We start from the raw sequence: 69,239 nt of genomic DNA on the forward strand, positions 1-69,239 counted from the left end.
CCTGGACTGTGGAAACCTCCTGGACTGTGGATGTCTGTGCACCAGCCCTGCTCTCTGCACTCCAGCAATCACGAGCGCTCCCCAGTTTGCGCACCCAGTCCAGTCCCTTTGTAGAAAGTCACCCTGATGGGACCAGGGGGGGCTGAGAAGCTTGGGTTGGGGGTGCCTGCTTGCACCCACCCACATGATGAGGCAGAGCCCGTGTGGCTGAGGAGAAGGAGCCAGGACCTGCCTGGCAGCTGCTGGAAGTCAGCATGACAACCCTGACCTTCCTCCCCACTGAGCTCTTCTTCCCCCCAGTTACCTTGTTCCCAGCGCGTCCCCACTGCTGGACCAGTCTCCACACGCCCCCAGTGCATCTGCTGTTGAGTTGCTCCAAATAACTCTGGGTTTCCTCTTTTTTGCCCCATTTGGCTCTGATGATGCTCTGATGCAAGGATAATGAATCACAGCCTTTCCACCTCTTCTGAGAAACCCCAGAACACAGCAGAAACAAAACCAAGTCCCAGGGATGAACAGATGCAGCTTCAGGTCACGTCCTCCAGCTGCATCATGCTGGGGTTTGGATGAGATGCTGGAAGAAGTGGGACAGGGTCTGACCTCAGAGGCAGGAGCAAGAGAGGAATGAAGGACTGGATATCCCCACCCTGAGATGTTTCCTCCACCAGGGGAAGATCTGGTGGCCCCAGGTCCTTCTCAGCATCTTCCCAGAGCTGCCCCAGTTGCTGCTGACTGCCCACAGAGCTAGTGTGTGTTTCAGAGCCAAGGGCAGATGCTGGTGGCAGTGGTCCCTGGCTTCCAGCCCCTCCAACACACTCAGGGTGCCATGGTGACCCCAAAGCCCCGGCAAACACTGAGGGACATCTTTCCAAACTTCCCACCCACACACAGACAGGCAGGACTCTCCCTCTTGCCCTTGGTCTTCTCTCTCTAAACAGCTCAGCAGATGGTCAATACCCTTAAAACTATTCAAACTACCCCTCTGAGGTCCTGACACCACAGCTTTGCCTTCCAGGTGTTCAAGGCCAGGTTGGATGGGGCTTGGAGCCCCTGATCCAGTGGGAGGTGTCCCTGCCCAGGGCAGGGGTGCAACTGGATGCGCTTTGAGGTCCCTTCCAATCCAAACCATTCCATGATCTCTTCAGGTTTCAGCAGCAGGACAGCAGTTTGGGAAGGTGATGGCTTCACCTCTCCTGTTGCCCTGAAATTGTTCGGGATAAATCAGGGCTGCATCCTGCCAGCACGGAGAGAGGGGGCTGAGGATGCTCAGCTAGGGGCCAAGGACCCACACAATGACTTTTTGCCTCTTATTAAGGAAGGGAAACAGGAGGGGGGAGAGTGCAATTAGAAAGAAGGAACAAGGAAGGGAATGGGGAGAACGGAGGGGAGGAAGGGAGATTAACAAACAAACAAAAAAATCCCCAACTCCATCAGAGCCGAGGCTACAAAACAAATTAAAGTTGTTATGGCAACTGGTGTGTGTGGGCAGCAACACACGTCTCTGAACGCACAGAATTAAAACAAGCGTCATGTTCAGCAGCTAATTAAACACCGTCCAAGCCCGCTGCCTCGTGGTGCGGCCGGCTCACCGGGACACCTTCCAGAGCATTGCAGGTGGGCTTTGGATCAGCCCCGGGCTTCCTGATGGCTTCCAGACACCCATCCTGCTGGGATGAGCTGTGGGTTTGCTTCCTAAAACCCTCAGCCTGTGCTTTGGCTAGATAGGGCAAGCACCATGCAGCACCGATATCTCCCGTGGTACCCACGGGGCACCAGCATCCCCCAGGGACACAGAGAGGGTGCGAGCCACAGCAGATCCTGGGTGGGAGATGCCAAGGCTTTCCACTCCCTTTCCTCCCCTTTCCCCACACACGTGATTTTCTCCAGAGATGACTGGGCAAGGTCACCAAAAGGACCCTGAGGCCAGAGCACAACGGGAACAGTGCAGCCCTTGTTCCTCCCGTGCCCCTCGGGGGATCTGCTGCTTCTCCTGCCCAACAAACCAGGGGGGCTGGATGCTCTGCAAAATGCTGCCTTTATGTGGGGAGGTCTGGAAATGGGGATTTTTGGGAAGCTGGAGAACCAGACCCCATTTATCAGAGAAAACAGGGCTGCTACCAAGACACCTTAACCACTTCACCACCAGCCTGGGCTTTTTCCGTTCTTGGAAGCATCAGAGAGTGGAGCAAGCAATGCTCCTCCAAGGAGAGGTGTAGGGCAGCGTGGATGATGCTTTTTGGGGACAGATGGTTTTTGCTCCAGCAAGCTCCATCAGCACTTTCACCATGCGTGCAAGGCAGGTTTGCAATTCACGCTGCAACCACCTGTAGCTTCCCAGCTTTCTGCTTAATCCTCCTTGACATCCCAGTTGCTGCTGCTTCTATAATGAATATACAGGCAGGGAATTAGAAGAGCCCATGCTCGGTTTCATTTTACCCACTGAGTCTAATTAACGGATGCAAAGATGCAGCACTCGAGGAATAATTCACGAGGAGACGGCGGGGCAGGAGGGAACCCGGCAGGCACCGAGCAGCATCGCTCCCGCGCAAGCCTTGCCCTGGCTTCAGCCAGAACAGCAAAACCTTGGAGCTACTTAATTGCAGAAGCTTTAAAGAGCTTTCCTAGAATTTACAGCCCTTTAAAATACTCCGGCGAAACCTAATGAATTCCTTTACTGAACGAGCCTGCCGGTTGTCCCACTTAGCACCCCAGGGTAACGCGCCGTATATCACAGCTGTCAGAGAATTATTACAAGTGCCTTTCATAATTTGCTTTCTATAACCCCACGTAAACCCCAGGAGCTGCTTTTCGTGCCCATGCATTTCTTCCCAGGGCCAAAGGTTAAATAAAAGAGCTTCGGTGGTTGCCGTTTTTCCTGGTAGAAGACAAGAGGTTTGTTCTTTCAATGCAGTCACCTGAAAGGCAGTTTGCCCAGGGTTTAAACCTCCTCTTCTCCCATGGAAACCTTGTACCCCTCCTTTCCCTCTCCCCAGGCACCCACAGATCAGAGGCAATGGGAGAAGGACGAGCATCTTCTGCTCTGCACCAAGACCTCATTATTCCTGTCCAGGTGGGTCTCACAGAGTGGAGCAGAGGGGCAGAATCCCCTCCCTCCCTGCTGCTCCCACAGCTCTGGATGCAGCCCAGGACACGGTTGGTTTCTGGGCTGTGAGCACACGTTGCCAGCTCATGTTGAGCTTCTCCTCCCCCAGCACCCCAAGTCCTTCTCCTCAGCGCTGCTCCCAATCTGTTTGGGATTGCCCTGACCCAGGTGAGCAGCTCTTCAAATAACGTTATTAAACCAAATTTTCTAGAAAACACTTTTCCCCCCAGGTTCGCAGGCTCTTTAGTTTTGTACATTTTTATTTTTGGTCCAAACAGAAGCTATTTATGTATCTGAAAACTTTTTCTTCTATTTTTTTTTTTGTTCGCGTTCCCACTGGTTGGTGTTTCCTGCAAGGAGCACAGGGAGTTTTTCACCCCTGCAAAAGCCTGTCTGCAGAAAACTACCTCAAACAGCCCTCACACCAGAGCTTGATTTATGGCAGCAAGTGATGGAGCATAGGTGAGCACCCCAATGGGGAAAAGAAAACAACCCCAGCAAGGCAGGATGCTGAAGGTGAAACCATTAGCAGAAAAAGAGCTTCCCGTCCCCTCTGCCCCTGCATGGACCTCACTGCTCCCTGGGTGGCCAGGGCACAGAGTTCCTGGATGTTCCTCTGGTGGCCAAGAGCAAAGAGCTTAGCAATTTATGCCCAGCATTAAGCAAGATGCTTTGGTCTCCAACACAGTTCAATTGCCTCCACGATTTAAATTGCCCCCTAGCTGGTCAGACGCGAGGTGGAGCTGTGAAACGGACACTTCCATCCAGTAAACAGAGAGGAAATCCTCATGGATTCATCTGTTCTAATGGGAAGATTTGCTCCACAGGTGGAGGAGTCAGGGGAGCCCCACGAAGGGCGATGGTGCTGGGTACCAGCCCTGGATGAGAGGCACTGATGCTTCTAGATGCAAACTCTTCTACTCATCTTTTAAACACAAAGAGGTCTCTTCCAGTGCTGGACAACCCTTTCAGGAAAGAAATTTCTCCTAAAATCCAACCTAAATCTCCCCTGGCACATCCCTAGGCCATTTCCCCTTGTCCTGTCACTGGCTACCAGGGAGAAGAGACCAACCACTACCTCATTGCAACCTTCTTTCCAGGAGCTGCAGAGAGCGATGAGGTCTCCTCTCAATCTTCTTTTCTCCAGGCTGAACAACCCCAGGTCTTTCAACCACTCCTCATAAGACTTGTGCTCTAAACCCTCGCAGAAGCATAAGCACCAAGCTGTACCTTGTACTTCTAGAGCAAGAATTAAACACAATTTATTCCCCAGGTCCTTTATCGAAGGAAGAAGAGGCTCTCTCCAAAAAAGCTTTAGCAGCTTTCTTCAATTATTGTTTTATGCAACATCTAAAAAAAAAAAATAGTGTTTTCAGCACTTTCTCACATCAAGGAAGTAATTGAGTCAAAATGAAGAAGAAATTATCTATGAAGTTAATTATCTAGCAGGCATGGTTTACACTCAGTCATTTTTCACCACCACGCAGTAACTGGAAGCACAGGCATTTTTCTTTCCTGTAATTAATGCACTTGGGATATGTGGGGAAAGCACCAGGGTTAGTTTTTGGTTGGAGGGAGTGCACGTTGGAGGCCGGTTATTACCCACCCAAGCTGAGAGGGGATGGGGACGTCGGGAAAGCAGAGTGAGACCAGCCAGGCAGTTTTCAAGCTGTCTTAGACAACTCCTGCACGCAATCGGGGATGAGATCACCCCAAGCACGGGCTCGGTTTGGGAGCTGCCAGCCAGCAAGAGGAGCGAGTCCATGTGAGGGGCCAGCACGGGGACCTCAGCTCCCATCAGGAGCTTCCTCGTGCCAGGAAAAAGGAAACCCAGAGCTCCTGCCAGCCTGATGCAAACAAGTGCTCGAGTTTCCCCAGGCTGAAGCTGTGGTTTGCTTGCTGGCAGCCTGCTGCTGTCATCAGTCCAGAGTTTCCAAGCATCTTCCCGAGTCAGGAGGACGCAAGCAGCCTCCTCAGTGCCTTCCCTCCCTGTGGCCAGTTTCCACAGAGAGTTTTCCAGTGCTGATGAAAGGAACCTTTCCGTCCTGTCCCCATGCAGGGATGCACAAGCCCTGGGGTTGCTCTGCCCAAAGCTCAGCCAGGACAGGAGGGACTCAAAGCCACCGCTGCCCTGATGCAGCACACAAGGCAGAGCGAGCACCCAGAGCAGAACATACATTAAAGCCCCTTTTCTTCAGCTTTGCTCACTCCTCGACAGCCAAAGCAGAAGAGCATCCCCACGCCAGGCACAGAGACCAAGCACAGAGTGCAGTAAATCCACTTCAAAGCAGGAAAGCAAACACAAGCAAGGGTGCTAGCAAGCTTCAGTAGGAAACGGGCTCCACATTGCTCTTCCCAAGCCCCTTTGCTCTTACAAAGCTGCAGCCAGCAGCCCAAGGGAAGGGAGAACTCCCCTCTTATTGGCTGTGGTGGGGCTGTCTGGGTACCAGCGTGTCAAAGGGGCTGGGATGGTGCCTTGCTGGGTGAGCAAAATCTGCTTTGAAATAAAAATCACCTTCAGTTTCCATGAGGTCTCACAGCAGAGAGGCAACATGTTCCTCCATCCACAGCCAGCTTGGAGCCCCCAGCTCTCCCCCTACTCCCTGCCCTACACTGGAGCTGGTGCTGCTCTGGGGCTTTGCTCCAGCAGTGGATTTTGTTTCTGATCATAACACACATTTAGAAATCGTCTCTGCACTCTGAGGCTCTGTGGTGTCTGCAGGAGCTGGATCTGCACCTGTGGGACAGCAGGGTGATGCTTCAGGGACCTACCTGGCTGCTTCCCTGCCTCTCTTCAGACCCGAGCTGGGAGTTTCCCCACCATCCTTGCTGACATCCCTTTCCCAAAGAGGAAGATTCACAAAAACAAAGCCTTGAGTGAGCCAGGAAGAGTCCCTGCCTCTAGAGAGACAGCGGTGACCCCTAGCACAGCACACAACTGGTATTTCCCCCCTGCCTTTCCCCTTGATTTAATTCATTGTTCATTTACTGCAGTAATTATATTAGGAAAGTGTAAGGCAGGGCACAGGAGTCCCTTGGAGGCTGCTAATTGTTGCTGGAACGAGGCCATTTGGGCAGTAATTGAGAGAAACACAGCTGATCCTACAGCCCCGCTCCCCAATGCCACAGCTGAAACCACTTGGGGCAAAGCCCCACACCACCCCTCATTAGCCACCACATTAATTACCTCTGAGATGAGGGTTGTCACTGATATAATCTTGGGGTTTTTGTATGGAGGAGGTGTTAGAGCTCACAAATGCTACTGAGAAAAAGTCACATACATGTAAAGCAAGACGGTTTTGAGCCAACCCTGTGAACTCTGGGGACCTCTTGGTCACCCCCTGAGCCTGCCAGCTCCTCAGGGACAGTTTCTGTAGCTAGCTTGGGTACGTCCAAGCTCCTTTTTGACTCCTTGCTGTCCCCAGTCCCAGCAGCGCTGGGATGTCCTCCAAGTCACCCCCCAAAGCCCTTCTCCAGCCACTCCACGAGAATGAAGGTGAGGGCTCTGGTTTTCCTGCTGTGTGGCATCCCGCAACCCCAAATTCTTCAAGTCTCCTGGGGTCATTTGAGGTCCCAGGACCTTTGAGTGTCTCCAGAGCTTCAGTTATGATATTAAAGATAAGAAAATACATCAATTCTTGTTTCCTCTCCTTGCCACAGACCTCACCAAGCCTCCTGCCAGCTTCCTCCTCTGCCAAGATTATCCCAGATAACGATGATGTTTGAGATGTTTGGTGCCTCGCTGGAATCATTCCTATTTAACAAAAGGGACCAGTTTCCTACATCCTCCTCTTTCTTTTTCTCTCCCTGCTGGAACAGCATCAAGTGAACTTCAGAGCTTGAGGATCAAGAGGTTTCTAAACCTGAGCGCCCCCATCCCTGATCCACGGTTCCACTCATCACCATGCAGCCAGCAAGAGGTTATTTTTATGCCTTTACAATTAAACACAACACAATGGGGTGGAAAAAAGTTATTTCTTGTGAAGTGAAGCAGCTCAGGAAAGTTAACGAGGCAAAAGTGGACCTGGAGGTGTCAGGAGTGCCCTAAGGTAAAAGCTTATTTAACAGAGGATTTACAAAGAGGGAGGAGGGAGATGACTCCTGCCCAACCACGCTGGTCTGGGCGCTTATTAAAGCCTAAAGGAGAACATCAGATTAATTATCATAGAATCATAGAAGGCTTGGGGTTGGAAGGGACCTTTATAGGTCATCCAGTCCAACCCCCTGCAGGAGCAGGGACATCTTCAACCAGATCATGTTGCTCAGAACCCCATCCAACCTGATCTTGAACCCCTCCAGGGATGGGGCAGCCACTGCCTCCCTGGGCAACCTGGGCCAGGGCTTCCCCATCCTCACCATGGCTAATTATAGAGAGCAGAGGCACTATCCCATCTATTTTTGATCACCCCTTGCGTTGGAAGAGTCTTTCCATTTCATTCCAGCTGCTGTTGGTGGGAGAGAAGGGCCAAAATCCAAGGGGTTGCACCACAGGTGACCAAATCCTGAACCAGCACTCCAGGAACTTGATCTTAAGAGAAACAAACTGCCCCAATGACTTTTTTCCTCCTGTCTGTGAACGAGTCCAAGTGAAGGGGGAACCATGGCCACTGGATGAGCACGAGCAGGGGATGCTGCAGAATCGGAAGGGAAGGGGTTAGTAAGCTCCAGCTGCAAAGGGGATGCATGGCTTAGGATTTGGGAAGTGGTGGCAGGTACCTCCTTACAACATCTTGCTTGTGTATCTGGGTTAGCAGAAGAAAGGGGAAGGAAAATCCCGTTTGCAGGCAGCCCTGGTCCCACTCGCTTTACAGCCCTCGGGTAGGTGCAAGTCCTGAGCTGCTGGAGTCCACGCTCAGCTGGGACATCTGGAAGCCACCAAGTCCCCACAGCTCCTAGGGCCCATTCCCACAGGTGGATTTTGCAGGTTTTCTGTTCCTCTGGTCTCACCGAAGCTGCAAGTAGCCAAAATCCTCCAGAGCCCCTCTGCACGCTCACACCTGCGTCCAGCACACAGAACCCATCCCTACTGTGATGGGATTCGTGGAAGGGTTGCAGTGATTTGTAGGATTGTCCATGCTGCCGTTTGCAATGTGGACCTGGGAGAACCTGCACGAGGTCTCCAAGCAGCCTTTTGGGTGTATGGAGTCTCTTCAGTCCAGACAAGATGAGGTTTGGCTCCAGTTGAGAAGGGCTGAAAACCCACACGGCTCCGTTTGTGCTGCTCCTCAAAAAGGACCTTTCCAAACCACCACCATGCAAACGAAATCCTCGCGTACATCACGTAGGCTCTGCCAGCAGGGAAGGCAGCGATTTAGCACGCCGCATTAGCTCTGCTGCATCCTCCAGAATGATTTCCCACAACCTCCTTCCAAAGCTTCGCAAGCACGGAGTGTTTCGTCCTCTTGCCCGCCTTCCAGGAAGGGCTTTGTGTTTGGAGAGAAAGACTTAGCAAGGCTTTGGGAGGATAACTCGCCAGGATTTTGCATCTTGGATTCAGCAGCCCCAGCCCCGGGATCAGCGCTTCCACGGTGAAGAGCTTAGCTTTCAGCAGCTCGAGGTACGAGGCACCTGGATGAAGGCAACACGCTTATCAGGCACGGCTAATGCCTTCATCCCCAACATCTGCATATTCAGCAGCTCCAGCACAAGCTCTACACTCAGGGCAGGTACAGCTGCCATCTGGGATGCTCCCAGCACAGCAGCTCCAGGTGCTGCTCTGCTTCTTGCCCCACCAGCATGGCCACGGGGGCTTAGGAAGCGTAAGGCACATCCAAACCACCCACGAGAGCCAGGAGCAACGCTAAGCTCAGGCTCTTTGCTTTCTGATGATGCCTCCTTAGCTGGAAGACACGTGGAGCTCCCAGGAATGGCATGGACATCTGCAGATGGGGTGCAGGTACCTGGTGAGCAGCAGATGTGGAATCATCTACGAGATGATGTTTCACCCTGACTTTTCATAGAATTATAGAATCATCAGGTTGGAAAAGACCCACCAGGTCATTGAGTCCAACCATTTCCTAGCAAAGGAGGTCATCCTCCTTTCAGAAAAGCCTTGAGTGTACTCAGCCTTCCAGAGAAGAAATAAATCAAACCCCAACCAAGCAAAGCAACCTGCCCTGTACTTATACTGCTTTTCCTATAGAAACACAGAGTTGGTGCTCAGTAGGTCTAGATGCCTCTGTTGAAACTCAACCCACAGCTGAAGGATGGCTGGGAGCACCAGCATCAGGGCAGCCAGGATTTCAGCTCACCCCCCACACAAGGGACCCCAAACTTGGCTGGCGAGCCCCTCAAACGCTGCCCTCCACGCCTCACTGCCTATTTCGGTGCCAAACGGCTCAGCACATCTGGCTCGCTCTTTCTGAGCTGTCATTTTCCTGGCTTCTAGAGGAGCGAATATGGTAAAGAGCAGCCTGGGTTTGCAACGCGCCTCCTGCGAGAGACGTGACATGTTTATTTTCCCCGCGCCAACTTCCACATCAAACGGGTTTGCTTTTTTTTCCGCGCTGCAAAAGGGAATATAGATTCATCCCTCCCCTCATCACCAGTGCCCGGCTCCCTGCAAACAGCCCAGCCGGTCCTTCCACTCCCATCCCAGCATCCCCAGGTCCCCGAGCTGCCCCTTCCGCGAGCAGAGCACGATGGGGGAGGTCGATGTTTCTGCTCACGAGCAGCAAAGTGGAAGAAGAAACCCAAATTATCTTCGTCTGACTTGAAAAACTCGCTGCTTCGCGTGACCCAGATCTCAGCGTTTCAGCCTGGTTTTTAAGTGCTGTCAGGTTGCTCGTGGTGGAGGGGAAAGACATTAAGGAAAAGGGAAGGTATTTTCAAAAACAAAGTTATTGCACATAAAAAAAAATCCCAACCCTGCCACACGGGAACGCGTCAGCTCCTTTGAAATATTTCCTTGTTTGCTTGTCTCCTGGAGCAAAAACAGGCAGGGAATTGTTCGCAGCGCTGCAAAGCATTGACCCACATCCCTGCGTCGCTGCAGCTGAAGGAGCCACATCCCTCCCCGAGGCTCGAGATGCTCCACCGGACACAGACCCGGGCGCAGGCGGAGCTCGGTGCTGCTTTGTCCCAAGGTTGGTTGTTCTTGGTTTATTATTATTTTTTTTTTTGCTTTTATATTATAGACATTATTAAAAAAAATAAAACTTTACAATAATACATTTGAAAGTCGTTGCCATTTGAGCAATTTGTTTTAAAAATAAAGGGGAAAAAAGGAAATTAAAAAAAAGCCACACTGTCGATGCCTATGGTTATGTATATACATACATATATGTAGGTATAGGTGAATGGTATATACGTACACTACATATGTATATAGAAAAGAAAGGAAAGAGAGGAACATACAGAGGTTTCCAACAGCTGATGGGTTGGATTCCATCCCAACTGAACTCTGACTGGACAAAAATGAAGATATAAGAAAGGAAAAATCTCCCCCTCGAAGTGACGGATTGGAAACATCAGGACAACCTCACGGTGTTCGACCAGGAGTCGCTTTTCTCTTCCGTTTTAAAACTCGCCTCGACCACAGGAAAGAAAGAAAGAAAGAAAAAACAAAACCAAAAATCCCAACAACGCCAAGAGCTCGAGAGAGTCCCCTCAAAGGATGTAGAAGAGCTTCCCGACGGCGAGTCCATCCACTGGGATGCTCCGATGTGGAAACTTCATTGTCCCTGCAGCCTCCCCACAGCCCCCAGGCTGATGGGTCCTGCAAGAAACCTCGGCCCAAGCTCTGCTCGATGCATATTTTCCTTTCCTGGTGCCACTTGGAGCTCTGGATCGCCCATTGCGGGGCACGTGGAGGGGTTTCACCACGAGCTGTGGGCTCCCGCTTCAGAAAAATAACCCCAACGCGTCTTAAAAGACCAAAAGAAAAAGCAAAACATGAAAATAGGAAGAAAACCACCAAAGTTTCCCAGCGTGGTGAGGGTCCTCCTGCCACCCGGCGTTCCCTGGGCTCGGCAGCCCCGGTGTTTCCGAGCGTTTCAGTCTCCGGCACGAGGCGATGCCTTCTCTTCCCCATCGCCCCACGGGGAACCGAGGGGAGAGCAAGCGTGGTGCAAGTGTCCCTGTCCCGCCGGCCACTGCCTTCTTGCCCCTCTATAACAGCAGCAGAAGCAGGAGGACGGGCAAAGCGGGCAGGATCCGGCCTGCCCAGTGCCGCCTGCCGCCGGCCTTCTGGTCCACGAACGTCTTCTGGTCTGGCATGACATCCGTGGTCAGCTGGGTCTGCGGGGATTCACAGAACGGTTTGGGTCAGAGGGGACCTCAAAGTCCATCCAGCTCCACCCAGGGACACCTCCCACTGGATCAGGGGCTCCAAGCCCCATCCAACCTGCCCTTGAACCCCTCCAGGGATGGGGCAGCCACCCCTGCTCTGGGCACCCTGGGCCAGGGCCTCCCCACCCTCACAGCAAAACATTTCTGCCTAAGACCTCATCTCAATCTGCCCTCTCTTGAGCTCAAAACCATTCCCCCTCATTCTGTCCCTGTCCCCTTGATCAAGAGTCCTTCCCTGGCTTTCCTGGAGCCCCTTTCAGCACTGAAGCTGCTCTAAGGCCTCCCTGGAGCCTTCTCTTCTCCAGGCTGAACAACCCCAACTCTCTCAGCCTGGCCTCACAGCAGAGGTTCTCCAGCCCTCATACCATCTCCGTGGCCTCCTCTGGCCTCACTCCAACAGCTCCGTGTCCTCCCTGTGCTGAGGACTCCAGAACTGGACCCAGGACTCCAGGTGGGTCTCCCAGAGCAGAGCAGAGGGTCAAATACCCTCCCTCCCTGCTGGTCCCTCTGCTCTGGATGCAGCCCAGGACACGGTTGGTTTCTGGGCTGTGAACACGCATTGCCGGCTCACGTTGAGCTTCTCTGCCAGCACCCTAAGCCCTTCTTCTCAGTGTCCTTTTTGGGGAAAAGCATCCAACCTTGAGAAACAGCTATTTTTGCCCTCTGGCCACTGACATCAGCAACAGTGCTTGTCCAGGACATCCTTCCCAAGCTTTTTGCAGTTTGAAACTTCTCCCTGCCCCAGGACCCCCCTCCGCATACTCCCCCCTGCCCCAGACATACCTCTGAGTAGCACAGACTCTGTTCTTTGGACTTGTTTAGCTTCGATCCTTGGTCCTGGAGAGGAGAAAGGAGGAGGAAGAGTTAAAGCAGGTCTGTGCACCCTGAGCAGCTCCTGCCCAGGGTCACACCCCGAGGTTTGGGACCCCCAAACCCCCCTGGGAGCTGCAGAGTCACAGGCGATGCCTGTGGTCCTGCACACGGGGCACTGGAAACTGCGGCTCAGAGCCCGTGGCTGGTGTTGAAGCACCCAGGGCTGTCAGAAGTGCTTTTGAAAGGTAAGAAGAAAGAAAAGGGGCTCATTCCTCCTCCTCGCGTGGCTCAGGGGCTTTGCTGGGCTCCTGCCTGAAGCAGGAGGGAAGAACACAAGGCTGCAAGCACTCATGCAGATTCATCCCAGCCCCAGGTTCACTCCCTCCATGTTCCCTGATGCAAATATTCCTGCCAAGGACCCTGTCTGCACCCCTGTGACACCCACTGGCCGTGGTTCCCTGTCCCATTCCTCTCCCAGCAGCACTTTATCACCCAAGGCATGAAGCCACAAGCCCAGCACAGCGCAAGAAAAGATGTATTTGCCCAGTTTCCCATAATCACACGGAATTCAAGCTGTTTTCACCCCCAAGGAGCAGGAGAAGTTGGGCTTGGGGAAGCTATACCAACCTTGCCCTGGGCACAGAGCCGTGCCAGGCAGGGGATGATGCGAGGGAAGGGGATGGGCAGGGCACGGATCCCTCCCTTCCTCACACCAGGCAGTGCCCAGACCCTCAATTACCAGGCACAGCCAGATCCTGGTGTACCAACACCTCATCCAGCCCGAGATGCCTGCACTGAGCAGGAATTTCTGCCGCCAATCTCCTGGCTAACGGACCTACTGATGGTCCAGACCCACGCCTTCAGGTCCTACCTGGATGGAGGTGCAGGTGGTGATGACGCTTGTGTCGTACATGGTGTTGCTGTCATTGATGTCATCTGGCAAGGCAGGGTTCTTCTCCGTCTTGGGAGGCAGAGTGATGGGTGGCGAGGGGTTCTTGGGGGAGACGTTCACATCAGTGCCGTTGCCAAAGGCTTGGATGGCATTTCCTGGGGGCAGAAGATGTTTATGAGGGGCTGAGCCCCGGCGGTGATGGAGCAGGGAGAGGAGGGGGACAGGAAAGAGCCTTACGGAGACACGGGTTTTCCGTGAAGTCTTGGAGGAACTTCTCGCACTCTTCTTCCATGTTGCCGCTGCCTTTGCAGGAACACCAGGGCGAGATGGTGATGCTGGTGGTGCTGGCATCAACGTAGTTGGGCGTCATGTCAAAGCCTGTTCTCGAACGAGGAGAAGGAACCGTGACGAGGGGCTGCAGTGGGAGAGATCCTACACCATCCCGACCCCCAGCACTCACCGATGAGCCCAGCGTAGGAGCCCAGGCACGCCTGGTAGTTGTCCCCAGGGCAGCTCGTCAGGGACTGGAAGGAAGCTTGGCAGTTGGTGTGGAAATCAGCCAGCCGGGACCTGGGTGCAAAGAGCAACAGTTTAAAAAGATAAAGGTGAGAAAAGAAAGTAAATGGGATTGAGAAAAGGGGATCTAAACGAGATCAACACTAGGAAGGTGCAACTTCTCGTCTCCGCTTCATTCACCCCAGCCTGCTGGAGGGTCACAGGCGAGGGAGGGGTGTCTGCCTGTGGATGGGAACCCACTGGGGGAATGCAGGACCCTCCTTCCCTCCATCCTTTACTGCTCCCCACCTCGCAGCCCTCTTCAAGCACCACTTGACTGGCAGAGCACACCATAAACTTCACAACCTCATTTGGCCGCGCTGCTCCTGGCGTCATTACACGACTGTAAAATTTCACTGCTTGTTTTTATCTTCCCCTTGAAATGGTAAAGCTTAAGAGTGCAATTAAAATGCCTGAGGTTGGGGGTTACATTTTCCTTTCTTCTTTTGCAGTCGAGAAGGGGAAAAAACAAAAGGAAGCCTTGCAGAGTGCCCAGGGGATGAGGTACTCGTGCCTTACCTGACTTCCTCCTCCATCCCTGTTTGCCCTCAGCTCTAGGGGCCGAGCAGAGGCAGAAAGAGCTGTGCTGGGGAGAACCAGCAGGACCAGGAGGAATAAAGACAGGAGAAGAGGAGCAGAAGAGCAGATTTTCACTCCTAACCCAATTACCAGCTTGGTTACTCCTCATCTTCTCTCACTGCTCAGCGTAATGCATAGAAAAAGCCCAAGGAGCGATGGAAGGCGAGTTATTTCCAGGTGTATCTGGTTCTGCTGACACAAATCCATGCTTCCCATCCAATACTCTGAGGATTTTCCTCGGGATGAATTGAACCAGCGAGGTGGAAAGATAAAGAAATGGGAAGGACGTAGGAGAGGATGGACAGATGGACCAGGTGGACAGATGGATGGGCAGCAGTCTTCCAAAGTGACTCAGTCATTAAAGGAATAAATGCGAGGCTGAATTGTGGCCCGGGCTGGATCTCAATCACGGGGAGGAATTGCTGCAAAGCAGCCAAGTTGCTGACACTGTAGATGAGACCTTGCATTTCACAACAGAAAATCTCCTCAGCTTTTTTTTTTTTCCTGCACTTCATATAGAAAGAAGAAGGCATACATTATTTTCTTTAGCTTCCTCTTCCTTCCTTCTTAATTAAATGTCATCTTTGTCCAAGCAGTGATTGAATCATCCAGCAGTACCTGCCTAAAGCCATAGGAACGGATGGAAATAAAGGGTAGAAATCATGTTATTTTTTTAAAATAAGAATGATTTGTTTTCAGAGGGTTACGGAGGAACAAATGAAGCAGTGATGGAAGGAAGCAGGAGGGACCTGCAGTGATACCTCACATCCAGCCAGCGCTGTTCATCACACCCCATCTCGAGGGCATGAAGGGAGCTGGAGGGGAGCAGGTACCACCACATGCCAGGTCGCTGCAGCTCCATGGGCAGCGTACTGGGGGAAGGACAGAAGAGGGAATAAAGCACAGCAGCTCAGGGCTGGCCCAGAGCTCCTTGGGAGAACACAGCGGTGTCCTGGAGACTTTTGCTGCTTCCAGCCATCCGCTACTGGGGTGTTTTCCAGGTCATGGAATTTCACAGCCACTGATGCAACCACCTCCTGTGGAGCAGCCGAGCCTCTTCCAGGGATCCAGTGTCACCCCACAATGAGCTCCTTGGCCGAGCCAGGGGTTTGGTGAGAGCCATCCATGCACTTAGTACCTTCCTTTTCCTGCTTCCCACGGCTGGGCGTGAGGGTCGCACTCGGCTTCCGCGGGACGATGGGCTGACGGCAGCATGAACTGGATTCTTTTCCCACTTCCAGCAGCTGCCTGACCCACTTACAGCCTCCCAAAGGGCTGTGGAGTTCCAGGGCAAGGTCAGCCTCTTCATCTGGGTTATTCAACCACTCCTGACAAAAACAGAGGATTCCTGGGCACTGCTGCACTCCTCTGCATGTCAGACTCTAATAAATTGGGATCACAGAGATGACCTGAGGGCTGGAGCACTCAAGGACTAGCTGAAAGAGGTGGGGTTGTTCAGCCTGGAGAAGAGAAGGATCCAGGGAGACCTTAGAGCAGCTTCCAGTGCTGAAAGGGGCTGCAGGAAAGCTGGGGAGGGGCTCTGGATCAGGGAAAGGAGCTCTGTCAAGGGTCTTCTGAAGCCAAATCCAGCCTCAATTTAAGAGGTGCTACTCCTCACTTAATCATAGAAAGGTCTGGGTTGGAAGGGACCCTTGAGCCCATCCAGTTCCGATCCTTGCCAAGGGCAGGGACACTGGATCATGTTGGTGGGACGAGAGGGGAGAGCGCAGGGCGGTTGCTGCAGAGCAGAAAACCTCCAGCTCTGCTCCTTTCACGCCGTCCCCATCGCATGAAGGTATTCAGACTCCCTCCTCCCCTCCACAGGAGATAAATAAAGTTTCCGACAGCATTTCCCCTCTCCCCAAATTAAAGGCGAAAGCCCGTCAGTTCTCTTAAGGAACTGTGGCAAGTTCATCACTGAGCGCCACGCACATTTGTCACGCTGCTCCCCGGGGCCCTGCTCCTGGCTTGTAGCATCCTCTAAGGCAAATGTTATTCTTTTCATAATACATGACAAGCCAGCTGGTAATCTTTCCAGAATATCCAAGCCAGATGTCACTCTTTCCGTTGTACACAATGAGTTTGCAGTCGCTGGATCAGACTCTAACTGCCAGGAATAAACCTTACTGGAGCCGGCCCATCGCTTCTCAGATTTCTGCTTTTAAGTGCCCGGGCAAAAAAAAAAAAAAAAGAGAGGGAGCCAAGTCCATCTTAGCAGAAAAAGGAGGGATTGGTGCCAAATTGCTGGCTGGCAGCTCGAGGTAGCAGGTGGGTCTGGCTGGGCTCTGCCTGCAAACGCCAAACCTGTGCTGGCAGCTGGGTCAGGGATGGGGAAAAAGGACGATGCTGAGGAGCTGCAGAGCACAGCTTCGGCCAGGATGTTATTTTCCTGAAAGGCCTCCAGGAATAAGGAGTGAAAAAGGGATTAACAAAAATTTATTATATATATAAACTCATCTATCACACCCTAAACCCGCTCCAAGCGCTGGATTTCAAATTAAGGGGGACACGAGCGGCTTCTCTTTGATGTATAAGAAAATACACTTGATTTCAAGGGGCTCTGGATCAGGGAGAGGACAAGGGGAAGGGTTTTGAGCTGAAAGAAGGGAGATTGAGATGAGATTTTAGGAAAAAGAGACACTGGCCCAGGTTGCCCAGAGCAGGGGTGGCTGCCCCATCCCTGGAGGGGTTCAAGGCCAGGTTGGATGGGGCTTGGAGCCCCTGATCCAGTGGGAGGTGTCCCTGCCCATGGCAGGGGTGGGACTGGATGGGTTTGGAGGTCTCTTCCAACCCAACCCATCTCATGATTCTGGGGTGAAAAGACCAGGACTACATTAAGGTGAAGCAGCCTCAGGGATCCAGAGGTTTTAACCCCTCTCCTTCTCCCTGCCCAACTCCACTCATTCCCAGGGACCTGGGTCCCTGCTGTGCACACATTATACCCCTGGTTTCTCCATTTCCCGCTGAGGGGACTTTGTGCATCACGGTAGGGTCCATCCCTCCATCATCTCCTTCCTGCTCCCTCATCTCCCAGCCTTGTTATCATGCAGGAATTCAGAAGCAGCTTGCCAGCACCAGCAAGACGCCCTCGCTCTGACATTAAAAGTCACCTACACAGCAGAGGATTTTTGATTGGTGGTTTGTTGATTTTTTTTTTCTTCCCCATTTTGCTTGTCGGTGCGTTGCAATTTTTGAAGCAGCAGAGGCCCCAGAACAGATGCAAAGCGCCTAATTGGGTGCTAATTGTTCCCCGTCACCGCGTGCCTATGAGAAGTCCAAGCCAGTCGCTAATAACTCGCCACCCATCAAAGCAAACGGTATCGGGCTCTTGAATATTTCATGCTGAAAATGTCCGAGATGCAGGGATTACTCAAGACATGTTTTCACAGGCAATTTAAAGGGACCAAGGAAAAATGGCCTTAATAGACACGAGCATTGAGATGCAGCTGGGAAACGTGCCTCTCCCTCCCCTGCAGAGCCGCGGATGTTCAAGAAGCTGCGCCAACACGCAAAAAAACTCAGCAAGACATGAAAAACCCGCGGGCCCGCTGGGCATCCTCCTCCCGACACTGGCGCTGCCTGCTCATCCTGCTGGAGATGAATGCTTTGGAAAGCAGATGCTGAGATTAAAACAAAATTAGCCTCAAACACCAAGAACACTGGCCAGGTAAATCAAAGAGCCCTGGGGATAAGGATCAGCCACAGAAATGAGGGAAGACAGAGCAAAACTCCACTTTCCTGGATGTTCCTCTACCAATGCTAGGAAATAGTTCACAGTGAGGGGCGGAAAGATCAATGGGAATGTTTATTTCATCCAGGAAAAGCTACCTGCCACCTCTGGAGACCAGAGTCACCTGCTCTGGTGTGAGCCAGAGGGTTTTATCCCTACTTTTAGTGACAATCCTTTCTCCATGGTAGCACAGCATCCCTGCAGGATGAGCAGCCCCCAGTGCAGGGAGATGGGGGCAGCAGGGAGGAGGCAAAAAGAGAGAAACAAAGGAGGAAGCCCCAAATCAGAGCAGCAAGAGGGAAAAATCAGGAGCACAAACACACACCCCAGACCCACAGCTAGTTAGGAGACGTTAATTAAGATGTCCAATTCTCCCTATGTATTTTTAGGACGCCGCATTTTGATTCACCACAGATAAGAGCAGTTGAAAGCCTTTTTTTTCTTTTTTATCCTCTTGCCTGTGCTCAAACCCTATCATTACCCGGTAAGAGAAGGGAAGAATTAAACGCACGCATCATTTGATTTTAATTGAAGGACTGTTCTATTTCATTGAACTGCTAACTAAGCCGAACAGGAGATTGTGTTTACATAAGCAAACCCTGAGTCAGTATAGACTTGCTGTCACATTAAGTCAATACTTATGAAGGCTCCCTGTTTAATTATTCAGTGCGAATTGACTTATTATTGTGTTAAGAGCGTGGTTAGCCTTGAGCAAAGTGGCCACAGAGTCGAGAGAAATCCCTTCCAGCTGCCTTTACACATGGGTGCCCATGGGGTCCCAGGGTGATGGACCCTGGGGGCTGCCCCACTGGTCCCCCTCTTTCTGGCCGTTCCATACTGGGAAGTCAAAGCCACCAACCTTTCATAGAATCATGGACTGTTTTGGGTTGGAAGGGACCTCCAAGTCCATCCAGTTCCACCTCCCACTGGATCAGGGGCTCCAAGCCCCATCCAACCTGGCCTTAAACCCCTCCAGGGATGGAGCAGCCACCGCTTCTCAGGGCCTCCCCATCCTCATTGTGAACAATTCCATCCTAATGCCCCATCCAAATCTTCTCCCTTCCAATTTAAAGCCATTCCCCCTCATCCTATCACTCCATGTCCCTGTAAAAAGTCCCTCCCCAGCTTTCCTGGAGCCCCTTTCAGCACTGGAAGCTGCTCTAAGCTCTCCCTGGAGCCTCCTCTTCTCCAGGCTGAACAACCCCAACTCTCTCAGCCTGGCCTCATACAGGAGGTTCTCCAGCTCTCAGACCATCTCCGTGGCCTCCTCTGGACTCTCTCCAACAGCTCCCTGTCCTTCCTGTGCTGAGCACTCCAGGACTGGATGCAGAGAGGCAGAATCTCCTCCCTCACTGGTCCCACTGCTTTAGATGCAGCCCAGGACGCGCTTGGTTTCTGAGCTACGAGTGCACATTGCTGTTTCACGTTGAGCTTCTCATCCCCCAGCACCCCCAGCCCTTCTCAAGGCTGCTCTCAATCCATTCTCTGCCCAGCCTGTAATTATGCTGCAACTGCAACTTTAGCTAATTAAAAGCTGGACTGGGAGGCTTCCCCCAGCAGGTTATGCACAACCCTGGTGCAGCCACCCACCCTGAGGACCATCAGCCGTGCCCTGTCCCCCTCCAGACATCAGCATTACTCCTCTCTGCCAGCTCCTAGAGCCTCTGGTAGATACAGGAGCATCCTTCCCTCCTCCTTCTTCCCAGACAGCGATGTGGACAGCTGAGCTGCACTTCTGAGCCGCTCTCATTACACGGCGTAATGAGAAAGTTGAGCTGCTGCTCCGCTGTTTGTCAAGGAAACATCCATTATAGATGGCATGTTGTCTGCACTAAACAAAGAGCATGAAGACGAGGACGTGGGTTTAAGTAAGAAGCGTTTTGTTCCCACGTTTGGTGTTTAATCAATACCAAGCCAGCCTGGACGCGTTCCTTCCCTCGCACACACCCTGAGCCAAGCTGCCCTCATGGGTCTTCGGGTGATGAAGCGAGGCTTCCCCTCCCTGGGGCGGTGCTTCTGACTTAGCATCCCAACTCCAGCTGAAAAGAGATGGTTTCTGCTGGGCAAAACCCCATCTCCTTGGTGCACAGACACAAGGGTCCTGCAAGGAGCCGGGTAGGATTTGTCCTCTTGCACTCCCAGCCATAAAAAAGGGGAGAAAACTCAGGCAGAGGAAACATCGCCCTGGGTTTGGATGCTGAGGAGCTACAGCCAGTGGAGGCTGGGAAATTCTTCAGCACCAGCATCACTGAAGCATATAAGACCAGATTATTTGTGTTCCCGACTTGCTGATGCAAGATGAAAAATACAGCAAACTGCAGCTGCTGAAATCAGCTCTTTTCTCCCCTTTCCTTCCCTTTCCCCTTCGCTGAGGTTAGTGTTTTGCAAAAGGTTTTTATATTCTGGGAGCTAAAACCTGTCCGTTGCAATCAGACACAAAGCTCGGGGAGTTTGTCAGGCTCCTCCGTCGCGCCGGGAAAAGCATGAAAAGCTTCACAGATTGCAGCGATCTGAGCCTGATTGCTCCTGTGCTCACAGCCAGGAGCTGGGCAAGAGGCTTTGGGGCTGGGGCACCTCACCAGAGATTTTTAGCAGCATCACAGACCGTTTGAATCGCTTTGTCTGAGGCAAAGCCCAGGATTTCAGCCCAGATCCTGCACCCCACGCCTGGGAAGGGAAGGACACGGGTAGAGCGCTCGCCCTTGCTGGGATCTGAGCCCAAGCAGGGATGCGAGCTCAGAGGATGCCTTCTGACCCCTTCATGCCCTCAAACTCTGTGCGGTGCAGGACGGAGGAGCTGCACAGCACCCTCCAGGTGATCCAGAGACCACTCCGCGCCAGAATGCTGCCTGCTGGCTAAAACACCTGAGTCCAAACCATTCGGAAAACATCACCTTCCATCAGCAGTGACTGAAGAACTGGGGGCTTTTATCTCCCCAGCTCACAACCGATGATGGGACAGGGGCTGGTGTTCAACAACCACTTCACCACCAGCTCCACACAGCTTGAAATAGGTGGCAGAAAGCCATATAAACCTCCAGAACGAGCATTTCCCATACTGGGTATAAGTCAATAAATTAATTATTCTCCTCCCACAGCTCCTCTTTTTCTTTTGGAAACATGAATTCAGGGTGGGTTTTGTCCTGCAGGAGCAGCAGCCCCTACAAGGCGCAGCCCCCTGCACCCAGCTCAGCACCGACACCACTGAGATGCTGCAGAAATCTCCCAGCAAAGTCCTATCCCGGCACCGAGGGCTTCACTGTTCATTAGGCGTTCAGCCAGGAGGCTTAATTACACTCGCAGCCCGCACGGGAGCATTATCTCATCTCCTGTCATCGCTCGGTTTCAGAGCAGCTTGCTGATCTGCTTCTGGGTTTAATGCCCTTGCCAGTCCCACGTGTAGATAAGGAGGATGAGCAGCAATCCGCGATGCCGGCCCGATAAGCTCAGGCATCAATGGGAAATCCCACAGCAGCCCCCAGCCTCGCTTTGCCCAAAAGGGGCTCCGGAGGGTGGGACACAGAGGGGTTTCATGCTCAATTTGCTCCTGGGTGGAAGCTGGTGGGTGCAGAGGCCGTGGGAAAGAGGACAACACCTGCACGCTCTGTTTATACCCCTTCCCAGCACCTAGGGATGATCTTGGCAGAGGCTCCCCGCCAAAGCTTTGTTGTTTATAAACACAGGGGACCTTGGGGAGGCAGGAGAGAGAGAGAGGAGAGCCCTCCTCAGCAATAGGCAACCCTGCAGACCAGCAAAACAAGCCAGGAGACGCTCAGCAAAGGGGATTCCAACCAATCAAACCCACCATGCCCACACAGAGGTGCAATACCTGCCCCCAGGGCAAGGACAATAAGCACACATCCCTCTGCCAGAGCACTCTCCATCCCCCAAAAACAGGGAGAAAGAAGCCAGACAGTCTCTCCCTTGCAAAAGAACACCAATAGAGAGGGAAAAAAAACCCCAAAACATCCTTTTCTCCACTCCAACTCAGCTCAGGTGCTGAGCACAACTCACCCCAGGTAGGTCACTGCTTCTAAACGCTTTTGTAGCTGCAAACACAAGGAGGTCAGGCAAGCTGCAGGAGGGAGACAGCATCTCAGAGCATCCCTGGGCACCAGCCCCTGGTTGCAAGCTCTTAACCTCTCTCATGCCCCACTGCCATGGGTTGGGTAATGGAACTGCTTTTAATAGGGAGTTTGGAGCAAACCTGCCTACCCGAGCCTCGGAGAATGCTGCTGGAGCCCACCCAGGGCAGAGCTCTGGGAGAGGAGTGGACGGGATATGACCTTCTGCAAACCCAGATCCAAGGAGGGCATCCACACAGATCTCAGCAACGCTCCATCATGGGGAAAGCAGCAGAGATTAAAGCAAAACCCTGCAAACCAGCACCCAAATGCACAAATAAATACCATTTTCAGGTGCTTTGCAGAGTGAGAACTCCCACCCAGGTCCACCTCACCCCAGCCAGGCAGCAGCCACGCTACTAGAGAAACATCTCCAACAAGGAGCAAATGGCCAAAGCAGCTACCTCACCTCTTTCTAGTGGAAAGGGAGATCTCATCACTGGAGAAGAGGAGGCTGAGGGGAGACCTCATCGCTCTCTGCAGCTCCTGAAAGGAGGTTGTGGTGAGGTGGGTGTTGGGCTCATCTCCCAAGTAAGAAGGGATGAGAGGAAGTGGCCTCAAGCTGCACCAGGGGAGGTTTAGATAGGATATTGGGAAAAATTTCTTCACTGAGGGAGTGATGAAGACATGGACCAGGCTGCCCAGGGCAGGGGTGGATTCTCCATCCCTGGAGGGGTTCAAAGAACGTGCAAACGTGGCACTTCAGAAGATGGTTTAGCAGGCACAGGGGGGTTGGGATGACGGTTGGACTGGATGAGCTGAGGGGACTTTTCCAACCTCAATGATTCTATGAATTTCATTTCATGCAGTAACAGGCTTATAATTAATGCTCGGCAACTCAGTGGCCTCTCCGGTCCCCATAACACGCTGCTAACACAGGTTTCCCCTCTCTGCGAGCGGATGCATCCGCAGCATTTAACATCAGACCCACTGATGGAGAGGAGCTGCCATTAATTTGGCCACGACTCAGCGCAGCCCTGGTATCTTTTATTCATAGACACTGCCTCATTGTATTGCTTTTTGATAAAAAGCCGCATTCCGACGCTTCAAACACAGTCGCTCGCAGCCAAACAGAGACCTGAAGCTGAGTTATTTATTTATTTCACCAACAGGCTCTGGGAAACTCCATCACCTTGATGGCAAGAAGAACCTCCTCCTGGAAGGAAACATGTTCTTTATGAGGCTGATCCAGCCCCCGGAGGGCGACAGGAGGTTTTTTGCTGTATGAATAATGAGTTTCATAATGGAACAAAAGCCTGATCTCCCGACTTTGCTCTGCCACGGGAAAAAAAGGGGCTTTCAACAGCCGGGAAGTTTCGCTGGGGATGCTGGAAGCACACGGAGGGATTTTGCTGCTTGGAGGGTGTGGATGCCCCTGCTGCCACGGTGCCTTTTGTGCATCCATCCCCTCCACCGCTTGGGGAGACGGAGTGGTCCAGGTGGGGAATAGAGCCCACATGGTCCCCAGGGGCTCAGCTCCAGCATTCCCAGTGGGAAAGCAGCTCCATCCTGCTGCTCCGACTCCACCTCACGTCTCTCTAAGCCATGCCAAGCACTGCCAGAGGGCACTGCCACCCTGCTCCGACTTTGCCCCACACCTCTATCCAACCCCAAGCGCTGCTGGAGGGCTTTGCCCCACTGCTCTGATTCTGCTCCATCTCTCTGCGCTGAGAACTTTGCCCCACGACAGCCTCCTTGGCCAAGCACAGGGAAGGGCAGAGCTGCAGTTCGGAGCAGATCAGAGCTTGCTTGGCAGCCCCTCTGCTTGCAAACCACACTCAGCCCCACGCAGCAAAAGGAGATTAAACCCAAAGCCACATCTCAGCCTCTCCAACTGCAGCCAAAACTCATTAACTCTGCCCCATTTCACGCACAGAACAGAACTGGTACCTGGAGGAGACTCAGTCAGCGTTGAGAAGATGCAACCAACAGACTTGAAATAGCATCATACAACAAGAAAATGCTGCAAACCCAGCCACAGCCCTGCACAAACCTCTGCTACAGCCTCCAAGTCTCCCTCCAGCACTGGGAAGAGCTGGAAGAAGCCTACATAGAACCCAGCGGCACCCTTACCGGCAGAGGTGATCCGTCCGGCACGTGGTGCGTAGATCCAGGCAGTTGGGCTTCTCCTTGTCTTCGTAGGAGCAGGAGGGGACGATGGTTTGCCGCCGGCGCTCGGCACAAGCCTGGTCCTTGCAGGAGCAGAAGAGGAGGCGGTAGGTGTACTCGTTGGGGACGCGGTCGAAGAACTGGCGCAGAGCCTTGTGGCATTTCCTCCGGCTGCAGTGCTCGGTGGCCGAGATCTCCTTGCTGCAGGTGGAGATGTAGCCCGAGCGCAGGCGCTTGCAGTTGTCGTTCAGGTTGCAGGCTTTGGCTGCGTCGAGGCAGTGGTTGCTTTTGGAGTTGGCCGCGGGGTCCATTCCTGCCCAGAAAACAAGGAGGAATGAGCACGGCAGCATGGAACGATGCCCTCAACCTGGGGAGATGCTACAGGGGAGGTGGCATTGATGCAACCACTGGCATCTCCAACAAGAAGGATTCGAACAAACACACCATTTTGGTCCATCCCAGCCCCCCCAGAACAATCTAGATGCTCTTTTCCAGCATGGAGAGGATTAACACACCTCAACTGCAAGGAGGACCTGGTCAAACAATCTTCGGTGCATAATTCATGCCATGAATTTGCAATATATTTTTTTTCCTTGTCAATTATTCAAAGAATAATTATTAATTATTCAGCCTGCTCTGAAGCAGAATAATTCGCTGAGCTGCTCAGGGCTCCCCAACCCCTGCAGCCTCTCCTGGGTCTCCCCAAAACTGGGTCACCCCCAGCCTTTCCCCCCAGGGACAACGGGGACGAGGCTGCCACCAACGTTGGCCGGATCCCACATCCACCCTGGGAAACCCAGCAGTCAGCAAATCAAGCAAACAGGGAGGGAAGGGATGGAGCAAAACCACCAAACAGAAACAAATGCTGAATTTTCTTCTTTTTGTCAAAATGATGGATCACCCACAGCAGCCCAGGTGCTATTTTGGAAGCCACCTGACTGCACCAGCCACCTCCTCCCCAATTTCCTCCCCTCTGGAGTCCAGCCAAGTCCACGGATTCCTCTATCACCTCTCAGCTTCTCCTGGCAAACACAAACAGCAGCAGTAGGCAGGGGTTCCTAACAGAGGTATTTATAAGGCCCTGCTAATTAGCAAATGGCCAGCAGCTGCCTGGGTGAGCATCGTCCCACCTCCCTCTGCCTCCCCGAGCTGCCCTGCAGGTGAAGAGGACTCCGGGGGGTCCTTTGCAGCACAGGACTTGATTTTGTCCCCTTTTCCCATCATCTTACCCAACTTCTGAGCGGGTAGCTGCAATCACAGCACGACCTGTATTAATGGATCCCAATTAAATGGCAAAGATTGAAGATTAGACGTACGTAAAGTGAATACTTCTGATGAGATATGACGTACGAGTAGATCTGCAAGAGGCAGGAAGGTTGTTTGAGTTAAGAGAGATGTTTGTGCTGATGGATGGTTGGAATGTGAGCTGGTGCCGGGGTGAGGGAACCTCCTCCCCGCTCCGCATGGAGCTCTGTTTGGAATAAAGCCAGGGAGAAAGGAGGTAATGAGAAGTTCTTCAGGGCTTCACACCTTCCCCAAGTGTGGAACAGGGCAGAAATTGCCATTTCATCAATTGCCATCACAGGAAGGACATGGATCCATTGGAGAGAGTCCAGAGGAGGCCACGGAGATGAGCCAAGGGCTGGAGAACCTCCTGTATGAGGACAGGCTGAGAGAGCTGGGGTTGTTCAGCCTGGAGAAGAGAAGGCTCCAGGGTGTCCTTAGAGCAGCTTCCAGCACTGAAAGGGGCTCCAGGAAAGCTGGGGAGGGGATCTGGATCAGGGAGGGCAGGGACAGGATGAGGGGGAATGATATTAAGCTGAAAGAAGGGAGATTGAGATGAGATCTTAGGCAGAAATGTTTTGCTGTGAGGGTGGGGAGGCCCTGGCCCATGTTGCCCAGAGCAGGGGTGGCTGCCCCGTCCCTGGAGGGGTTCAAGGCCAGGTTGGATGGGGCTTGGAGCCCCTGATCCAGTGGGAGGTGTCCCTGCCCGTGGCATGGGTGGAACTGGATGGGCTCAGAGGTCCCTTCCAACCCAAACCATTCCACTATGGTGCTATGGCATCCATCCAGCCAAGGGCTGAGGATGGAGGCAGCTCATGACACTGACGCCAGAGAAGCAGAAGGGGAAAAAGATGCTTGAAGAGGCTTGGGGGGCACATGGCTCTCTTTTCTCCTTGCCCAGCACGGCTTCTGGTTTGGGGGGGAAGACACTGAGCACCCTCTGCCCCCAGCTAGCCCGGCTCCAAGAGGTTAACAGCCAGAACCGTGGCTCCCTAGCACAAGTTAGGGATCTGTGCAAAGTGCTGGCTTATTGTCTAATCCTCCGGAGCATCGCTCCTGCCCTGCCGGAGACCTGCAGGGACCTGGATGAATTTTAATAGAGCCGCTGTTTGAAAGCGCAGGGTTTCTGGGGAGCTCATTAATAAAGCACAAGCATGAAAATTTCATGAGGCGAGAAGGAAACGGGGACCGAGGAGCTGGGGAGGGGACTGTGCTGGGAGCCCTGGTGCCACCAGCCATCCCCTTGCAGGCTCTGCTTGGCCTCCCCATAGGAGGCAGAGGAGGAGGGTGACGAGGGAGGCAGAGATGCTGCGAGCCCACTCAGTGCTGCGCCGTATGAGCTGAGCCCAGGGGTCTGACCCCCACTTCATGGGTCCTGCTGCCTCTGCATTGGACCCACGCAGGCAGAAACACAGCGTGGGGCTGGTTTCCCAATGGGAGGGAGCCTCATCCTTCTTCCCTGCAGGCTGTGGCTTCCACAAGGCAGGCTCCAGCACCATGTGGGGCTGCAGAGCATCCTCACCGCTGCTCTGGGATGCTCTGCTGCATGGAGGGGTCCAGGAGTGCAAAACCTTGTGTGCAGGGAGGGCTGCGGCGTTTGCTTGGGGTGCTCACTTGCCATGCTGGCTTGTGATGCTCCATTGCGATGTTTGCTTGCAATTTTCGCTTGCAATAGTTGCTTGTGATGCTTGCTTGCAATTCTCGCTTGCAATGCTCACTTGCAATGGTTGCTTGTGATGCTCGATTGTGATGTTTGCCTGCGAGGTTTTCTTGCAACGCTTACTTGGAACACCCGCTCGCAATCCTCACTTGCGATGCCGCCAGCCTCTGCCCATCGAGGGCAGGAGCAATCAGAGCGCAGCAGCACACGTCGCTGCTCTCCTCGCTTACACAGCCCCTTCATTCGAGAAAGGTAAAGTAATCCCTCCGCTATCCCCACAGGCAATTAGCAGCGCACGGCCTCAGCCTTGTTATCGAGAAACAACACTAACAGCTCATTTGCTTCAATCGCTTGGGCTCCAGGTCGGGGTTAGGGATCCCAGGGGGGCAGCTGCTCGCTGCTCCCACCATTCCACCCCTGAGCAAGAGAAGGGGTGGAAGAAGCATCCAGAGAAGGGGTGGAAGAAGCATCCAGAGAAGGGGTAGGAGAAGCAGCGAGAGAATGGGTAGAAGAAGCAGCAAGAGAAGGGGTGGAAGAAGCGTCGAGGCCACCCTGATGGCCGCAGCACATCTCCAGAGCAGAACAACAGCCAATTCCTCTCTTCTTCCAGCCCCAAAATTGCCAGACAGGCTTCCATCTCCTCTCGTTTTGCTTTTATGAATAAATCAACCCATGAGCATTTAATCCCCCGCTCCAGACACTTTGCTTTTCAGACTTTCCAGCAGCTAAAATATTTCCTTGACACTAATGTAATCCAAGGAGACGGGAGGGGGTGGCATCGTCATCTCGAACCGGTGCTAAGCTCCCCGGAGGGATCCTGGTGAATTCGCTTTAGGTGACGGCAGCGACGGGACGCGGCATCACTGCCCTCGTCCCAGGTGTCCCCAGGTGAGCTGAGGTGACTGCGGGCACAGCATCAGGGTCCCTGCGATGCCACCACCCTCTGCCCGTGCGCAGCGCACAAAATCTGGGGATGCAGGGACCCCCAAAACCCTGCGGTGGTGGGTGATGCTCAGCAAAAGAGCTAAGAGGAGAAAGAAGAAGCAGCCAAGGCTTTGTGTGACCTAATTTGAAAAAGGGGGGTGCAGGGTGGCAGCACAGAGGGGTTGTCATGGAAATAGATGGCGGAAAAAAAAGTTCCTGAGGATGATGGTGGAGTTTGGGTTCCCAAGAGGAGGATGTGGAGGCAGAGAGATGCTCTGAAGGCTCCGCATCCCTCTCCCAGCAGCATCCCGGAGCCCAGCCTGAGGCCCGCTGTGCTGGGAAGGGAAAGCAAACAGGGTCGTCCCCTTGGCTTCCCACATACAGGGCGTCCTGCTGGTCCTAAATCTTGCAGAAGACAAAATGCTTTACCTGGAGCGATGGGTGGACAGCGGGAGAGCGCGGTCCCCTCTGGGCTGTGCCTCCTGCTCCTCCCCTGCCCAACGCCGTGACGCTCGGCTGTGTGAGAGGACACCTCAGCAAGACAAGTGAGGGGTTTGCAGGCTCTTCAGCCCACCTCAGCTGTTTGATACAAGCCCATGGTTGGAGTCCAAAAGGTGAAAACTTAAATCACAGCCTCAGGGAACAAGGAAGCCTGAGGAGGAGGCTGCTGCCCGGGGCAGGGGCTCAAAGCAAGCCCCTCCTCAGCCAGGCTTGCAGCGCAGTTGGATCCCACCAGGAAGGTCTGAAACACAGAGGACCTGTCCCAAAGTGCTTCAAACCCCAGCAGCTCTCAGGAACCAGCACCAACATCACTCCCCTCCATCAGGCTCCACCATCCCTGCTGGCTGTGGGGGGAGCACGTCACCTCCAACTGATGCTCAAGGCATCAGGTCTGGGCTGATGGGAGAAAAGACAGGCAGGAGAGCAATGAGAGGAGCTGGAGGAGCAAAGGAACAAGCCACGAGGGAAGAAGTTGCACATTGTCCTTGCCAGGAAGCTCAGCAGCAGGTCTACGATCACGCACAAAGAGATGATAAAACAGTGGATGCATGTTGCTTTTATTACCTGAGAAAATTGAAGCAAGTCTGAATATATCAGAGAGACGAGAGGTGACCGGCTCGTAGGGGGAAGCTTCATAAAATTCTTCTCCTGGAGTGGGAGGAAAGAGTGAGAAGGGAGAGAAAAAGCAAATTAAAACCCACAGAATAACCTCAGCCACCACTGAGGCTACAGACAGGAACCCCCACCCAGCAGGGCAATCTGCAATCTGGGGAGGGAAAAGCAAAAAGGATTTAAACCATGAAAGGAAAAGCCCCTTTGGGGCCAACTCAGCTTAATTCTTGCTGGCTGGGAGGTTGTGGCTGGGCAGCTGCCTGTCGGCTGGTCTTGCTGCAAGCTCAGCTCCTTGGGCAAGGCAGGTTTGGCAGCGTCTGCGTTCAAACTGACCTCAGGAGTTGAGGGAATTTAGATCGGAAAGGGCAACGTTCCGTGAATACGGCTGCCCTGTCTGGGCCAGCTGCACAGGGGAGGGTTTAGGGTCTCTATGCAACACTTGACTGACATTTTGTTGTTACAAAAATACGTATTTGCCTAAAAAAAAAAACACGCTAAAGATTGTTTTCCACTCCACTCTGCCTCTGATGCAGGGAAAGTGGAAATATTTTAGTGGGGGAATAAAGATTCTCAGCATCTGAGCACCAGAGCATCCCCAGCACTGACCCATTCATGGCACAATCACAGAATCATGGATTGGTTTGGGTTGGAAGGGACCTCAAAGCCCATCCAGTCCCACCCCTGCCATGGGCAGGGACACCTCCCACTGGATCAGGGGCTCCAAGCCCCATCCAACCTGGCCTTGAACCCCTCCAGGGATGGGGCAGCCACCGCTGCTCTGGGCAACCTGGGCCAGGGCCTCCCCACCCTCACAGCAAAACATTTCTGCCCAAGATCTCATCTCAGTCTCCCCTGTTCCAGCTTAAAATCATGCCCCCTAGTCCTGTCCCTGCCCTCCCTGATCCAGAGCCCCTCCCCAGCTTTCCTGGAGCCCCTTTCAGCACTGGAAGCTGCTCTAAGCTCTCCCTGGAGCCTTCTCTTCTCCAGGCTGAACAATCCCAAGTTTTTCAGCCTGTCCTCATACAGGAGGTTCTCCAGCCCTCAGATCATCTCCATTGCCTCCTCTGGTCTTGCTCCAACAGCTCCGCGTCCTTCCCGTGCTGGGGACTCCAGAGCTGCATGCAGGGCTCCAGCTGAGATCTCACCCGAGCTCAGAGGGGCAGAATCAAGCCTCCAAAGGGCTCGTCTCTGCCAATCCACACTTTCCAGAAGGAACCTGAGCACCTCTGTCTTTCCTCAGGCTGGGAGCAGACCCCCTCTCCCCCTTTTTTCATCACAGGGAGGGCAGTGGCAAGGCAAGGTGTGGGGTGATGGGCTGAAAACCCACCAGGCATCCCACCATGCCCAGTCCCTCAGCTCTGCCCTCCCAAATTCTCATCTCAGAGATGGAGAGAAGCTTCTTCTGATGCTTACCCTTCTTGTATCTCCAGAATATACTTATTTCAGGGAGCCACCCACCACCCTGAGGAGAGGAAACTCTCCTCCAACCCCACCAGCCACAAGAAAAAAAATGAAATACATGTAAAAATCAGTGTCTGGACCTTGAATGCCCCAACTAGTGGCTGAGCAGCAGTCCTGAGCATCATCCGCTGCTGTGCCTGGCAGGGTCCCTGCCCGCATCGTGGATGAGCCTGGTCTGCTCCAGGGATGGAGCCTGGACCACTCCAGCCCCCGCACGCTCCGACAAGTTATTATTAGCACAAGACGGCAGCATTTATCCCATGTAATTAAGGAGCCACTTGAAGCCCTGTGCTGGAAAACAAGCTCGTTAAGAGGCAGGGAACGCGAAGGAAGGCTCCCTCCAAGCCCAGCAGCTCCTCAGCATCGATTCTTGGAAATCCAGGAGGGCAGAACTGGGTGGCCACCCAGGGAGACCCAAGCTGGGTTGTCTCCAGTTGGTTGTGGGTTGTCAGCCCATCACCTCCACATCTTGCCTTCAGGGTGATGCTGAGGATGCTCCCTGGGGTAACAGCCTCCGCTGGGGCCAAGGGCAGCTCCTGATCCTGGTCCCAGGGAAGGAAACACACTGCCAACAGCCTTCTTGAGGCCGACCCCCTCTGCCTCGCTGGGTTTCCTAATGCTCCGATGACAAATAGCACCTTTATTAAAGTGCATTTAGGAAACACTGTAACCTCCTGGTATATTGCTTCGCCAATGCAATAAATAATTAAACACCAGCTGAACCCTGCTGCTCGCTAGGAAAATTACTGAGCATTAAAAGGGCAGTGGACTTTTCTTGAGCTCGCTGAGATGCAATTAACCTCCGGGAATGAGGCTGGAGGGAAAGCAGTTCTCCTCAGTGACAGGGACTGCCTGGATCCTGCATCCATGGGGCTGGACCAGAGGCCACCAGGCACAGCATCTTCACTAAAAGGCAGAAGGTTGGGCTCTACCTTGGACTTCTCATTTCTTTTACACACGCTGATTGATGCACATTCAAACGATGAGCTGATGGACCTCCCCTGAGCTTTTATCTCTCCTTAAGACTTGGTATAACCACTTCTTTTCCCACCTCCTCCTCTAGAAGAAGAGAACCCTGTGGCTGCAGGGATGGAGGCTCCTCTGCAGGCTCCATCGACTAAACCCCTTCAGTTCAAGCTGCTTCCATCCAGGGCAATGAAACAGCAGAGGAACAGGTATTTTTACAAGCCCAAACCAACACACTTGGTGCCATGGGTGGCCGAGACCCTCGTGAGCTGCCACCGGCCAGGTAGCCCATGTCCTTGCAGGGACTCTGCCACGGCCCCTTGGCTCTGGTGCAGGTGGTTCTGCACAAGATGAAGCTGGATTTAAGAGCTTCCACATGCAGAGCCAGCCGTAAGCCCATTAAAGGGATCTATACTGTTAAACTGATGCTGGCTCTGCTCCTCTCCTGTCTGGAGCGAGCTGGGCGCTGCCAGAGTGGCACAGGAGGAGGTAGAGCCCATAGGACAGCAAAGCGAACCCCACCAGCACGGACACCAGCCCCTCACTATTAATTCCTTCCTCTGAGCCCAGCAAACAGCCTTGGACCAGCCACACGAGGCTCCAGGGCAGCCCCAGCCCCGGTGATGCCCCCGCAAACAGGCAAGGGGTTCACCCGCTGCCTCCTCCTGCCTTCAGGCAGTAGATAATCCTGCCTTCAATGAACAAACCAGCCCCGGGCTAGCAAAATCCAATTTCAATTACCTGCACTGCTCCAGCCTCTGATTTACTCCTTCGTCGGGCTGCAATTACAGCAGGCTCCAGCGCCTCTCCGCAAGGCAAGACCCCGGCGAGCTCTCCCTGCTGCTCCTCAGCCCACAAACCCCAGCAGAGCAAGGGGACCAAGGAGGCAGCGACAGCCTCTGTGCCCCGATAGACCCCAAAAGCTGGTGTCGAGGTGCAAAGTCATGCCCCAGCCTTGCTTCCCTCCGCTCCCCAAGGCACATCTCCTCCTCTGGGGCAGGTAGGAAGGTGGGAGACGGGCTGGAGAGGAGCCCTGCCCAGGCTTGCAGGTACCTGGCCGCCCAGGCACGACAGCTCTGCCATGATAACCATCAGCTCTTGCTGCAAACCCAGCCCTGAGCCCATTTCTCCCTCACCCTGTGCCCACATCGGGTGGATGAGATCTCAGCTTCGTCCCCATCAGCATCCTCTGAGAAAGGGGAGACCACCTGTCTTGCCCAGGATGCCCATGGGCTGCTCAGCCCATTTTTATACATAGAATCATAGAATCACCAGGCTGGAAGAGACCCACTGGATCATAGAGTCCAACCATTCCCATCAATCACTAACCCATGTCCCTCAGCACCTCGTCCACCCGTCCCTTAAACCCCTCCAGGGAAGGTGCCTCAACCCCCTCCCTGGGCAGCCTCTGCCAGTGCCCGAGGAGAATTATTAAATTATTAGAGGAGAATGTGCCCTCAGAGCTTCCCAGCCTCCACGTGGGTCAGGACCCCCCTCCTCCCACCCCCTCCACCCCCCGGCAGCCCCACAGAGCCCCGTCCCCTACCTTCGGTCAGCCCCAGGTGTATACTCCAGTAGATCTGAAGGCACTGAAGCTCCTTCTTCATCCCCCGCTTGCACCGGCAGTCGTAGAGGGGGCTCTCCTGCAGCACCTCCAGGGCCGCCTGGCACTCCTTGTTGGCCAGCATGGTGTTCCTGTCGCGGCCGGCCAGGCACTGGCGCAGCGTGCGGTAGCGGGAGCTGCAGTTGGGCTCGGCCGCGCACAGCTCGTTGGCTCGCACGCAGTCCACGGGCACTCGCCAGCCATGGGCCTCCTGCCCCGGCGGGGACGCGGGGCCAGCCAGCGAGCGCAGGATCTCGTCTGAGAGAGGAGGGCAGAGACAGGTGAGGGAGGGCAACCAGGTGGCGCGAACCCCTTGCATCCCCTCCCTCCGAGACCCCAAACATCAGCCTGTGTGCCTGAATGGTCCTCGGTACTAAAGCCACCTCCGGGATGCTCCAGCGAGGGAGAGCATCCTATCCAGGTCTGGAATCCCCAACAGAAGGAGATGGGGCTGTTGGAACGGGTCCAGAGGAGGCCACAGGGATGATCCGAGGGCTGGAGCATCTCTGCTATGAGAACAGGGGGAGAGAGGTGGGGTTGTTCAGCCTGGAGAGGAGAAGGCTCCAGGGAGACCTTAGAGCAGCCTCCAGTGCTGAAAGGGGCTGCAGGAAAGCTGGGGAGGGGCTTTTTTGAAGGGCATGGAGGGACAGGACAAGGGGGGAATGACTTTAAATTGGATGGGGGAAGATTTAGATTAGATATGAGAAAGAAACTCTTAATGATGAGGGTGAAGAGGCCCTGGTGCAGGTTTCCCAGAGCAGGGGTGGCTGCCCCATCCCTGGAGGGGTTCAGGGCCAGGTTGGATGGGGCTTGGAGCCCCTGATCCAGTGGGAGGTGACCCTGCTTATGCCAGGGGTGGAGCTGGATGGGCTTTGAGGGCCCTTCTGACTCAAACCATTCTATCATTCTATGATCTGGACGTGTCCTCAGCCAGAAGCCCCACGAGGGCTACTGAACACGGCAAAATGCATCCAGTGGCCTGAAATAGAAGCAGGGCACTCTGGCACCCTGGCAGCAGGGACGCACCCTAAGGCACGAGGTGGAGAACGTGAAGGGTTAAACCAATGCAGAGCCACCGTAAGGCCACTGGACTCTGTTTCTTATTAAAACCAAACAAATAAGCAACCACAGCCCCTGCGCTTGGGGACACCAACCTCCACACTTGACCTCTCCAGAGTCACGGAGAGCAGCAAGCCCATCCGAGCTCTTCCCACCCGCTGCGGTTTGGGTTGGATTTTGCAGCTCATCACTTTCCGGATTTTTAGGGCGTCTGACTCACGGGTTTTCGAGCACTCAGGCTTGGCCGGGCTGCAGGACGGCTGCAGCTCGGGACAAACTCTTCCCCTCAGGGGCAGCCTCCTGCGTGCCAGCCAGCCCTTGGGGTGGCAACCATCCAGCTCACGTGGCTCCTGCCTCTGCGTGGCCAGTGCCTGCTCCTTGGACCTTTCCTTGGCTGGCTCCGTGCATTCCCCTTCCCGCCGGCACTGCCTCAGCTCTCACACTGTTTCTGTGGTTCTATCATTTTATTTCGCTTTTTGCAAGAGCTCCTTGCCAAATCGATCCCAGGCGCGCCCACTGGCACCGTGGGGGCATCGAGAAGGGGGGCAGGCAGGGCTGGCAGGGCTGCTCCCCCCATGCCTGCACTCAGAGCCACAGGGAAAGCGCTGGAGCAGGCAAAGACGGGCACAGCAGGACCTGGAGGGCATCCTCAGGTGATGCAGGGAGGCACCCCGCTTCCATTTATATCACAGGTTTGGGTGTCCTAGGATCTCAGCACAGAATCATGGAATGGTTTGGGTTGGAAGGGACCTCAAAGTCCATCCAGTCCCATCCAGGGACACCTCCCACTGGATCAGGGGCTCCAAGCCCCATCCAGCCTGGCCTTGAACCCCTCCAGGGATGGGGCAGCCACCACTGCTCTGGGCAGCCTGGGTCAGGGCTTCATCCCCCTCATAGCAAAACATTTCTTCCTAAAATCTCACCTCAAACTCCCCTCTTTCAGATAAAAACCATTCCCCTCATCCTGTCCCTGCCCTCCCTGCTCCAGAGCCCCTCCCCAGCTTTCTCGGAGCCCCTTCCAGCACTGGAAGCTGCTCTAAGGTCTCCCTGGAGCCTTCTCTTCTCCAGGCTGAACAACCCCAACTCTCAGACCTGTCCTCACAATGCACCAGACGGGCACAGCAAATATCACCCAGCCCCCAGCCCACGGGCACGCGGGCAGGTATGGCAGGGGGACAGTGACACCTACAGGCATGTGACAAGGGCCACCCGTGTCCCCACCACCTGCCAGGGCACGGAGGCAGCTCCTGGGCTTGGTGGGGGCTCAGCCCCAGCAGCAGGTCCCCCACGCAGGCGGCTGCCACCACCCTGGGTGCCTCTGCCCACCTCGCCGAGCCGGGACACGCTCCTCGAGGAGAGCAGAGGGGATGCTCGGGGCTCTGACGGCTTTGCAGGAGGGACGGGGCGACGCTGGGGGTGGAAACACGTCCACTGCCTGCGCTCAGGCCAAGGAACAGATCCCATCCTCCTGGTCTTCGGTTGATGCCCCCGAACGAACATTGCTGGGTTTGGAGAGGTCTGGAGGGTTTCTAGGTAACCAGGAGCGGGTGCAGAGCTCCTACGCTCACGTTAGATCCGATTTTGGGTGGCAGATGTCCCTTGGGAAGACCTTCCTCAGCCTTTCAGGATTATATTCCACACGGGAGGCAGGCAGGATCCACAAGCGGTGGAGACATATCTGACACACAGATGGGTGGAGGGTCTGGATGCTCCTCAGGGTCGAAACGCCAGCTCTTCGCCATCAGGTGGATGACGCCTTGGTGCTTTGAGTAGAAAAGGGCCAGCTCTGCACCTTTACAAGCTGGGAAAGCCCAGCCCGAGGTGCCCAGCACAGCAGCTGGGACAACCTGCATCCAGCAGCCCCCGGGCAACCGGCTCCCAGGCATCCAGAGCCATCCCACAGCTCCACCATGTGCCATTCCTCCTCTGATGTCCTCGCCCAGCCCAGCTGCAGATCCGCCTGGCGCTGGCCCCGAGCCCTCTGCCCAGGTCTCAGCTCCAATTCCATCTTCGCCAGGCGATGCCACCAATCCTCTTCCCAAAGCACCTCCCAGAGCCTCTCCTCCAGCTGCGATCCCACCTCCCTGCTGGCTCCGTGCACCTCCCAGGCAGAGATCAGAGATGCTGGTGGGCAGGTGGGGAAGGGAGACAACCTTGCCCTCATCCGAAAGCTGCTGGACCACATGGAGCATCCTTACGAGACGCCCCGGCACCCTCAGCATCCCCCGGCGCTGGGGTGGACGCTCGCTCATGCTGGGATGGGAAGCCCAACAGTAAATCCAACCACGGAGGAGCTGGCAGGGATCTGTGGTGGCGAGCTGGCCCCAGCCTCCTGGCTTTCGCCTCCAGAGCCTGGCAGAGAGCAGGGCGCTGCGTGCCCCTTCGGCAGCCCCAGGAAGATGCCTGCAGCATCCCACCCCGCGTCCAAGCCAGGGGTGCCAGCACACCCTGGAGCACGGCTCAAAGCCATCCCGCTGGAAACGAAAGGGCAGAAACAGCCCTTTCCCATGGTTCACAGCCCACACAGGACACCTCGGTCCCCCAAATCCAGCAGCACGGGTGGTTTTTGCCTCCTCCTGGCTCTCGGTGCTGCCAAGCCCCGAGCTCCGCAGCCCCCGCAGAGGCGCAAGGTCGGGAGTTTGGATGAAGAGGGTTTTTTTCCTACCCGAAAGAAATCGCCTGACAGATACACACTCGCTAAACTCCCATCAATAAAACATCTGCAGAGAATTTAAACCTAATCCTCAGCAGTCTCCGGGGTGTCGGAGCACAGCGAGGATTTGCAGGCAGATGCACAAGCCTCAGCCAGCAAACATCGCCAGGCCCGCTTGCCTCTTGCTCCCGCGGCTTCTCCCCAGCAGCACCAGGCTGAGTTGCTTCTTTTCAAGCTGTAATACACGTTTCCTTTTTACTGGTCCTGCCAGAGACCTTTGGACACAGGCAGCTTTAGAGGCAAATATTTATCCTCACAACTCGACTCACAAAAAAAAAAACAACCAAACCCTGCTGCTCGGGAACGTGCAGCCTCGCAGCCTGGAGCCGCGGCAGCGCTCGCTTTCTCCCAACCCAAGGGCTTTTTTTGGCTCATCAGAAAGAAAAGCCCAGATGTGAGGAGCTGGGGTTCCTCCACACTGAGCCGGGACACTGAGCCGGCTCCTCATCACCAGGCTGGGCTGTGGGGGGCAGCGGGATGAAGTGCCCTGGAGACCCCATCCATAATGCTGAACCTAGGGGTATGGATTGCCAGTGATGACAGCTCCGGGTGTCACAGCTCCTCTGGCTGGGGGGACACAGTCTTGTGACCCAACCTCCCTCCCTGCACCCACGAAACCTTTGGGAATGGGTGCGATGGTCTCGCTTTCATGCAACCTCCCCTGCGAGGGTGAACGGACCACGCTTTGGGTGCATCCTGGAGGTCCCTGTCCTCCTGAATCTTGCTCGTGAGACGCCCAGCGGCATAAAAGCAGCCAACTGCCCCCCTAGTCATCCCTGGAGAGCCCTTCCTCTCTCCTTCCCGAGATCTCTTCCCACTCGTGCCCCACACCTTGCTTCCAGAGCATCCCTCCTTGCTCCCAGAGCATCCCTCCTCGCTCTCTCTGGCTCAGAAGGCAAAGCTCGCGTTCCCCAGCTCTGACGCAGCCTGGCATGTCCTGCTGCTGGCAGGTCACGGGGAAGGGCACCCCAAATCAGGGCTCAGCCCCCCCAGCACCCAGGCCTGCGTCCCACCCCACGCACCTTTCCCCTCGCCAGGCAGGGATAACGCTGGGGAGCAAGGGAGAGGAAAAACCAGTCACCTCGCTTCCACCCAGGGCGCAGGGTCCTCCCTGGGGTCTCCGAGCGGTTCCTCTGCCTGCAGCTCCATCCCCGCATCACAAGATGCTCTGGGAGGAGGTTTGCTCTGCCAACCTCCAAATCTCCCTTCAAGCAGCTCCCTGTCCCTCATCCCCATCCCTCATCCCTGTCCTCGCGGCAGGGAGATGCTCCTCCAGCCCAGGCGAGCTCCGCAGAGTTTCTCTGGGATCACAGCACGATCCTGCGTGCACCCAAGCCTCGCAGGAGGGGGAAAAAACCGGATTTTTCTCATTTTCTTCCTTTTCACCTCAGATCCACGGGGATCTCTGGTTTCTCCCCCTCGCCGGCTGCTCCTTCTCCGCAGGCGGCTGCCCTAGAAAAGCGAAGCCTCCCTCCTGGCAGAGCCCAGAGCTCCTAAATAACTCGCACACGATCTAAAGCAACACGCACGGCTTGCAAGAGAGGGGAAAGCGATTCCCCACACGCAATTAGCTCAACTTCGCGAACCGAGTCTCCACGCCGAGTTCCCAAGAACCGGAGGGGCCGGAGGGTGCCGGGAGACACGGTTTGGGGTGGGGGGGAGAGGGGTAAATAGCCTCCAAAGTGCAAATCCACGCAGGATGGCAAGGAGAGAAGGGATGGAAGAGGAGCAGGGCTCTGCCTGCTGCTCCCCCCGATCGCGATGGGGCGGCTGGGGCTGAGTTTCCACTTGCTAATTTTGATGGAGAATGGGGAAATGAGGTTGTCCCTAAGGAAAATCCTCGTCCCTGGGGAAGGACACGGCAGCTCCGCCACCCCCGCCCCAAGCAAGGCGACAGCATCCCCGCCGGGGCCACTCACCTACGAGGAGGACGATGCAGAAGGCTCTTGCCAAGATCATGTTAGGAAATCCACGCCGCCCTCCACGTGTGCAAAAAAAAAAAAAAAAAAGAGGGGAAAAATAGGAAAAAGGAGGAAAAAAAGGAGGGGAAAAGGAAAAAAAAAAAAGGGGGGGGGAGGGGGAGGAATTAAAAAAAAAAATTCAATCCCAAGGCAGGCAGATAGATCCCAACTCCGGGCTCGAGGGGCGCGGAGCCCTCAGCCGCCGCTCGCCGCCTCCCGCATCCCCGCCCGGCGGCTCCTGCTCGGCTGCCGGGGCGGGGAGGGGGCGCGGCGAGGGGCGGCTGCGCTCCCGGAGCCCCCGCGGCCGAGGGGCAGAGCCCGCAGCCGCCCGGCCCCTCCCCGCCCTCCGCACCGCGCAGCGCAGCCGCCCCGGGGCTGGGGAGGGGGCTGCTGCGGACCCCGGCGCCTCCAGCGCCTCGTCTTCGTCCCTCTGTCGCCGTACGTCCCCCTCCATCCGTCCCTCTCCAACCCTCCGTATCCATCTCTCCATCTCCTCCATCCTTCCATCTGCACCTCCATCTCCATCTCCACCTCCATCTCCATCTCCATCTCCATCTCCACCTCCATCTCATCCCTCCATCTCTCTCCATCCCTCCCTCTGCATCCCTCCATCTCTATCCCTCCCTCTCCATCCTTCCATCTCCATCCCTCCATCTCTCTCTCTCCATCCCTCCATCTCCATCTCTCCCTATCCATCCCTCCCTCTCCATCCCTCCATCTCCATCTCTCTCCATCCCTCCATCTCCATCTATCCCTCTCCACCCCTCCATCTCTATCTCTCCCTCTCCACCCCTCTCTCTCCACAGACCCTCACATCTGCATCCCTTTCTCTCCACCCGGGAACCACACTCTGCGGATTCCTCGAGTTTGAGGAGGGGTCTGCGTGCAGACCTCCGTGCTCTCCATCTCTCCCTCTCCATCCCTCCATCTCCATCCCTCCCTCTCCATCCCTCCCTCTCCATCCCCCTCTCTCCTCAGACCCTCACATCTGCATCCTTTCCTCTCCGCCTCGAAACCGCGCTCCGTGGATGCTCCGAGTCTGGGGAGGGGTCTGTGTGCAGAACCCTGGGCTCTCCATCCCTCCCTCTCCATCCTTCCCTTTCCACCCCTCCATCTCCATCCCTCCCTCTCCAATCCCTCTGCCCGGGAGCTGCACAGGGGGGCAGAGCAGCCACAGGTGCCCCAGGTCAGGGGTCTCCATCCTTTCCTCTCCACCCCTCCCCGCCCGGGAACCGCGCTCCATGGATGCTTCAAGCAGGAGGATAAGGTTGGGGGTGTTTGTCTGCATCCTCATCTCTTTCTCTCTGCCCAGGAACCGTGCACAGCGGATACCCCAGGGCAGGAGGATGGGGACCCCCAGGTGCAACCAGGATCCCCCCACGGCTGCAGACACCCCCTCTGCACCCCCCGACCTCTGAGCAGCCCCAGGCTCTGTTCCAGCCGCGGGGATGGGAGAGGGGGAGCTGTTGGGTTGGAGGGATGCAGGGACAAGGGTGAAATGCCAGGAGCTGACGGAGGAAGGGAGGACGAGGCACCCACCCAAACAGGGACCTACCAGCTGATCCGCTCCCCGCTGCCGGGATGAGTGGGAGGAATTGGACACGCACACGCACGCACATGTGCAAACACACATCCAGCTGGCGAAATTATTCACATCTGGGCTTCGCAGCCAGCCCAGCTTCCCAGGCAGCAGCGCATCCCAGTATCCAGCCCCTCTGCCCCACACCAGGGCTGGGAATTCAGGTCACTGCTGCCCCAACCCCGCTGCTGCTCCCCGGCCTTGTGAGCTGACAGGGTCCTCTCTGCTGCATGGTGCAGCTCTCCCAGCCTCCTCCTTCCAGCCCTGGTGGAGCCTCTCACCCCTTTCTCTGTCCCTGATTTGTGGTCGGGACCCTACAAGCCCCTGCAATGTTGGGTCCTGACCCCGGACACATGAAGATCACGAGCAGCAGAGCGGAGGATGCTCCGTTCTGTTCTCCTCGGTGGGATAAGGTGCCTTGAGAGCAGGAGGGGAGGTGGGGGGAGCAGCCCCTCTTTGCTAAGCCCTAAGTGTGGGTCAGGGAGCACCACGCTGAGCCTTCCTTTCTCCACACAGCCTTGTCTTTGCAGCGAGGGGCTTCAAGAAACGGGCTGGCACCGCGCCTTGGCAAACAGCACGCAGGATCCTGCTGCTCTTTGAGTAAAGATTCCGACAGAAAGAAAAAGGAGGAGGGGGGGACGACAAACAACAGATCAGAGCAATACGCCTTAGTGAGGCTTCCCATTTAACAACATCCTTCCCTGTCCTGTTCTTTTCCTGCTCTTTGCTCTCCCTGGCTTGGCTTCTATTGCTTTTAAGAGAAACATGTAGCCTCTGACTTAGCAGGATGTGAAAGTGTTTCCAAAGAGCCTTGCTGGAAAAAGCAGGGAAAAGGAGTGTCCTTAGCTGCCTGGCGTGGCTTTAGTTTTGCCAGGTCTTGTTGCAGTGGGGGTTACACTTATTTTCCTGCAGGAAAATTACCCAAAAGTGCCAGTCCTGATGCAAAGAAGCTGCTGCTCCCCTCTCACCTTTGTGCCTGTGCTTGTTCCCTACCTGTGCCAGAGATGGGGCACCAGCAACAGGAGCAACAAGAGGTGCTTCAGCCCATCCCCAGGCGCCTCTGCCTCAGGAAGGTGAATACCTGCTCCTATTCCTGCTTCCCTGCCACCTCAGAGCCCAGCAGAAGGAAAGGATTTCCTTGGCCAGAAGAGGGAACTGCTCTCCTCTCTTCTCCACTCTTCGCCCTCACCGCTGTCTCCCTCTCCTGCCTTCCCAGGCTCCAGGCTGGGCTTGGAGCAGAAGGATTGTCCCCCCAGCGAGGAGACATTCTTGTCCCCATGGCTGCTCCCAGGTGGAAGAGACACAGCTTCAGACCCGGCTTTCCCCTGTGTTGCATTTCTCTCATGTGCAAAGAGGCCATCAGAGACCCCCAGCACCTCCCCTCACCTCAACGTCTGCTTTGTAGCAGAGGAAGCATCGAGCCCTGCATCCCACAGGGTCAACCCCATCAAAATGCTCTCCCAGCAGACACCGATTGTGGCGCATCCCCAGCTCCAGCGTTATCAGGAGCAGCCAGCTACCCAGGCTCTCATTAAGAATTTATTCCAGGGGAATTTATGGCCTGTGTCACTGGGAGCTCCTTAAATCAGGGGCTCGGCACAGGAATCATAGAATCGTAGAATAACCAGGTTGGAAGAGACCCACCGGCTCATCGAGTCCAAGCATCACACCACCCAGCCTCCTCCCCTCTCAGTTTGGGGATTGGAGGGGGTGTGCACCCTCCTTTAGGAGAAGGGGAGATGGGTGGGATGGTGGAGGTGGCTTTTCCACCGTCAGCTTTGTGGGGGCACCCATGAGGTGTCCCCTTGCGCAGCCCCAGCGGCACAAAGAGGGCTCTGTCTGGAGCGAAGCTGTGCGGCTGCTGAGGAGCTGCTGGGCTGGGCTGGAAGGAGAGGGGTGGCGTGGAGGATGGGAAGCAGAGGGCTTTGGGATCAAGGGAGATCTGCAAGGGACTTGCCTCAGGGCTGCCCGCAACCCCCAGCCCACGTTCAGCAGCTCCCGTGGAGCTCGCTGGAGGGTTTCACAGGGGTTGTGAGTGATGCGAGCCAGGCTTTGAGCCCAAGTGCCCTATAACTCAGCTGTGCTGCAAGAGGTGGCTGCACAGGTACGGCTGGCACATCACTTCCCAGGCACCACAGCCGTGCTCCATTTGTTCAGCACCTTTTAGCTCCAAGGAGCAGGGATTTTTCCTATTTGTTTTCCCCTCCTTGTGGATGGAAGGCTATTTTTTTATCAAGAGGAGAAGAAACCCATGCAAAGGGCTGGCTGAGCTGTGGAGGGAGCATGGCTGGGTCGCCGTGAGCTCATTTGCTGTGTGCACAAAGAATTTGCTCGTGCAAAAGCATGCACAGAGCACAGGGCACCCACGGGGAAAGGCCTCCTTGCTCCTCGCTGCGCAGAACTCATCTGCAGCTGGCTGCGTGCTCTCTGCTGCTGGGGGAGCCCTGCATCTCCATCCTCTTTCAATCGCTGTGTCTGACCAGGGGTTTCCACTCAAGGGTGCCCTCAAAGAGCTGACCCCCAAAGGCTGGATCCTCCGATGCCGTCGGGGCTCACCCTGGCACGGACAGTCACACTTTCACTCCCTCTGGGTGTCTCCTTGGGGATCACATTTGCAGGGCTGCTGACAGCAGCCAACTCGTAGCCACCGGCTATGGGCGTCCTTGTAACACCCCGACACTGATGGACCCCGACAGCTACATGCAAAGCAGAGGCTATTTTTGCCCTTGCTGCTGTTTTCCCAGCTGAATCTCCCTCTTTAACATCTACTGGAGAAACCAGCCCCTTCCCCTGCCTTCCCATCTCCTGATGTCCTGGGGATCACGGAGTGAAGAAGCAGCACCTGCAGGGGCATTGAATGAGAGGGAGTCCAGCTGATGCCAAATCACACTTTGACCTCTCCTAGAGAACACAGGGCTTGTTGCCAGGTCCAAAACCTGCTGGACCAGAGAGCATCACCATCTGGCTCAGCCAGCAGCTCCTCATCCTCATCTCGTTTTGCAGCTCTCGCTAACGAGAGCGCCTTAGTGACAGCCGTCAGCTGGATCGATCCCGTTCCCAGCTCCATCCTGCCAGAGAGAAAGTGATAGTTCAGGAAGGACATGATTCTCCTTGTTAATTGAATGCTCCGGCACGGGGCCCCATCCGGCACGCTGACAGCACCGATCGATGCTGTGAGGTGCGGCGCAGGCAGGAGATCTGTCTGGGTGCCCTGTGCCGAGTGCATGGGCAGCAGGAAGGACCAGCTCCCACTCTGCCAGGGATTTCCAAGCATGGTTATCCCTAAAATGCAACCTCTGCAGCAAGGAGGCTGGGCTGGCAGCATGGTGGGGACAGGGGACAAGTCTCACTGATGCTTGAGGGTGTCCCAGGGTTTGCGAGCTGGGAGATGCTGTCAATGACACCGAGTCATCACGCACCGTGGTCTGCTCCAGGGATGCTGCCACCGTTCCCCTCCTTTCCAGGAGTTTTTTGGAGTTTGCAGTGACCTGCACAGGGCAGAGCCATTCAGCTGGTGGCACTTAGAGGGACGCGTCAGCCCAGCCGGCTCTGTCCGGGACACGCGAAGCCGAGCTGTCAGGTCTCATGCTCACACACTCATCAGCCTCCGCAGCCCCAAATTCCAGCTGACATTTCCATAAACCCCCACGGCACCTGAGCGAGACGCCAAGCTGAAACGGAAGCGGCTGGGGATTTTCTTGCAAAGGAACATATTTGGGTTTACTCCACTCTCTCCTCAGTGTCTGAGCAGATGCTCCCAGCCCTGGAGCCCCACAGGGTGGATTTACTGGCACAGCAGCCTGGGGACACCCCAGATTTCAGCTCACGAGCCTCCTAGGGCAGAGTGACCGACCCTTCCACATGCAAGCACCTCCTTGTTCCCATCACACAAAGGGCAAGGGGATGGAGGCAAAGGCAGAGAGGAGAAAAAGGGCTTTTCAGATGCTCTGGGAATGACGTGGGGGAAAGCAGGGTAATGAAGGCTGGTTTCAGTGTCATACACTCAGCCCTAATCAGGCAATGAAGGAAATCGAGTTTCACTAAAAGCTCGGGAGCCCAGGCCAGGCAGCCCCCTCCTGCCCCCGCAGTCCCTGGTCCCAGGGAATGAGATTTCCATCCACTCCCTGGACAATAAATGAGTTATCGCTGCGGTCTGCGCTGGGGCAGGGAGCGCTGGCATGGACACGGCATCGCTGGCTGATGCTTCCCGTGCCTTCACTGCTCAAATGGATTAGCAGGACTGGGGCTCGTGTCAGGAAACAGCGTTAAATCCCTCTCTCCCAGCACTCTGGCGGCGCAGGGCTGTGCGCTGGAGGGGGTCTGGCTGCAGGCAGGACTGGGGTCCAGGCAGTCCGAGCATCCTCGGGGGATGCAGGGAGCTGCTGCCAGGCTGGGCTCAGCCTCGGTGCGTGGTGCCGACCCCCTTCCCTCCTCTTCCTCCTCCACATCGGGCTGGTGGCCACCACTCTGGGCCCTCTGGCAGGTGGCTCCGTGTCAGCACGAAGGGCGAGCGGAGCACGAGGGCACCCAGCCAGCCTCTTGGCACCAGCAGTGACAGCGACACACGGCTAATCCCATCCTCCTTCTCCAGCCAGGAGCTGCCACATCCCTCCGTTCCCCTCAGAGGGACCCTCCTCTGAAGGTGCCAAGGCTTCAGGGCAAGGTGTGCTGTAAGGAGAAAGGAAGGAGGCACGGGGAGCGCTGCTGGTTTCTGCCAGCAAAGGGTCCTGCACGCAGCAGCGGGGCTGGAGATGGAGCCTAGAACCTAGGGCTGGCCACCAAAAACCTCAATGAAGCTGCTGGAACCACAGCCTGGCAGTGCCAGGAGCAGAAGAGGAGGAAAGCAACTGGGTCGGGGTGCTCTGAGCCATGAGCCATCTAAAATTCTGGAAATTCCACCTCTTCCCTCTCCTGATTTCTGGGTGTGGAATGGCTTTGGTGAAGCACGAGCGATGCCGAGTGCATCTCTGCCAAACCTGGTATCATTTAACAAGGAATTCTTCAATCGTTGCTCCTAAACACGTTCTTTTCTAAAGCAGCTTCACCTGCTCCTCCCTCCACCCAAGATGAACCTCTACAAGGTGCAGCTGGGCACTGGGAGCCTGAAATAGCAGCGCTGCAGCTTTCTGAGCTTCCAGGATCATTTAAATCTTGGGGAAAGAAGCAGAGATAGGCATAAAAAACACCAAAGGGATCCCAAGGAGGAAACCAGAGATGTAGCACACAGGATATCTCCCTTTCTCTGCAACACGGGAGAGGCCAGTGGAGATGAAATGGTTTCATTGAGGTGGGGGAAGATGTAAGAGAGGGGAAAATCCAAGCAGCAGGTGGAAATGGCAGTGAAACCGCAGCAAACCCACTGGTGTCACTGGATATTCTGAGCTGCCGGCACAGCAAAGCTCCCTGCGATTCCTGCAGAAGGGAAGGAGCAATTGTTCCAGCAGGAAGGCAGTGGCGATGGGAAGAGGGTGGTGTCAGCGAGCCGCTGCCTTCCTCAGGAAGGGCTTTTCCTTCTTCCCATGCCGAGGGGTGCAGGGGTTGTGGGATGCTCCCCTTGTCCCAGCGATGCCATCGGGATGGGATGCAGGGTCCTTCCCAGTGGGACTGGGAGGGATGGGGGAGGACAGGCTTTGCTGCAGGTGTGCTCCAGATGTTCCTGCATCCTCAGAGCATGGTCCCCAAGTGCCAGGCGAGGCTCCCCATCCCTCGCAGACATGGAGGCTTGCTCACTGTCCCCTGCCTGCAGTGTCTGGCAGCTCTCCCACCCCGCCTTGGCAGCCTGGCACCACGAGGCAAGCGCTGCCTGGGCTGTCGAGCTGGGAAGAGAGTGAAGCAACCCCACACGTTTCATAGAACAGGCTTGGGGACAGACGAGAGAGCTCGGCTTGGTGTCCCTGCTGCGGGGAAGGCTGCAGCAGAAGGTGCAATCCCAGTGTCAGACTCCAGAGCGTGTACAGGGGACAGACCCCAGGGAAAACTTAGAGATGTCCAAAGCCATTCCCAGCTTGGCTGTCATGCCTCACCCCTCGGGTCCTTGGCAATATCCCCGAGCCCCGTGGTTATTTTTATTGTCCCTCTCTTCCACTCTGAGCCCTGGCTGCTGTGTCAGCAGGCGTGTTTATAGCATCACTCCCCTCCCAGACTGATGGCAGGAGCATCCTCTCCCAGGCTGAGCACTACCTGTCGCTCATGCTTTTTCACACTGGCCGAGGCACTTGCAGCCACTTTTTCTCCACAGTTTGTGTTGTTTTCCTCCTTGAGAATGATGCTTCCCATGCAAACACCTTGCAGATGCCTGCAGGCAGCTTTCAGTTGATGGGGAGGCACAGGGGACATTGCCAAGGGGCTGGGGTGAATGTCCATTCAGCAATCCTGAGCTCACACAGCTCCAGCTGCCTCCCCTTCCCCCCTGCCCGCGATTTACTGCCTTCATTTTCCTTGGCATTGGAAGCCGAGCTTAATTACGGATATTTTTATGTGCATTAATAACATTCGCAGCGCTGCAAGCCAGGAGAGCAGGATGAGGGGAGTGAGGATCTCTGCTCTGGGTGGGATCTGGGGGGGCTGGGGGGGCACGGCAGCTTTCCCAGCTCCACACGGGGCTCTCTCTGACTGGAACACGTAGTGCTGGATGCCACCTGGGCCAGCACAGCTTGGATTGTGGCTTTGTAGAGCCTAGAGGGGCAAGCAGCATCTAAAGAAGGATTCCTAAATGCTGCAGGAGAGGTGTGAGCTGGCCCCAGGGAGCTCCCAGACATCCCCATCCTCGGTGGGATAAATCCCTGGTGCTGCTGGGAGATGCTTCTCCTTCTCCTTTTGCTGTCACTTGGTCCTTGGTTCCTCTGAGCAACATCAAGGAGGATAAGAGGGTGTAAAGAACAATGATCACACTCCAAATAATCAAACTCTCCTCAGAGAAGCAGATCCAGCCAGCTCAAAGCGAGCTTCTCTCGGGACAGCCGGTTCAAGCACCATCAAAAAATGAAAAAGCCTTTCTCCCAGCACCCCCCACCTCCCTGCAAAGGAGAGCACGCATTTTTTATTTATAAGCTAAACAATAGTAACAAAATACTAATAAGCTGTGAAAGCAGGAAAACACAGCAGCCTCTGGAGAGTGTTGCTCTCTGCCCTGGCAGACAAAGTGCATCCCAGCCCAGGAAGACAAACTCGATGATCCAGTGGGTCTCTTCCAACCTGATGATTCTATGATTCTATGATTCTATGTCCTGGCTGCACCCAGAGCAGTGGGACCAGCAGGGAGAGGGAGGGGGTTCAGCCCCTCTGCTCCCGTCTCCCACCCTCCCCGTGCTTCAGCCTCTTCTCCTCTCCCCTTGCCTTGCCCTCGGTCCTCTTCCCACGGGTACCTGACCCTCTTGCACCCCTCAAAACCCATTGCAACAGGCCAGCTGGGAGCAATTGTCTTTGAAATAGCATCACACCCCAACCCTGCAGCCCAGCTCCTGCTCGGCTCCAGGACTCTGGTGCCCAAATCCTCCTGTTTGGCCTGGAATTGAGGCACGAGCATCCTCTGAAGCAAGGTGCGAATGCCTGAGTCTCAGGTATGAGCTGGTACCTTGTGGGAAGGTGGCTCGGAGCCCGGGGGTGCCTGGGCAGAGCCTGCTGCTTCTCTGCGTGTGGGTCATTACACAAATGAGCTCTGTGCTTGGCAGGGAGGTAATGGACTCCGGGAAAGGCTGTGTTGATGGGCTGGGAGCGGTGAGGTTCTCCTTCCAGGCTGCTGTGTTTCCGTGCTCAGCGTCTGGACAGATGCAAGGGGAGAGGTGAGCACCTGCCGAGCCAAGGCTGGTGGCCAAAAAGCTCTTTTTCCCCTGTGTAGACCCAGGGCCAGGATTTTCCCAGCCCTGCAAGCGACCAGCACACATCAAATGCCAGCTCAGCTGCCACTTCATCCATCTCAAAATGCATCACGAGGGGTCAAGTCCTGAAGCGCACGCTGCTGCCTGCCAGGAGCAGCTCTGCTTGCAGAGAGACGGGGATGAAGGGCAGAGGGATGTGATGGGACACGCAGACAGGCTCTAATGTTTGGTGACAGAGGGTTCTCACCCTCTGCACCGAGCAGGGATGTGGGGATGAGTCCCAGGGCTGTCACCAGTGTCCCCAAGCAAGGGTGGGAGCGGATCCCCACGGGCCAGCCGGCTGGGGAGAGAAGCAGCTGGAAACACGGATCCAGTTGACTTGCTCTGGGTAATATCTCCTGATTATTTCTCTGCAGCATGCTGAGGCTGCAGAGTAATCGAATTAGGCAAATATTATGGGGAAGAAAATGGGCAGATAAGTAGCTTAAAGTGATCGAAATGACCTGGAGGTGGCCATGCAAATGGTCTGTATAATATCCTGTAATAACCCTGTCCAGGCAGCTCGAGGAGGCTGGATTCCAGTAACGGGGCATCTGACCAGGCTCCTTCCCAGCGCTGGGTGCTGTTGGCAGCAGAGCCTGGCGAGTGCAGCTCCTCTGGGGGTTCTCAGCCTTGGGGCCCCTTCCCAGCACCCAGACAAGGGCAAGCATCCACCCAACTCTGGGACACGCTTTGGATTTGCTGCTAGGGGAGGAAATGCCCTCTCCGTGCACGGACACCACTCTCGCTCCACAAAGCCTCCCCGGGGATGCTAAAGAGGTTCAGGGCTCAGTGAAACACACCACATTCCCATTTCCAAACCAGCCTGATAAATCATCGGGACAGAGAGACTCAGACAGGGGCAGGAGGGATCGATAGGGGATGGCGCACGCGGAGAGCTGCAGAGCCCCCCAGGGAACGGCCGCTGGGACAGGGGCGAAGGGATTCAACGCACATCCAGGGATAGGGCTAAAAGCTGTGTTTAACCCCCCTCCTGTCCCTTTGCAGAGGCAGGGAAGCAGGGAGCAGCGAAAGGAGATGATAAAAATAGTTCTTCGAGCAACAAAAAATGACAGAGCCATCAATCCGGCTGCTTCTCCCCAGGGAGGCTGAGTGGGAGCAGAGCCGACCCCCTTGGGATGTGGGACTGGCAGGCACAAAGAAGCATTTTTTCCCCCCCTTCTTTGCTGGATGCGTTGTAGGAGATCAAGAGAAAACTCTTCTCCATCATTGGAACAGAGAGGGGAGAAGAAATAGTCCTGGTTGGAGATGTGTGTACAACAAAGGCTCCTGCCGCCCGCCCGCTGCACACGCGGCGGGTAACGAGGCGCTGCTGGCGGCGCAGCCCTCCCCGGCAGCAATTAAATCCACCAGTCCCTACTTCTTTGTATCGACGGAGCTTCCAGAAGGTGAGGAAGAGGCTGGCTCTCAGCTAGGAGCCTGGCTCTTTGCCTGCATCCCGAGCCGGCGATGCCAAAATCCCCCTGGAGCAAGATGTGGTGCAGACAGAGCCAGGGCAGCAGCATCCTTCCAGACCTCTGGGTTTGGGATGTCCTTCCTTGGTCTTTGCTCCAAGTTTCTTTGCAGGGCATTATTCTTCACAATCACAGAATCATGGAATGGTTTGGGTTGGAAGAGACCTCAAAGCCCATCCAGTCCCACCTCTGCCATGGGCAGGGACACCTGCCACTGGATCAGGGGCTCCAAGCCCCATCCAACCTGGCCTTGAACCCCCCCAGGGATGGGGCAGCCACCCCTGCTCTGGGAGACCTGAGCCAGCACCTCCCTACTCTCACACCAAAACATTTCTGCCTAAGATCTCATCTCAAACTCCCCTCTTTCAGCTTAAAACCCTTCCTCCTCATCCTATCCCTGCCCTCCTGATCCAGAGCCCCTGCCCAGCCTTCCTGGAGCCCTTTCCCACCTGTAAGGCTGCTCTAATTAGAAATATTATTAATTAAACAGAAGTAGCTCTCATGGAATGGGATCAGTTTGTGCCACCAGATTTCTCTCCTGTGAGGGGAAATAAAACAAGATGTAAAGCAAAAAAAATCAACCCTAAATCTTGGTGCTCTGATAGAAAAGGCGTAAACTCTCTGTAACCCAATACACTGGGGGAAGCAGCTCCTGAAAGAGATTGACTTTGACAGCCTAATAAATGTCGCCTTCTGACGGGCCCCAGCTCCAAGATGAATCCTCCAAACTTTAATTGGAGACATGATGCTCCCATTACCCAGAACAGAAAATCCCACCTCCCCGCCTCAGATTTCTCCATTGATAAAATTATCTTTTTTTTTTTCATGCCTCTAATTGATTGCAATATTGTCCTTCCCCTGGAGAATGTGCTCCTGCATCCTGGTGGGGCTGGAGAGGAGCTTCGGCGATGGCTGGAAGGGTCTCTGTGCTGTGCAGTGAGGGGACTGGGGGCACTGGGAGACTCCTGTGACGAGTAGCAAACTGATTGAGCCCATCTGTTTCTTTTTCTTCTTCTTCTTTCCTCTCCTTCTCCTTCTCCATCTCCGTCTCCATCTCCTTCTCCTTCTCCCTCTTCTCCAGAGGAGTAGGAGGAGGCAGAGAGTACAAGGGAGGGATGGCAAGGTATCTAGGGTGGAGGGGACAGGGAAAAGCATCACAAAAATTAGCTGATACCCATCTCCCTGCCTCATTTTAATTATCCTGTCGGATTTAGCAGGCAGATTCCAGCCCTGCTCACCCGCAGCTGACAGTCTCAGCGATGCTGACAAGCAGAGATTAACGAGGCTAAGCCAGGGTTGAGGGTGGAGGCTCCCACCTCACCTCCGTCTCTGCCTGCCAGCAGGTCCAGGCTGCAAGGAAAAGGTGGGTTTGCTGCAGAAACAGAGCAGAAAGAGAGGTCGCTGTCAGCCTGAGCAACACAAGGTGCCTGACGGCACCTCCAGCCCCTTCGAGGTCACCGAAGGAGTTGGGACACAGCGGTTTAATGCAGCCCCTCTTCACCATCTCAAGAGAAACCCCAACCAGCCATTAACCAGTGATGCCAGGCTGGAAGAAGGGAAAACCAGCCAGTTTTACTACAGGTAGATGATCCATATTTTGTGCACTCTTCCCACTTTCCCATCTAACATCAACCCCTGGGATCATTTTTCTCTCTTGTTGCCACTTCCAGCCATCACTCTCCAGAATTCGCATTGAATGATAAGGCGCAGGGTGAGGGTGGCATCAGGAGGAGCCAAACCAGAGCTTCTATCCCCCATTTCAGCAGGACAGGGCTCATCGTTAATGATTTATTCTTAATTAGGCCATTCTGCTCTGGCATCTTCGGCACGGAGGTGTTTGGGAACAATAAACCTATAGGCAAGAGAATGAGTTTCCCAAGTATAGCTTAGGTAGGGTGGAAGTAATTACATAGCAACCAGGTGAGTTCAGATTCTGGGAAGCTCTTTTCTTCACCCGGCGCCTGATCCCAAACGTTTCGGGTAACGGATACAGCAAACACACGGCTGCACACGCACGGCTACGCGGAGAGGGATTAGGGGGAAAACAGCGATGCTTGAGCTGCAGAGGAGGCTTTTGCACACCCTAAATGGCTCCTCGGCAGGGACTGTATGGGTTCAGCATCACCTCGGGGGTAAAACACCCCCAACCCACGGCTGGGAACTCCATGGGTAAGATTTCAACTTGAAATGTTTGAAAATAGAGGGGAAAAAAAAAAGATGCAGCCAGGAGAGAAACCCAAGACATCGCATTTTAATTGTCTGATGCTCTCGGCTCACCAGCGACTGCCTGGCAAGAGGAGCATCAGAGGCGTTTTCCAGCTGATGAGCAGCGGTTGTCTTCATTTACAAATCGCTCCTCTGATTAATTGCAGAGAGGTGACGCGTTGCTGGCATCGCTGATGAGCCCTTCGGGGACCAGGGTCACATTGAGAGCCCCGCTCCTGCCCGGGGAAGCGCTGGAGCCAAGCAGGGGGGGTTCTGGTGTAGCAGTGGGACCCTTCGAGCCCTGTGCCTGATGCTGACCCAGCACAGCCAGTAACCTCCCAGTCCCTGCTGGGGCCCAGGACCCCCACACCAATGTGATGCGGTGCATAAAGACTTAAAAACATCTTTGGGCTTCGCAGTGAGGGATGCAGGGCAGGATGCCAGCAGCCTTACCCAGATGGATTGTCACCCTGGTGCTTTCTCACAGCCCTGTTGCTGCTCTCCTACGTAACCGCGCTCACCTTAAATCCCGTGTGCAAGCTCCCAGCACTGGGGACAGATCCTGCTCTGTGTGAGCACCCAGTGACAGCGCTTGAGCCCACTCTCAGCAGCTACTGGCCTGCACCACAGCCTCCGAGATGCTGCATCTGCAAAGCGAGGGCGAGCAGGACAGAAGAGAGCTGGGAAAAACCTTCCCTGACGCTATCCCAGAGCAGAGAGATGAGGAGGGAGCTTTGCATCAGGAGCATCCCGCTCCCCAGCACGCATGCAAGGTGGGATGAATGGAGCTGAATCCACGCAGCAGAGCTCAGGAGCCACCGTGCTGCTGGAGCCCCCAGCTCTTCAGTGAGCCACACTTCAAAAACCCACCCCACCAGCAGCAGCTAGAAAGCTCCTGCCTTTTTGAGGCCATTAATGAACCCACAGTGCTCTCTGAAAGAGTCCCCGTGCTCCCCACAAGGGCCTGGCCCAGCTCCAGCCATGGTAATTGCTTTCTGCCTCCTAAGCTCTCCCTTGCCTGTGCAATTAGGATGGGCAAGAGCATCAGTGTGCGCTCAGCAAGCCCTGGACCCAGCCCTGTGCACGGCTGTCCCCGGAGCAGGCTGCCTTTTGCTCTAGCAGCTGCTCCATCCACAGCTCTCCAGCAAACCTGGGATGACTCGGGGGCTCCAGAGGTCTTTCACCCCTCCTAGACGTGCAACATGCCCCTAGAAGATGCTATCCTACCAGTATAACCAGTCTGCCATCCCATAGCACCCAGTGCAATGTGCCTCACACAGAACAGGCTGCTCCAGAGGGAGCAAAATCTCCATCCTCAGCTCTCCAGCATCTCTGGGATGACTGGGGGGCTCCAGAGGTCTTTTACCCCTCCTAGACCCGCAACATGCCCCTTGAAGATGCTGTGTTACCAGTATAACCAGTCTGCCATCCCCTAGCACCCAGTTCCAAGTGTCTGGTGCAGGACAGGCTGCTCCAGAGGGAGCAAAACACCCACCCACAGCTCTCCAGCATCTCTGGGATACTGGGGTGCATCCAGAGGGAGCAAAACCTCCCTGCAAGGACCTGAGCTGGAGGGGGCTCAGCGGCGGAGGGCTGGGGGGTCGTGGCAGCGTTTGTCCCCCTCATCGGCACGAGCCGGGGCTGAGCAGCGGAGCAGCTCCCGTCGGTGACAGGTTTATGCAAGATGAGTTATATAAAGCCGCGCGGAACCGGAGTCAGCGGTAATGAGACGCTTGTGAAATCTTGCACCGATCTGTGTCAGGGCCCTAATCGCAGGCGACAGCTGGGCTCTGCGGCTGGTTGGAGATGATAATATTAATGTCAGGAAGCATCAAGCGGAGGATGCGCCTTTCAAAGGGGGGATTACACTCCTTGCGGAAGAAAAAGCAACAGCCCTAATCTTTGCTGTTGGAGCCCCGGTGCTGGCAGGGGTGCGGGGAGGCAGCTCTGAGCAACCTGGGCTGGGTTGGCTCCGTGTGTGCTGTGGAAGCAACTTAGGATCATAGAATCATAGAATAACCAGGTTGGAACATCTCCGCATTTGATGGGCACGGGGTGCAGACAGGCTGTTTGCAGTGTGAGCACCATTATAATGGTCCAAGACACACCTCCTGCTCCTCTTTCATCCCATTCCCTGCATCCCACCTCCTGCCTTCCCTGCATCCCACCTCCTGCCTTCGCTTCCTCAGCAGGGCACAGCATCACTGCCCCAAGAGAGGAAAGGATTGAGAACCAAATCCAGGACTGGTTCCACCACCTGCTTCTCTGTTATCCCACCCCATGCATCCCACCTCCTGCCTTCCCTTCCTCAGCCGTAGCAACCCCAGGGCACAGCATCACCGCCCCGAGAGAGGGAAAGGGTTGAGAAGTAAATCCAGGTGCAGAAGCGCAGCTCCCTTTGTAATTCAAGCAGCTTTTTCCCTGTCTCCGGGTGCGGCTGCCAATCCAGAATTTATTAGCATGCAATCGGCTCTCATCTGGGATGCCGGTGGAAGGGGAGCTGACAGGCGAGCGCAAACAAACAAACTATAAACGCACAGGGCGGGGGATGCTGCGGATCCTGATGGATGCACAGCGCTCGGGTACCACCATAGAGGCACCAGCTGTGAAGGCTCAGGTGGGAAAAAGCCCTTAAGGATCGCATTTTTCCTCGTTATTCACCGTCTTCACAGCTCACAAGCCTCAAAAAGGCTGGTGGTACCTTTTTGGTCAGCAGAGCCTTTCTCCTGTCCTAGAACTCCTTGCACTTAGGAGAGGATGGCTGCAAAAATCTGGAGTCATTGATAATCGTCTCTGCTGTAGGAGCATCAGCTCTGAGCCACTTTGGGGCTGGGTGAGCTCAGTAACAGCAGCCAAATCCCAGCTGTGGGAGAACAACTGCGTCCCCAGCTGGAATCGATGAGCCCGGGAGGCAATAAAACCTTGGCATGGGGGGAAAGGGCTGGTTTTAGGCTGGGCTGTGGCATGGTAAGGTGAGCTGTGTTTCCCACCACCTTATTATGCAAGGGAAAAAAAAGCATTTCTTGCTGTTCTCTCAGGACTGAGCTGAAGCAGAAGCTCACAGGACTGCAGTGCACAGGTAAAATGCTGTTTGCTCTCTACCCAGAAGCGCTTGGTTTTAAGCTGCCTGCCCTTGGCAGCTTTATACTTTGATTTTTGCTGTTCAATTTGCTCTCCAAAGCCTGGAGTTCCCAGGCTGCACCCCTTGTGCAATGCATGGTCCTGTGTTCAGAGCAGCAGAGCTCGGAGAGGTGTGGGATTGAAGGTTTGTGAAGAGCAGCTGAGGGACCTGGGGCTGTTCAGCCTGGAGAAGAGGAGGCTATGGGGAGACCTCATTGCTCTCTGCAGCTCCTGGAGAGGAGATTGTGGTGAGGTGGGTGCTGGGCTCTTCTCTCAAGGAACAAGCAACAAGGTGAGAGGAAACAGTCTTGGTTTGTGCCAAGGGAGGGTTAGATTGGGTATTAGGGAAAATCTCTTTGCTGAAAGAGCGGTGAAGCCCTGGACCAGGCTGCCCAGGGCAGTGGGGGAGTCTCCATCCCTGGAGGGGTTCAAAGCACATGCAGATGTGGCACTTGGGGACAGGGTTTAGCAGGCACTGTGGGGTTGGGCTGGATGAGCTGTGAGGTGTTTTCCAACCTTAACAATTCTGTGGTCACTGGGGCACAGAAGCACCAACAGAGCAGCTGGGGGGAAAAGAAACTGGAGCACTAAGAGAGCAGGTCCCTCATGGGAGGGGAAATTAGGGATCAATAACCCAGGAGGCAGAGAGTGCAACAACCCTGAAGCTCGCTGAGGACGGGGAACCGGGGGAGCAGTTACCGAAGGAATAAAGGTCATAAAGTACAAGCGGAGGGGCCCAGGGCTGAAGGATAACGGGGCTTTAGGGGATGGAAAGAGATGACGGCTGCAATAATGTGCAGTAGGTTGGAGGGGGAGCTGGGGGGAGTGCTGTGCTTTTCAGGAGGGAAAGGCAATCAGGGCCTGGTAATGGGTCTGAAAGGGGAAAAGAGGGGTGCTGACCTCCAGATGCTGAGCACAATTTCAGCCCTGAGGTGCCAGACTCTGACACTGCGGAGCCGGAGTGTATCGGGGTAGGAGGCAGTATCTGGGCTGCATCCATGCTCAGGAGTGTCCTGGTGTAAATGGAATCAGCATTTCATGCTCCTGTAACTCAACTCCTGGGCAATCCTTCTCCATGGAGCAAGATGGGCTCTGCCCGTGGGTTATTCAAAGCCTCCATGATGGTGTTTCACGTTTTCTCTAGTGCGATGTTGCTGGGGAAAGCAGCAAAGAGGCAGCGGCTCTGTGTGCCAGGGCAGGATCAGGCCCTACACATGGACCTACACGTGAATTTGATGGGAACGGTTGGACTCTATGATCCGGTGGGTCTCTTCCAACCTGGAGATTCTATGATTCTATGACCGGGGGCTGCGGCTGGGCTTGAGGGATGGGATGAAGATGTGGTTGCAGCAAGCAGCTAAGAAACTACATTATATCTGCAGCAGGGCCAGTAGAGCTGAGCTAATTCAAAGCAGAAGGGAGTCTGGGGTGCTCGTGAGAGCAGAACTTGTGGGGAAGTGGATCTGTGGCTCAGTGATGGACTCTTTAACTCAATTACTCTCAAAGGCTGTTGCACAGGCTCAACACCAACCTGCTCTCTCTTGAGCAGATCTGCTCCTGCTCAGCCAAGATAATAACCCTGGTGCTGCCCTAGTCGCGCTGCTGGGCTCCTCCACCTCCCCAGAGGGATGGGGATGTGCCCTGGGTGGCACCTTCCCAGGCACCGCCGCGAGCCACGGCTGGGGACGGGTTAGCTCTGAGCCCTGTGGGATGTGAGGAGAGAACTTGAAAGGTCAGGCAAGCTGACTACACTCCATAAATCCTGCCGAGCGCTGGCAGAGAGGACAGCTTTGCTTCGTCTCCATTATTACTTCCTTATGCATAAATACACGGCATCAGAGGGACCATGAATCAAACTCCCCAGCTGGGTCAGCAGGAATGGAGCTGCCATCAGCTCTGCCCGCTCCGGGGCTGCTCCTGTCCCCTGCCCTCTTTCTTGTGTCCCCAGGGGCAAAGAGGGGCTGGACTCAGGGATCTTGGGACCCCGCACCTTGGAAATTCCATGCAATGAATGTTGTATATGATCACAGAATGGTGTGGGCTGGAAGGGACCTCCTCGCCCTCACACCAAAATATTTCTTCCCAAGATTTCACCTCAACCTCCCCTCTTTCAGCTTAAAACCATTCCCCCTCATCCTGTCCCTGCCCTCTCTGATCCAGAGCCCCTCCCCAGCTTTCCTGAAGCCCCTTTCAGCACTGGAAGCTGCTCTAAGGTCTCCCTGGAACCTTCTCTTCTCCAGGCTGAACAACCCCAACTCTCTCAGCCTGGCCTCATACAGGAGGTTCTCCAGCTCTCAGACCATCTCTGTGGCCTCCTCTGGCCTCGCTCCAACAGCTCGTGTCCTCCCTGTGCTGAGGACTCCAGAACTGGACCCAGGGCTCCAGGTGGGTCTCAGAGCAGAGCAGAGGGTCAAATCCCCTCCCTCCCTGCTGGTCCCTCTGCTCTGGATGCAGCCCAGGACACGGTTGGTTTCTGGGCTGTAAGTGCACATTGCTGGCTCCTGCTGAGCTTCTTATCAACCAGCACCCCCAGTCCTTCTCTTCAGGGCTGCTCCAAATCCATTCCCATCCTCAGCTCTGCAATGGAGTGAGGGGCAGAGCCCCAAACCCCTCCATCTCTGCCGACTTTGAGGATCCCCCTCCAGAGGGTGAGGAGGGGTGGGGAGCAGAGGATCCCACTGATGGCAAAAGGGCTCTGCTGCTGCTATCCCTTAACCAGCTGCAGCAGCTCGTGCTCTCTTTTAATGGACCGATATCTCTTCGAGATTGTGCTCAGTTGCGTCTCGCCCCATTATCACTCAAATGTATATTTTATGCTACTGCAACAAAGGTCACACTTGATGCGCTGAGGTGGAGCAGCTTTGCTGCGGTGATGCCCGGGTGAGGGGCACGAGGCCGTTGGGGTTGCCCCATCCTGTAGGATGCCCTCTCTGTAGGCACCAGCCCCACCTGCTGCCTCCTCCCAAGCCCTTTCCTCCCTCCTGGTGCTTCATCCCTCCTCTAGCTCCTTCACCCTCCTTGTTGGAGCATCCCTTGGGGGGAAACCCTGGTCTTTGCGCTCCCCAGGCAGCTGGGGCTGAGCTAGGGAAGGAGCAGGAGGGATGTGAAGGGCAGAGCAGGTACAAGAGCTCATTTTCTTTAGGTGCAGAACCTCCCCAGCAGAGCAATTTGCCCATGCAAGAAGCCCAGGTCGCTGTGGCTGCAGGTTTTAATTAAAATTAACCATTGCCCGCAGCTCCTGGACACAATTACTCAAGGCATTAGCTACTGGCTCTGCTACCATGAAGTGTAATTAATTTGCGAGCGTTTTTGCTTCTCCACCCTGGCACAAGGCAGTTCTCCTCCCTGTGATGTTCCTGGACGCTTCTGTGTCCGCAGGGACACGCAGCGATGGGAATCACTCCTTCCTGGGACTCCTTGGCCCCTGCGAGGCTTTGGGCTGCGATAGAAATCTCTCCTCCACCCCACGCTGCGAAGCGTCGTGCAATCACAGCGCTGGTGTCAGCCCAACCCTTCATTAAGTGTCATGCCCCCACTCGAGTAATTACTCCTATTTATAACTGAGTGCTCGCAGCCTGCCCTCCACAAAACCCCCGGCTGCTCCACCTCCCGCGCTCCTGTCGCTGACACGGAGCAGCAGCAGCTATTTTTACACCTCCTCCCTGGAGATGCCTCACTCCTGATTCCAGTTGTGGGATTTAAATTCTCCTGCTCCTGGGGTCCCTGGGGGCTGTGGTGCCAGCATCCTCCTGCCAGGGCAAAGGCTCTTTGGGTCCCCCCAGAGAGGACTGAAAGCCTCGGAGTGGGATCCCTCGTTATCCGTCTCCAGGCAGGAGGTGCTCCATGCTGGTGGATGTGGGATCGCACTAATGCAGTGGGATCTCTGATGCCCTCCAAGGACCTCGATCTTTTAATCTCTGCAAAGGGTGGAGAACAGCGTGATGCAGCAGAACCCACTGGAACAGCCTTGAAACCAGCTCCTCCTCAGGTCCAAGGTCTTGCTGCAAGCTGAGACCATACAGACCCGATGAAGAAACCACTTTGGGGAGGTTCTGTGTCCAAATGAGGCTCTTTTTCTGTGAAAAGACCTTTTTTCCCCCCTCAATATCTTCTCCTATCCATGCTCACCTAGGGGAGGGTGCTGGGCTGAGCCCACCTGGGGTTGGTGCAGTCGAGCAGCAGCTCCGTGCTAAGGGAACCCAAGGTATCGGCTCCTGCTTCCCAGTAAAAATAGAAACCATTCTTTATTTTCGCACCAGCTATTCCGGATGCAACTGCTGCGTTTGAGAGGAAGCGCTGCTCTGAACTCAACATTAACACCTAGCGGTGCGATTTCCCACGGTGAGTTAAGGGAGCAAAGCAGCACTTAACGTGCTCCCGCGCTCTGCGTTCCTGGGTGCCAAAGCGCTCGCTGGTGGCTCAGCCCTTCGCAAACCCTCGAGCCGAGCTGGAAAATACCTTTCTATCTGTCTCCATGTGCAGGCCAGCTTGGGATAGGAGGAAAAATGATTCATTTTCTATTCCAACATAAATCCAGCAAGGGAAATGAGACTGAGCAGGGAGAGCACCGGCCTCCAGCATCCCACGGGGCTGAGCATCAGGAGCTGCTTCACCTCTGTCTGCTGGGACAGCAGGACTCCTGCCAGCCTGGGAACTCAACCTTCCTTAATATACCTAGGTTAGTGTGCTCATACTTCCTTAATAGACATAGAGCATCTCATTGAACCCCTTCAGGGATGGGGCAGCCACCCCTGCTCTGGGCAACCTGGGCCAGGGCCTCCCCACCCTCTCAGGAAAACATTTCTGCCCAAGATCTCATCTTAATCTCCCTGTGAAGCTCCTCTCTGGAGCTTCCAGCATCCTTGCTCCCTTGCTTTGTGTGCAGGGACACCAGGAGGACGTTGGCTCAAGTGCACAGGCAGTTTCTTTGGTTAGAAGCGGTGGTCTGTGCTGTCTGTGACCCCGCTCTGAGCTCCTGCTGCTGCTTCATCCCATGCTCGGGATGACGGGCATCGTGGCATGGTCCCTGCCCTTGGTCCCCGACACCTCCGAGCGAGGCGGCAGAGCCGTGCATTAATCATTCCCGCGGCGCGTTGAGCCATCTGGATGGTGTTGGCCCTTCTGCCACACCACAGAGGATTGTTAACACAAAGCATATGCTTTGTTTGAAATTAATAATAATTTTAGGCTCTCACCAGCTGCTGGTAATTGGCTCCCCTTTCGCAGCGATAACGGAGAGCAGCGGGGTGGAAATTCAGCCGCTCCTTGGCTCTTTTTCTAATGAGACGGTTCCCAGGGAAGGTGGCTGTTCCGCAGGGGACAGCGGTGAGGTGGTGGTGGCTTTTAAGGACCGGTTACACGTGCCCTGTGATGGGAAAACACTGGCACTGGGGCTTCTCAGGCATCCCGGGGTCCCCTCTGCAAACCCAAATGCTCCTGGGTGCAGGGAGGATGAGGTCCCTGGCATCTATCCCAGGGCTCTGTGAGGACAGAGCACGCTCAGCCCAGTTGTTGAAGGGTTCTAGGAGTCTCATTTGCTGTTTAATTGTCGCCACCAGCACCAGAGCAGCGCGGAGAGGGTGTATTTTCACATCTTCTTGCCTAAGCACTGGTCGGGGCAGGTGGGTGTTGGGAAGCTGGTAGGGATATTTATATTGCAGTCCTGAGAAAACCTGCGTGCGGAGGAGCTCTGTAAAATAGACGGAGCATTATTTTGGTTCAAACAGTGCATATTAAAGCGAAGGGAATGTACCAAGCGCATCCGCTGCGGCACAGACAGATGGGAGCTGAGGGCTTTTAAAAAGCTCCGGGTTCCATCTAGGCTTTTAAACACACCCTGCCCCGTGACGGCTCTGTGGATGCAGCGGGATGAGCAGCAGGGATGCGGCTGCGGTTGGAAGGGCTCTGAAATTAGGGCTCTGGCCGCATCCTGCTTGACTGTCGTTAGGGTTCAGCCGGTATCTTTAATAGGTTTCCTGTAATTAAAGTGTAGGAGTAGCCCTGCAATATCCATAGAGCTGAAATGCTTTCCTGGGCTCCGTGCGGTGCTGCTGTGATACTGCTTAGTGGTGCTTCAGCCTTCATCAAATATTCAGCGCTGGAAAAGCATGTGAGGAGATCTGGGGGCTCAGGGTGTGGTGTGGGAACCTTTCCCCCTGCTCCCAGTGCCCTCCAGAGCCCAGCGGTGTTTGCAGGGGAAGGGGTTTTGGAGCCCGGGGGTTCTGGAAGTGGCTGGGGGAGCTGGGATTGTTCAGCCTGGGGAAGAGGAGGCTGAGGGGAGACCTCACTGCTCTCTGCAGCTCCTGAAATGAGGTTGTGGGGAGGTGGGTGCTGGGTTTTGCTCCCAAGGAACAAGCGATGGGATTAGAGGAAACGGCCTCTCATAAATGGAAGCTGCACCAGGGAAGGTTTAGATTGGACATTAGGAAAAATTTCTTTACTGAGAGAGTGGTGAAGCCTAATGTCCGATCTAAACCTTCCCCTTTCCAATTTTAAATTTTCCCCCTGGTCCTATCACTCCATGCCCTTTTAAAAAGTCACTCCCCAGCTTTCCTGGAGCCCCTTTCAGCATTGAAAGCTGCTCTAAGGTCCCCCCAGAGCCTTCTCTTCTCCAGGCTGAGCAATCCCAACTCTCAGCTTGGCCTCGTGCAGGAGGTTCTCCAGCCCAAGCATTTGCTTGGAGGGGCCAGCGATGCTCCTGCTGGCCGAGGTCCCCGGGATCGATGCTGGTGGGTCTGTGGGGATGGAGCACATCACCCCGCAGCTGAGCCCCGGCCAGCAGAGGCCACGGGATCAATGCAGAGTGAAGGAAATATGGCTGTGGACACGCGGCTTTTACAGCTTCCTTCCCCAGAAAAGCTGGGTTTTATGGACTTCTGGTAATTGCCAATTAATTTTACTGAAGCCGAGGGCAGGAAGGCAGCCCAGCTCTTTAAGGGTAGCCATGCAGGGGTGGGAAATGGGACAACAGCCTCTTTTTTCCCACCTATTTATCTGTGACAGAGCCTGGATTGATGCAATCCCTCCAAAACTCCAGCAACAACCAGTCCTGCACTTCTTGAGCCACTAAAAATGCAAGAAAAATCAGCCTGGATGGACTTAGGAGTTGACTGTAGCTCCGACCCGTGGCCACAGTCACCACCTCCCTGCTCCTCATCCCTCACCTTGTCATCAGCTCCATTTATTGCCCATCCTGAAGGCAACTGGGAGCTCCAGAGTTCCAGAAACAAGACAGGCGGAGAGAATCCAGACCCTCCCAATTAGGCAATTTTTCTGAATGAAGGGACCTGCTCTGCCCCGCGTGGGGAACCGGATTGACATAAATCCCAGGGCTGATTAGGGGCTTGTCATTTAGCACCTCTAATGCCTCCCTCCTAATAGTATTAAGGCGTCCTTGGCGAGACGCTAATGCAGTTTGCAGCTGCACCGTGGCGCCTGGGATGCAGCCGCCGAGCGCGCTGCAAAGTGAGCGAAACCCTAATCGGAGCAGACAGCAACGAACCAACGAGCTGCCTGGACAAGGAACGTGGAGCAGGGAGAGGAATGGTCCAGGTGTGCATCCTCCCCTGGCCGTGGGCAGCATCCTCACTCTGATTACTCAATGAGTAGTTACTCAATCACTCCTTTCTTATTTCTCCATCCTCTCCGTCCTGGAGATGCTCGTGCACCTCTTGCCTTGCTTTGCCCCTCCAAGCCTCACCAGCCCAGCCTTCCCAGCACAGGGAGGACACGGAGATGATCCAAGGGTTGGAGCATCTCCTGTATGAGGACAGGCTGAGAGAGTTGGGGTTGTTCAGCCTGGAGAGGAGAAGGCTCCGGAGAGACCATAGAGCAGCTTCCAGTGCTGGAAGGGGCTCCAGGAAAGCTGGGGAGGGGCTCTGGATCAGGGAGGGCAGGAATAGGATGAGGAGGAAGGGTTTTAAGCTGAAAGAGGAGAGATTGAGATGAGATCTTGGGCAGAAATGTTTTGCTGTGAGGGTGGGGAGGCCCTGGCCCAGGCTGCCCAGAGCAGGGGTGGCTGCCCCATCCCTGGAGATGTTCAAGGTCAGGTTGGATGGGGCTTGGAGCCCCTGATCCAGGGGTAGGTGTCCCTGGGTGGGACTGGATGGGCTCTGAGGTCCCTTCTGACCCAAACTATTCCTTCCCACAAGCTGCATCCCTGGTCCACAACCCTTGCTCTGTCTCTGCTCCTGGAAGGGGGCTGGGGACACGGCAGGGGCATTTTCTGCAGGTAGCGACCCTCAAAGCTCTGAACGAATTTCTGTTTTGATTAGCTGTGCTCCTAAATGATTTATAATCGGCATAACACAATGATGACAATAACTCCCTAATCAGATTAAAGCGCTCTCCATTTGTCTGGGGCTTTGCGCTGTAATCTCTTCCTCCTCCTTCTGCCATCGATTTCGGTTCCTCAGCACAGCCCCTTGCTGAGCCCAGCAGAGGGCTTTCCAGCCTTTGCATCCTAAAATCATGGAATCCTTAAGGTTGGAAAAGACTTTTAAGCTCTAAACTGTGTCCCAAAGTGCAACATCTACACGTTCTTTGAACCCCTCCAGGGATGGAGGCTCCACCACTGCCCTGGGCAGCCTGGTCCAAGCCTTCAGCACTCTCTCAGTAAAGGAATTTTCCCTAATATCCAATCTAAACCTCCCCTGGTGCAATTTGAGGCCCTTCCCTCTTTACCTGGACTTAATATTCCAGGACACAACCTCTTTTCCACCCTAAAACCCTGTCCAGACAGGCAGGACAAGCCAGGAGGAATTTACTCCAGCAGCAAAGCCCAGTTCATGGTGCTGCCCTGGTACAAGTCAATTAGTGCCATTCACAGCCACTCCCTCGTTAGCAACGGACAAATCTCGTTAGAAGCATGGTATCTGTGAGTGAAGTCCAGAAGGTGTTTCCATTTCTTTGGTTAATGAAGAAAAATAATCTGGAGGAGGCTGAAAGGAGCAGGGATTGCACCAGGGAGCCAGGCGGGATGACGTTGAGGAGAGAGGACTGTGATAACACCGATTAATAATAAATAACCCCCATAATGAGGACTAATTAATAACTGCACATGCTTAAGCCATTGATTCCCAGTGAATGGCATTGTGCTGCCAGGACTCCACATCGCTCCACTTAACCAAACCGGTGGTGCTGCTGGATGCTCCTGGCCATGAGGGGCTTCCAGGGATCCAGAGGTGGGAACCAGCCTGGTGGTGGAGAGGGATGAGCCCTAGCTGCAGTAGGAACAGACTCAAGAAAGGATGGGGAGCCATAGGTTAAGGAGCATCTCCCATGCCTCGGTGCACCCTGCTGCCTCCTAAACCTCTGCCCGTGCCGGCCAGCAGGTCCCAGGCCACGGCGAGATCTGCCTTGCTCCATGCTCTTCCCTGTCCGATGTTCACTCCCTGGGAAAAACTCCAAGAGTCTTGGGTTTTCTTATTTTTTGGAATCACAGAATAGTTTGGGTTGGAAGGTACCTCCAAGCCCACCCAGGGACACCTCCCACTGGATCAGGGGCTCCAAGCCCCATCCAACTTGGCCTTGAACCCCTCCAGGGATGGGGAAGCCACCACTGCTCTGGAAAACCTGTTCCAGGGTCTCCCCACCCTCATTGTGAAGAATTTCCCAATGCCTCATCTAAACCTTCTCCCTTCCAATTTAAAGCCATTCCCCCTCATCCCATCACTCCATGTAAAAAGTCTCTCCCCAGCTTTCCTGCAGCCCCTCTCAGCACTGGAAGCTGCTCTAAGGTCTCCCTGGAGCCTCCTCTTCTCCAGGTTGAACCACCCCAGCTCTCTCAGCCTTTCTCTAGAGCAGAGGTTCTCCAGCCCTCGGATCCTCTCTGACCAGTTTCAGGTGTCTGTGAGCCCAGCCAGGGCGGGGAGCAGAGCCCACCTCCACCTGCGGGAGGGGAGCTGCAGGGACCCGTTTGTTCCCTGGCCCCTTCAATCCAGGGTGTGATAGATTGATACAGCGCTTTAATCAGTGTAACATATAAAGCACTTAATTTGCCTTATTAAAAGTCTGCACTTTGGATTTTCAGGATCCAGGAAATTAACTCAAGCACCTCAGCGTTTATTTGATTGAAAGAGATTATAAATAATTCATGCCTTTTTTCTTTGCCGTCGGTGCCAGACCTGCCAGGGGGATGAGGGACGGGCAGCGGCTCCCCGTGTCCCTGCATCGCGGTGGTGGAGCTGGTGTGCACTGGAGGAGGCTCAGATGGGGCGATGGGCACCAAAAGAGCCTGGGGCAACCCTGAGAGATCATTCTGTGGCAGGGAACCATCAGCTGATGGGGATCTGGGGCAGAGGAACCATCAGCTGATGAGGATTTGAGGCTGGGAACCATAAGACAATGGGGATTGGGGCAGAGGAACCATCTGCTGATGGGGATTTGGGGCTGGGAACCATAAAACAATGAGGATTGGAGCAGAGGAACCATCAGCTGATGGGGATTTGGGGCTGGGAACCATAAGACAATGAGGATTGGAGCAGAGGAACCATCTGCTGATGGGGATTTGGGGCTGGCAACCATAAGACAATGGAGATTGGGGCAGAGGAACCATCAGCTGATGGGGATTTGGGGCTGGGAACCATAAGACAATGGGGATTGGGGCAGAGGAACCATCAGCTGATGGCGATTTGGGGCTGGGAACCATACAACAATGGGGATTGGAGCAGAGGAACCATCAGCTGATGGGGATTTGGGGCTGGGAACCATAAAACAATGAGGATTGGGGTGGAGGAATCATCAGTTAATGGGGATTTGGGGCTGGGAACCATAAGATAATGGGGAATGGAGGCTGGTGCCTCTCACTGTGCCCACCTGAGGAGCTGGATGTCCCCTACAAAGGACTGAGCAGGGCTAGAGGTGGCCTGGAGGAGGAAAAGGAGGAGTTGGCTGAACCAGAACAAGTCAGGCTTTGTCAGGCCACGCACTGGTCTCGATGTACTGGGAGGAGAGGAGCCAGCCCCTGAAATCACCATGACAATAAAGCTGAGGATTTCATCTATAATTCAGAGGAGCTGGAAGGTGGTTTCATAAAAAATCATCAAAACTAAAACCGTGGCTGAGACAGTAGAAATTTATGCCCATTGCTCTTGCTGAACGAGGATGCGGCGTGACCTTCGGACGGGCACGGTGCCCGGCCACGAAGCCAGGGGAGCCCAGAGCAAGCGTGTCCTGGGGGCTGAGGGCTACCTGTGGCCACCTGCCATCTCAGCAAGGGCTGAGGAGGAGAAGACCAGTGCAGGCGAAGAGAAATCTGCAGGTGGGGTGTGTTTGCTGTGTGAGCCGAGCATCATCCAGCTGCCTTCATGGTGTGGGATGTGCAATCCTGGAGGTGTGTGGTACCAACCAGTATGGGCTGAGCACCCTGGGACCACGCATCATCTAGCAGCATGGGGTGTGTGTTCCCAGGGATGCAGCAACAACCAGTACGGACACATCCTGGGGTCGTGCATCACCTGGCTGCATCTTCCAGTGCTAAATGGAGTTAAATCCAGCTGGAGGCCAGTCACAAGTGGTGTCCCCAGGGCTCAGTGCTGGGTCCAGCCCTGTTCGATGTCTTTACCTGGATGACGGCATCGAGTGCACTCTTAGCAAGTTTGTGGATGACACTAAGCTGGGTGGAAGCTGGATCTGCTGGAGGGTCGGGAGACTCCAAAGGGATCTGAACAGGCTGGATCCATGGGCTGAGACCAATGGCAGGAGGGTTAACGAGGCCAAATGCCGGGTCCTGCCCTTGGGGCACAACAACCCTGAGCAGCTCCAGACTAGAAGCCTGGCTGGAAACTGCCTGGAGGAGAAGGACCTGGGGGTGTTGGTTGAACAGGAGCCAGCAGGGGCCCAGGGGGCCAAGAAGGCCAAGGGCATCTTGGCTTGGATCAGAAATGGTGTGACCAGCGGGGCCAGGGTGGTTCTTCCCCCTCTGGTGAGGTCGCTCCTCAAATCCTGGGGTCAGTTCTGGCCCCTCACCACAAGAAGGATGTTGAGGCTCTGGAGCGAGTCCAGAGAAGAGCAACGAAGCTGGGGAGGGGGCTGGAGAACAAGGATTACGAGGAGCGGCTGAGGGAGCTGGGGGTGTTTAGCCTGGAGAAGAGGAGGCTGAGCATCCCCATCCCTGCATCCCCCAGCCGCACCTCCCGTGTGTCTCTCGCCGTGCACAGGGGGTTCCACCGCAGGCAGAGCTGGAGTTCCCGAGGTTTCGCCGCACAAGGAGCGGGGGGTGCTTGGGGTTCAGCCCGCAGGAGCCCCCGAGGCTGCGGGGTGGCTGGAGCGGAGCGGGAGAGCCCCTGCCCCATCCAGCGGGTGCGCACTGCCCTCCAGCGGCCACAGCTGGCCAGATGTGCCCCGCCAGGGATGCTCGGCGAGGGCTTCACCCCGTCCTGCCCAGCCATGGGTGCGCTGAGCTGCTGGGGTCTCAGCTCAGCCGGGCACGAAGCGGGTGGCGGGCTGGGAAGGGGGTTTCTTTTCTTTCCCCCACCCCTCTCACTGCAGATTCCTCTTCTTGGTGAACTTGAGGGCCACGTTGTCGTACTCGGTGTCCCCCAACCACTCCTTGCCCTGGAGAAGGAGCGGCTGCCGCAGCGGGATGGGTTTCTTGGGCACCGCGTAGTCGTCCCGCTGCGGGTCATAGGGGATCTCGTGCCCGCTGGGATCCTCCGGGGCTGCCTGCAGCCTCCACGCCTCCCCCTTCACCTCCTTGGGCTCGTCGTAGACGGTGTGGGCGCCCAGACCCTCGGGTTCATCGTAGATGTGGTAGGGCTTGGCCGCCGTGGGGCGCGGAGGGGGCTGCTGGCCCGCCTGCCCCCCAGCCTCCCTGATGCTGTCGTAGAGGGGATCCGGGGCATCCTCGGGGCGCTGAGCTCCGAATTTGCGAGCCACAAAGGTCTTGGCGATGGTGTCGAAGGGGACGGCGTAATCGGATTCAACAGCTGCCTTGGTTGGAGCATCCTGCCTCCAGCCCTTCTCCGGCATCGGGGGGTTTGCCCGGCGCAGCGCGTTGCAGGGCTCGGCGTAGGGGCAGTCGGCACCGCGGGAGGGCACGAAGGCGCTCGGTGGCTCCCCAGGCCCAGAGGAGCTGCTGGGTGGCATCGCCACCTTGGCTTTCACCACTTTCCCCATGGAATTGAGCTCCTGCGAGGGGCTCTTGGTGCTGCCAAGCTCCTCGTGCCCCTGCGCCCAACTGGGCTTCTTGGCGTGGCCGAGCGGCCGGGGGGCATCGTCCCCAGGGCCACCCCACCGCGGCTCCTCAGGCCCCCGGCCGCGATGCACGTTGATGGCCGACTCGATTACCTGGAAGATCTCGTTGCCTTGCCTGGTCTCAAACTCAAAGTTGCCTTCTCCGGACGCGCAGCGCCGGCCGGCCTCGAAGGAGAAGGTCACCTGGGGAGGGATGGGATCAGGTCCCCGTGCCGCAGCCCATCGCCACCCACCCTTCCTGCATCCCCCTCACCTTATCCCGCCCGAAGCGCCGCAGGAAGGGGTAGGGCCAGCTGTAGATGACCTCCAAGGTCTGGAAATCCAGCAGCTCCAGTGCCTCCTCGCCAGCTCGCAGGATGCACCGGCCCCAGAGCCGGCAGCGCTCCGAGGACTCCGTGGCCTTCACCGTCACCTCGAACGCCTGCCCCAAGCCAGCTGGGCATGGAGGAAGGTGGCATTTAACACATGCAAGGAGCAGAGCTCCTCCTTGCAAGAGCAGTGCAGCGTCTTTCACCCTAGAGAGATGCTATGAGACCCATGACCCCACAGCCGGGGCAGCAGCATCCGGCTGATAAGGGCTCATGGGCTGCAGCCGTGTGGGAGCAGCCCGATAGCTGCTGCACAGCAAAACGCAGCCCTGCCAAACCGCAGAGCAGGAAGAGAACCGAGAGGCTATTTCAGGAGAAGACTTCCCAGCATGCTGCCTGCACACAGCCATGGCGAGAGCTTCCCCCTTGGTGCAAAACCAGCCAAGGTGTCTGGTGATGAGATACTAGGGGACCCCGCCTGCAGTCCTGTGTCCAGGGCTGGGATCCCCAGAATAAGAAGTGCATGGAGATGTTGGAACAGGTTCACAGGAGACCATGGAGATG

The 69,239-nt window shown here is 55.4% G+C and overlaps 2 protein-coding genes across 2 annotated transcripts in view; both read right to left on the bottom strand.

The window, feature by feature from the left end:
- Window positions 1-10,210: 10,210 nt before the first annotated feature.
- Window positions 10,211-38,996, bottom strand: GFRA2 (GDNF family receptor alpha 2). Its single transcript, XM_069877508.1, has 9 exons — window positions 38,897-38,996; window positions 33,149-33,463; window positions 29,128-29,211; window positions 24,159-24,507; window positions 13,558-13,667; window positions 13,335-13,475; window positions 13,077-13,252; window positions 12,176-12,229; window positions 10,211-11,341 (listed from the first exon to the last, which is right to left on the bottom strand). Exons 1-9 carry the CDS (start codon window positions 38,934-38,936, stop codon window positions 11,213-11,215), a joined length of 1,398 nt encoding a protein of 465 aa, XP_069733609.1. The 5' UTR covers window positions 38,937-38,996; the 3' UTR covers window positions 10,211-11,212.
- A 26,200-nt stretch (window positions 38,997-65,196) lies between these two features.
- The window catches only part of DOK2 (docking protein 2), a 6,677-nt gene continuing 2,634 nt past the window's right edge, over window positions 65,197-69,239 (bottom strand). Inside the window, exons 4-5 of the mRNA XM_069877553.1 lie at window positions 68,621-68,802; window positions 65,197-68,550 (exon numbers count right to left, since the gene is read on the bottom strand). Coding sequence (XP_069733654.1) covers window positions 67,654-68,550; window positions 68,621-68,802 — 1,079 coding nt within the window. The 3' untranslated portion in view covers window positions 65,197-67,653. The remainder of the gene's footprint in view (window positions 68,551-68,620; window positions 68,803-69,239) is intronic.

The sequence above is a fragment of the Phaenicophaeus curvirostris genome, chromosome 27, assembly GCF_032191515.1.
Source record: "Phaenicophaeus curvirostris isolate KB17595 chromosome 27, BPBGC_Pcur_1.0, whole genome shotgun sequence".
Classification (NCBI taxonomy): domain Eukaryota; kingdom Metazoa; phylum Chordata; class Aves; order Cuculiformes; family Cuculidae; genus Phaenicophaeus; species Phaenicophaeus curvirostris.

Coding starts and splice junctions, on each gene's coding strand:
- GFRA2 (XM_069877508.1), bottom strand. CDS start 38,936: ATGATCTTGGCAAGAGCCTTCTGCATCGTCCTCCTCGTAG. Junction 24,508..29,127: donor ACTTGCTTCAATTTTCTCAG/GTAATAAAAGCA, acceptor TTTTCTGGGCAG/GAATGGACCCCGCGGCCAAC. Junction 13,253..13,334: donor CACGGAAAACCCGTGTCTCC/GTAAGGCTCTTT, acceptor TTCTGCCCCCAG/GAAATGCCATCCAAGCCTTT.